The sequence below is a fragment of the Gossypium hirsutum genome, chromosome D01 (genome assembly GCF_007990345.1).
Source record: "Gossypium hirsutum isolate 1008001.06 chromosome D01, Gossypium_hirsutum_v2.1, whole genome shotgun sequence".
In the NCBI taxonomy this organism is placed as follows: domain Eukaryota; kingdom Viridiplantae; phylum Streptophyta; class Magnoliopsida; order Malvales; family Malvaceae; genus Gossypium; species Gossypium hirsutum.
Genome location: NC_053437.1, coordinates 61,233,624 through 61,298,264, shown reverse-complemented (window position 1 = coordinate 61,298,264; position 64,641 = coordinate 61,233,624). Strand labels below are relative to the sequence as shown.

Genomic DNA, 64,641 nt, shown 5'->3' with positions numbered 1-64,641 from the left:
TGCAATATCTGGCACGTCAAAATGTTATTGATAGTGTTTGCAACGGTTGAGATGCACGAATTTGATTGAGTGATGTACTAGTTTGAGTTTATGCAAAGTATTTTGTTGTCACCTTAAGAGCTCGATGAACTTCACAAGATTGACTTGTAGGAGAGAACCGATGAAGATTGACCTAAATTTCATGCCAAATATATCTACATCTGGGAACATAGGTACAATTTCATACCTCTGCGTGAACCAATTGTCCTATCGGATTTGAGAACCTCTTTCGATTACATAACATGGTTTAAACTTCATGGTAAGCTATATCTATTGTCGGAGGAGGAAAGGAATAAACAAATTCATCGTAAAAGGCCAACATGACCTCACATGAGGCCACGATTGGGAGTACATGTGTCGAGTTCACCATTATCATCTCCAACCCCAAATACTACACTAATGTGTGCACCACCTCTCAGTCAGTATGGTTCATATTTTTCTGGTGCTTTTATTAACTTTATATTTTTTACACTAGCACAAAATTATGCACCATCGTACCATGCATCAACACATTCTCCAAGAATATTTTTTGCACCACATTTATCAATGTATCCGTCATCGCCTACAATTCCAACATTCTATCTACAATAGGGTTATTCGACACCATATACTTCTCCATCGATAGTGTCATAAACACCCCCAACATCACTGTTCTTCAGAGGTGGGTCATCTTCGCAACCATCTATTAATACCATCAATAATATACGATGGGAACCTAGGATGCAAAAGCATTCTAGCACGAAAGAACAAAATGAAGAAGAAGACAATGTTGGAGATGAAGATTAAAATCAAAACGGAGGTGGAGATGGAGATGGAGGTGATGAAGATGATGAGTCGAAACCCCAACCACAATAAGATTCTCCTCATAATCAACACCCATCGGGTTGTGGCACACATTTGGGCTGACGATGGAGATGATTTTTGAAATTTAAATTTTTCTCATGTAAATCATCATTAAGTTTGTAATAAAATTTTCCATAGATAATATACTTATTCGCATTCTATCAAAAAAGTGTTTGTTTATTTTTTACATCAATAATATACTTATTTATAATTTACGAAAAATGAAAAAAAAGTTATTTTTATTGTACTTTTATATCAATAATATACTTATTTACAATTTACGAAAAAAATACAAAAATTGCTTGTATTGTATTGTATTTTTACATCAATAATATACATATTTACAATTTATGAAAAAAATGAATAAAGTTTTTAATTCGACCATCCCCTCAATGTTCCCTCCAAATATGGACATGTTGTCCTACTATGCTCAAGGTTCCTACAATAATTGCATAACCTCGATTGGTCTATCTTCTCTCGAATATCCATATGGTTACATATCTGACTAGAATTCGATTGATCTTTGTCTTGCGATGCAATGTAATATCTGATAGCAACTCGAATGGAACGCTTGAAACAGGTGACCACATTCTTTCATTTGGGACTGTTGGGAATTTAGATTTCCATACTTTATATATGCATTTTAGTTTTTACACTTCATCAACATAGCTCATGCAATCCAGTTCTGCTGAGGTACATGCAACAATTACGTGTACGCATGGAATATAAAGTGCTTGAAATATCCCACAGTCGTAGATCCTTTGTTTCAGGTATACACTGTACGATCCCTCGATAATACCTTCATCGGGTCTACAAAACTGCGCAACCCAAAATATTTGATTTGGATACTAGTGACACACTGCAGACATAGAGTTCACTCTTTCTGCATTTTCTGTAATATTTTCATCACTTCCTCTCACCAAATGTAGTTGCCCTTTATCTGTCAAACATATTTTTCTACTTACTTTGGAAACAAGGTTGATAAGTACCAATATGTTTTTTTGACAACTGAGGTTACCGACAAATGACGCATCCCGTCAATACGACATTTATGCATTCCACTAGGTTTGTTGTCATGTGTTCATATTATGGACATCCATCATATGATTGAGTCCACTGTTGTAACAACTCGTTTTTTAATGGTATCGAGGACGGTGGTTTCAGAACCCTATTTTTCGATGATGGGGTTCATAAATATTATTATTTAATATTTATGAGTCTATTATGGTGTTATATTAAATTTTGATCTAGTAATTTTATTGAATGGATAGTTAACTAAGATACAAGTGTAACAACCTTAAAGTCAGTGGTGTCAAAAAATAAGGTATCGGGACCTCATTTCCATAAACTGAGCTTGTAAATACTTTTATTAAATATTTATGGAGTTATTATATAGGTGAATTGAATTTTGGATGGGTAATTTTGTTGAATTAGTGACTAATTAAGGTACAATGACTAAATCGTAAGAATGGTAAAAGTTAATTGGTATAGAATTTTTATTTGTTAAAGGGATTATTTAGTAATTAAACTAAGGTTTAAGTGGAAATTAGGCTATAGTATAATATAGTGGACGGTTAGAACACATTTTTGGCATTAATTTACTAGAATTTATAATTAAAATGTTAAAATGTAAAACAAAATAAAAGAAACAAAATGGAAGGAACGATAAGGTACTTTTTTTCTTCTTCACCACCGGTTCTCCACAGCTAAAGAACCGATAATTTCGGCCAACTTTAATCCCTTGCATGGTATGTTCATTTTAGTCAATTTCTTGTGATTTTTATGTTTTGTTGATGTTGTAGCTCGACTTAGCTAACTCGTATGTTAGTTTTCTAAACTGTTATAGTTTCTAAAAATTTCCAATGTTGAATTCTTGAGGTTCTCGGTGTTCAATGGTTAGATTGGAAGCTTCGAAATGAAAAAAAGAGACTATTTTGTAAAGTGATAATTATTAGTTTTTAATATAGGGACTAAAGTGTAAATATTTAAAAATTGATGATAAATTATATAACTATAGATAATAGAGGGTTGTAGAAGGATGGAATTGAGATTGGTTTCAAAATTGAGGCTCAAATTTGAAATTTATGACTATTTTGGTTTTAAGGACTAAATTGAATAAAATGAAAAAATTAGGGGAATATGAAAAATGAATCTGAATTGATATATGTTTATAATAGGATATTATAAGATGTTTGGAATTATAAATTGAAAGAAATTATTATAGATTGGGAACTGAATTAATCGGAGGGTAATTGCGAAAAAAATTATAGATTAGTCCCTGACACCTTGTTTGTTGTTGTTTTTGCCAGGTAAGTTCACATGGAACTTACTACGTTGTTCATGTTATGATTGGTCTATATTGTAATGTCTTTTAGTAGAGTTAAATATAATTTCATGATTTTGGCATCTATGGACTAAACCGTAAAGTATGGGAAATATTATTATGAATGAATACGATGTATTGAATGAATATGGAGTGTTGATATACTTGAATGATATGTGTTTTGACTACATTTTAGTTAAATGAATTAATTATACATGGTAAAAGTGTTTGAGTGAACGTATTAAAGGATAGGATACAATTGGCATGCCAATAGGGTTATTTACGCACGTACGAAATATATGTGATGGTACAGAGATATTACTGATTATACCAGAATCCAAATTTTTTTTGCGGATTATTGAGTTATACTAGTGTGGTGGAGGGATGTATTGTTACTGATTTTATGATGCCTATGAGCTTTGCACTTCGGTGTTCTGATGTGGTGTAGTTACTACTCTGACGAGCAACTTGGTATGGTGTAGTTACCCATGTATTTGAATCTATTTATTATAGTTCATTGGGCTACTAGATTAATGGAAAAGAGAAATGACAGTGAAATGATATAAATCTCATGCTGAAATGGTTATATAATGAATAAAGGATACAAATGGTATTGTATTATTGAGTTTATGTGTATTGTAATATATTGAATAGTATATTACATTTATAATGCTATATTTCTCTGTTATACGTTGAACTCACCTTATTAATGTAAAATGCTATGTAAGACTAAATTGTATCAAGTTATTAGATTGATATGTTTACAAAATGAGCAAAGTTGAATAACATGATATAAAATGGCATGGTTGTACTTGTGTATGAATTGAATACTATAATCTTGTTGTATTAATGGACTAACCTATTGGAGATTTTGTGAAGTTGTATACGTATGCATAAGGATGCCAAACGAATTCCATGTTTTGTACAATTGTATTTCAATTACTTAAACTAGTTGAAATGTCAAGATATGTTAAGTTATTTTCATATGGACTTACTAAGCATTCGATATGCTTACCCCTTTACTTTTCTTTTCTTTGTAGATTCAGTTTGCAGAACTCGTCAGTTGACACTATCTAACCTTTTATTCGGTAGTCTTTGAACGTTTCACCTCTGATTATGTAACATGTATATAGGGTTAATATATGTATTTATTTTGGATGTGGTTTTGATTTATACCTTGATGAATGCTTTACTTTAGGTTGGTAATGCTTATATGCATATATGAATAGAATAGTGGTTTGTTAAAAGTTCCATGCATCATTTTAATGGCATATTTTGGTAGTCATTTAATATGACAATGATAATAGTATGGAATGAATGTACAATTGTGATTAGTTGAGAGAGTTCATCTTAGAAATGGTATGTTTAAAGTTCATATTGATGTACAGAAGTTGGTTGATTTGAAAATGGTAGAATGAAAGTGTTTTGGTTTAATGTTGAAGTATCGGTAAGAAATTTAATAGTATGGTTTGATGCATATTGGGATGAAAATATAACGATTTGTATTGGTATATGAATGTCAGGTGAATTGCAATTAAGCAATTGGAGTTGCTAAGTTTTGGTCAAAGTTGTGGACATGTTACATTTAGTGTTCAAACTTGATTGAATGTGATGAGATGGTATGCAATTTAGTGAGTCTAATGCAGGTTTTTAAGTGTGCCTAAGGCACCATTTGGATGCAAATTTAGTTGAGCATGAAATGGGCATAAAATGAAAGCTTTTGACATTTTGGGATTGAAGTATCCATACCTTGGCAAAAGTATCGATACTTAAAATTTCCAATCAGGTTTTGAAACAAACAGAATACCAATTTGATATCGATATCGGACTGAAGTATCAATACCTTATATCACGGTATCGATACCTTATATCAGGGTATCGATACATATGACTTTGGTTTGGATTTTACAAAATAAACAGATTCACAAATTGATATCAGTACTTATAAAAAGTATCAGTACTTATAAGGATGTAGCGATACCTATTTCAAAGTTTTGAAATTTTACAGCATGGCCCTATTTCATGTCGAATTAACATTCAAGTCCTCGTAAGCTAGATTTAACCTTGAAAAGTTTATTATGAAATGAATGATTTTATGAAATGGATGTATGTTTAATTGATTTATTTTCAATGTTTTCGTCAGTAGTTTCTTTAGCAACAAATGTGGCATCTCGTAGCTTGGACCCAGTGACCGGTTCGAGTAAGGAATGTTACAAATGTTCTTTGGGTATCCCATCGAGGTAATTCTCACTATGAGAGTTTACAGTCTGAAAGTTCTCCAACATTTCATAGAACCGATGTTGGACGAGCTTATACCTTGTCGAAGAAAATAAAGAGTATATTCATCAATGCAAACAATGTATATATTAAAGAATGATATAAAAAATAATATTTAATATGTACACATGTTAATAACATGTCGCTGCTCATCATCCTTACCAAATTGGCCTAAGTAATTAGACGCAATATGACGTATACAATACTTATGTTGTGCATGATCCCATAGGCTTCCACGTTTATCAATTGTAGCTTGTGTTTTGGGTGCCCTATCATAAATTATGCATATATCGGGTTGCGACACAAAATGCTTTCTCAAGTTAGTCAAGAAGAAATCTCAATCATTAGTGACTTATTTTTCAACAATTGCAAAAGCTATTGGCAGGATTTTTCGATTATCATCCTGTGCAGCAGCCAACAACAAGTGATGTTGATATCTCCTGTACATGAATGTGCCGTAAATTTGTACTAATGACTTACAGTACAAGAATGATTCAATGCATGAATGTAAAAAAAATGGAAAATTCCTTTCGCTTGGCCCATTCGATTGCCATGATACACAAGTTTCATTTGTAGATCGAAGACGGTACCTGGTACGTACTGATTCAGTACCTTACATCATTTCTACAAATCACTATACAATTTATCCCATTTGTTATACATCTTTTCAATAGCATTCTATTTTGCAACCCATGCCTTATAGTACGACAGGGTGTAATCATATTGACTACGAATATTGACAACCAAAATTGACATCGGAATCCTAAGACTCACTTTCACCTTAGGTAAGATAATGTTAGAGACCATGTCATAATCCAAATTTAGATTATCCTGTAACATACCTGCAACAACACAAGTATTTCAAAATATGTAAGCCAATGTCAGAGATCAGGTCAAAACCCAATTTTGGATAATCTTATGCCGCACCTGCAACAACACAAGTATGTGTAGTGTCATATTTCTTATTGTCCAGAACTCTGTATTCTCCCTCACAGATGTCATAATTTTCTATGCATCTACTGTCACGCATTACACACTTGGCCTCATACTTTTCGGTTTGAGATTTTATAATATGGAATTTTACCTCATGCTTTATGCTATACTGCTTCAATGCAACAACTAAAGCATCTTTGGAGGAGAACTCCATTTCAACTTGTAAATCACCGAAATTTGTAAAAGAACTCGTATGGTCTAATCTTTTATGAGGAAGTTTTGGAAATTCTAATCCACTTTCAACATCAAGGTTGACATTAAGCATGTGATGTTGAGGTGCATATGTCGTAAAATCTCTTCCAGCATTGTTCGGACCTTCATCGTCAGATCCACTCCCTTCTGGTTCAGTAAGAATGACCTCTGGTTAAAAAACTAATATAATTTTCGAATCATCCGGCCCGGACTCCTCAATTGGATCATCATCGGTTCTAAATCCCTCTTCGTTCTCAACTCCCTTTCCTTTTTTGTTCCCAGCTTCCTATTCGTTATCAACCCTAGTTGCATGTCCAGGGTTGGATGTCCTTTCACTAATGTAGGTTGTAGGGAGTACATCATTCATTCTTGTAAATCCTACGTTAAAACCAAAACTATTTGCCGATTGCCCACCAATGTAACTTGATGACATACCCGCATAAGTGTTTCCAACATAAAATATCGACATTGAAAGTTGAAATTGTAACACCACTAACCCACACCCTTCGCCGGAATAGGGTTACAGAATATTACCGGAGTTTACAAAATAATTACACATAATTCCACTATTTACTTATGATCATATCAAAGTTGTCCACTCAAGTCATAGTCATTAAATTATCTATATCTTGAGCTACAGAACTCCGAATTAAGATTTGCTAATTTTTTGTGAAACTAGACTCACATATCTTCTTACCATAAAATTTTCAAAATTTATGGTATTCTTTAAAGTCATTCATGTTCTGTTATCTGACAGTTTTGACCCTTCTTCACTAAAAATTAATTATCTCCTCGTACGTGATTTGGATGATGTTTCTATTTGTTTATATTGAAAATAAACTCATTAATAATTTTAAACATATAAATTATAACCCATAATTATTTTTATAAAATTTTTAATGATTTTTCAAAGTCAGAATAGAGGATTTCGAAATCACTCTGACCCTGTCTCATAAAAATTTAAATATCTCATAATATGAATCTTTTTTTGCTTACACCATTTCTTCTATGTAAAACTAGACTCAATAAGATTTAATTTCATATTTTATTCAACGTCTATTTATATTTCCACAATTTTTGGTGAATTTTCAAAATCGGACTATTACTGCTGTCCAAAACTATTTTAGTGAAAAATGTTGATAACTAAGTTTATAACACCTCCACTTCCTTTCAATTAAACCCTATACATGCCATATAAAACTTAAGAACAATAAAATTTACCGAAGCAATCTGGATAGTGTGCCCTGATGTGTTGATCCGGTCCACCAATTTCACATCAATCTACAAAGAACATTAAACACACAGGAGTAAGCTTATGTAAGCTTAGTAAGATTTTATATATAACTTTTAACTCTTCTAAATTTCTTTATTTTCATTTGCATTTCTTTACTTTCCATATTTATCCCATATGCCTAACACACAAGTCATAATCATATCATTCAACCATGGTCACAAGCTAGTGCATTTAACCAAAGCCTTTTTTTTTCGAATTGATTGCATTATAAGTTATTTCATAAAAAAATTGCATAATTTAAACTTTACCCTTTTTTCATGAGCACTAGCATATTTTTATTTAAAATACTCACCAATTCAATGCATTATATAAATAATAATATTACCATTCCGCCAATGGCTTGGCACTTGCCTATGTATCAAGCAACCACACTGGTTAGCGTACTTGCACATATTATATATAAATTCAACTTTGATAAACTTATTTTCTCGACATGTCACGCTTGAGTTTATTACAACAACCATATCATATTTCATTTGTTTCACAAATATCTCAATTCTCATGCTTGCTATATAAATAGCTTTTCACAATTTATTTTACATTTCATTATACAATTGCAATATCCATTCCATAGTCATTTCATTAGTATATAACTCATATATTTCATATATTTGCAACATATTTCACATTCTATTTTCAATTCACTATTTCATATTCTTATCCCAAAGTAGACTTTATAGAACACACCGGATATACGAAACAAATACAGAGGTACATTATTATGCACTAATGAACAGAACTAAAGTGCTATACAAAGAGCACATATGTGCTAATCGGAGAGCACTAACGTGCTAATAATTAGAGAGCACTAATGTGCTAATAATTAGAGAGCACTGATGTGCTAATAATCAGAGAGCACGCTAAGGTTCCTTAATGGCATGCCATTAATATTCTAGTAGTTCTAATCTCGTCTACTTGGGCAAATTATATTATGCACATATATCACTTTTACACTTTTAGCATAATGCTGCTATATACTTTACAATTTAATCCTTGCACCGATAATTCGTATACTTATATTTTCACTATCTTTAATACATGTAATATATTTCTAAATTCATTATTCATCCATAATTCCCTAATAATCCTTTTCATGTATTTCACATATCACTTTTATATATTTTATAATTTAGTCCCTAGCACAAAATTTCATGTATCAATATATTTTACTTTTAATAACACATATAACATAATTCAATACTAACACATATTTCTCATTCAATTCAATTTTCTAAATTCAATTCAATAAAATTACTTATCTTAATATTTACTTAATTAAGCTCAATATCAAATAATAATCAATTTCAATTTTTTGGGTCCATTTATCGCTTATTTTTCTTAATCAATTTAGGGAACGGTTACGGAATTGAGTACTTCGTTTTCACAATGCCATAGTATAACTATGGTCTTGCACATAATCACTTATCACACACCAAAGCCATAACCCATCCATGGTCTTACACTGAAGCACATATCACACTGATGCCATAGCCTAGCTATGGTCTTACACGGAAATCACATACCACATATTGCCATGGTCCAACCATGGTTTTTTCCATCAATGCGTATGAGTCACTGAACGAAAGAACTCAATCCAATGTTCCACTAAATTAGAACTTTTATTCAAACATTCATATTTTCACAATTATTTCAGTTTAATAACATTCATATACAATAACATACCATAGAATTCATGAAATTTTCGTAACAATTCATTAAATTTAGCCATATGAACTTACCTGGGCCAACTAGTAGAATTTGTAATAATTCAATGACTAGTTTGATATTTTCTCTTTTTCGCGTTTATCTTCGGATTCCTGATATGATGAAAAATATGAAAAACCAGCTTGAAAACTTTCTCCTATGGCGTTTTGGCTGAAGAAAAATGATGAAATCTCTAGATTTTTCAATTTTGTCTTTGTTTTATATGTTTAATTTGCAAAATTTCCAATTTTTCCCTTGTTTCTCCTTATTTTCTTGTTGATTTTTTTGCCCAAACCGTCCATCCCATATAATTTGGGCCTAGTTGTCTTTTAAATCCCTCCTTATTAGTCACTTAAGTTATTTAATCACAATTTAACAAATTTTACACTATTTTCAATTTAGTCCTTTTTAATTAATTGACTATCCCAACGTTAAAATTTTCTAACGAAACTTTAATACTAACTCAATGACACTTCATAAATATTTATAAAAAAATTTATGGCTCGGCTTATGAATTCGAGGTCTTGATACCAATTTACCTATTAAATTCTTTTTAAATCACAAAATTCATTAATTCAAAAATTCTTCTAAATTCACACTTGACCCATAATTATTAATTTATTAAGTTTTCAAGCTTACTTGTTAGATTTAGTGATCCCAAATCACTGTTTCCGACACTACTGAAAATTGAGCTATTACAGAAATCAAAAGCACTCACAATCGTGTTGGGATCTCCAAGCTCAAGTTACCAACTAACCCTAACTGTATGCCAAAGCTGAAACCGAGGAATGCCTTCCCATTGATGATTCCGACATTTCTTGATAGAAGCTTTGTAACAACGCTGTGAAATCATCACACAATCGTGTTGTTGGACTTTTTGCTTCTTGTTCCTGCATGACCCAAATTTGCCTCGCTCACTAGTACCTGAGCAATTTTTCCTGCTGGTTTACAAAACTTCCCTCTCATATCATCGAACTGTCACCCATTAATACAACACCAACATTATTTGATTTCAAATTTAGGACAATGCCTATAATACCCTCTTCAAATTATACTAATTCACCTACCATTACTTCATCGAGACCATGAATACGAGCAATGTATTGCTCGTCTCCCACATGAAGTACGATACTAGTATTTACAACTGTTGTCAAACCCAAACCATTTTCCTCGACATCAACAAAATTAACATATAACTCTAGTGTAACATTTTCACTATGACAATACCTATCAAACATCGCCGTGACATCCATGTCGCCTTTGACATCAAATATATCATATGAAAACCTTTACCACGGGATATGAAACACAGTTTCAAAATGTTAAAAAAAATTAGACATAACAAATAAAAAAAACTCTTCTAACTGAAAAGCTTTTAAAAATAACATTATTTTCTGCCACAGGAAAGATAGGATGGGATGTATCAATTTTATCCTAAAATTCTCGTTTTGTCCCAAAATTCACAAGTGTTAAGGTTAAAGTTATAGAGTTATTTTGGGTCACGATTTTAAAAATCACATCGTGAGGAACACACGTAGCTGGGACAAAACTGCATCTAGCAAGAAGCATTTTCATTTTCTCTTGGTCTATTTCCATGAATTTTGAGAAAACAACCTAAAACCCTTAATACATTTCAAAATCATCATATTTGCCTAATTACCCAAAAATAGAAGATATTCTCAATTTTTCTAAAAAGTTGGTGCTTTTATATATATTATAGATTACATTTTTCACATATTATACATAAAAAGTAGCTTAGCAAAAATAAAAACATGATAAATAATTTATTCTATATAAGAAAAATATAAAAGAATCTATTTAATTTTTGAATAATTAGAACCAATAATGATTCTTTCTTTCCCTTTTTTTTTTTTTGTACTTCAAAAAGGAAAAAAAGAGCAAAAACCCAGGATAGTGGAGTAGGATCTTATGTGGGGTGGTCTTCCGTTCCTCAAGTAGTCCCTCTTGGTATTCTTGTGCAAATAAGCTCAGTATTTGGATTAACATTCCCAGAAGAAACTTGATATGGAGATTTTCAGAAACTCTTTTCCATCAAATTTTCTCACAAATAATGTAAAAAAAAGATAACATATAAAGCAATAAATAAAGAATATTATTCCTTGGAGACCAAAATGAAAATTGGAACTTAAGAAGAATGGAGAACAGCTTGCTTTTTTTTTTTCTTTTGCAGAGATCTTTAAAGTACAGAGGACACTTGAGTGGACATTTCTATTGGAAAAACAAAGAAAAAGAAACGAGAAAAAAAAGGGGCCATAATGATTTTCTCTATGAAACAAAGGTGTAATGTAACATATGATCACATCAATGAGATCCCTTGTAGAGATACCTTAAAACACAGGGAGCATGAATACCATTTAACACAAATATATATAACTTATCTGTGTATCCATCGGCTTCTCTCCGCCATTTTCTTGGTCATCTCCGAGACCTAAACAACATGCAGCAGCTTGTTATTATGCAAACAAATCCTTTAGGAGATGTTGAAAGGCATGAATAGAGACCGGCACAGCTGCATATTGTTGTGTCCCATTTAATAAATCAAGGGTGGTAACAGCATACCTAATAGTGTCAGTGTCTAGTCCTCGGCACACATCGAAATTCAGCTAACAAAGCTATATGATCAGAGGACCACTCCGGGGAAGGAAGGGCTGTGTCTTTCCTTAAGCTATCTTCATCCAAGAGTTCCAATAATGACTCCACCGTTAAAGAGTCCGCTGAAAGTAGAAGCCAAATACTCATAAGCATCTGAAATTACTAACAGCAACATCAAACATCTAAAAGAAAGGCATTCAGGAATTAACTTACCGGTGTAAAATATGTAATCTAGGGTGCCGATAAAATCTCTTGTGCAATTTGTGAATAAAGGTTCATTAGTTGCTGGGTCCATCCTTCTTCTTTGTTGTTCCGAACCAAGACCAATTCCTCTTAGGAAGGCTGAGTAAGCACTAACCTGTTTGAAAACCAACCTTAGTCAAACATAACCCCTGAATTATCTATAGAACCCCAGCCCCATTTCAACTAAAGAATGTCTCCACTGTTTTCTTAAAACCCCATTAAAACATTGTTAAATGGATGATAGGGTAAAAACATAAGAGACTGCTTAAAGTAGTTCATTAATGTAAGAAAGTTTACCAGTGGCAACTGATGAGTCAACTTGCTGTGAGGACGCAAAATTGCAAGTGGATCGACCAATAAATCCGGATGCAGTGGATCCACCTTTCCCATAGCAAGAAGTGAATGGGGAGCACTGGACAAAATTCAACACTACATTTAACTCAGCAAAAGTCTAATGTGAATAAGATGGATTTGATGCAATAAACATCTACTGATCTAGCATTGTGTAACTGATCTGAAGTGCTAAATAATCTAATATAATGTAAAGAATAGCAGAGTTACCTTCCAGGAACAGAATTAAAATCCCCACACACCAACATTGGAATGTCTGCACTTGCAGCTATTTTTCCAACCCCTTTAAGAGAGTATGCACCTGATTTAACATTAGAAAAACAGAGTGAGCAATTATTTGGATTATGGAAACGTGCATGCATAAATAATTATATACATGAAGAAAAATCAGAACCTGCCAGATTTTGACATCCTTTAGCTCTTGTTGAACATTTACATGTGTGTTTGCCTGTATTCCAAAACCAGGAACAGTGGGAACAGTTACATGATGTAGTTGGAAATTACAAAAATAAAAAGGTTGCAAAAAAAATATAAATAAACAAGTAAATATAGTAACTTAGATGAGTTTACTTTCATGAATGTACAGAATAGTAGCCCAACTTCCAGAAGGGATTAATATATTAAAACATTTCAATGCCACGTTTGAGAAAAATAAAAGTTCAAAGGAGCATGAAGATAGGACGAAAAGAACCAAAATACAAACCAAATATGAGAAAAAAAGATCTTACAATAGTTGAATCAATCTAATTGTGTTCGGATTCAGTAATAATAAAGTATGGAAAGTTTCATAGGATACTGATACATTTAATTGCTAGAGTAACTATTACGCACAAGCCAATTATATCAATCAAGTGAAAAATCAAAAATCCTATTATTCAAATATAGATACTAATTAGCTAATTTCAGTGCATTACAACTGTTTTCGGCATCACAGCCCGCCAAAGTTTCATAGGATACTGATACATTTAATTGCTAGAGTAACTATTATGCACAAGCCAATTATATCAATCAAGTGAAAGATCAAAAATCCTATTATTCAAATATAGATACTAATTAGCCAATTTCAGTGCATTACAACTGTTTTCGACATCACAGCCCACCAGCTGCAGTGCACAGAATTATTTACACCTTTATACGGTCTATATGAAGTGATGAAGTTGAACTAACCTGCTAATCAAACCAATTGACGGGATAACATGGAAACAAGTTAGGTAATTTCAGTTCTATAAAACCAGACAGGCTACCTTAGACTCAGAAAATGCTGCTCCTCTTGCAACATGTGCAACAGGCTGTGCTAAACTTGCTAATTAAATCCTTTTTAGATGATGTAGGATGGAACCAGGAAACTAAATGGATTCAAAAGTACAAGGCTAAATAACCCCAACATCCTTTATCTTAGCAAAATAGCTGCAACATGATTAAATCATGTTCAACTTGCCAATGTCCCGCTAAAACTGATAACAAGATAACAATCACCACTAGCAATATGGCATCATGTTCTGATCATAAGTAAGGCATGAAAGTGAAATCATGCACAGTACAGACAGTACTGGAGAAAGCAAGGAAAATTTAGCATAGAAGAATAAAGTAATAATTCTTACCACACAAAGAAGCTGACGCTTCCCAGGATTGTCAGCTCCTTGATTAGTAAACTTTGCTTCTAAAACCACAATAAGTGCAACATTATCCTGTAGACAAAGAAGAATTTACAAGATATCATTAGAGGAATATACAACATAAGAGAATGGATATATCCAAGTTAGCTATAGATATTTATTACCTTAACCAATCGATTTAAAGCAACTTTCTTCTGAGTAGTTTGAACTGCAACCTCAGTCAAGGATTGAGCAGCCTTATTAAATTCAACCTGCAAAAGACATCACTTGCTTTAGCACAAAAACACATGTAAAAACCCATGTACCACATTACAAATACTTCCGAACCTCATATTTTTTGACATGGGAAAATCTATCTCTACGGAAAAATGTAGCACAGCCGTCAATTGTATGGATATTTCCACTGTAAACCTGCATCATAAACGATATCAACTACAAACAGAAGAGTAATATCACTAAATTAGTGAGATGAGAATCAAGGAGTTCTTAAGCAACCTCATTTGTCTTCCTCTTGTATAAAGCTTGATATCCATGTTTGTCCAGCTCAGGAGCAAAAAATTCATCAAAATGGTCACATTGCACCTGAAAAGATGACAATAGTTCATATTGAGGCACACTCTATATTCACCTGGATGCCCGAGCTGTAGATGACTTCTTGCTAAATATGAGTGTATCTATCAATAAGAAATTCCGATTTAACTACAATCACTTTGTTTTTTTTCTAAAAACTGTATCCTTTGTTAACAAAAATAGATATAAAGACACTTTTCATCTAAAAGGAAAATTAAACAAAAAGATTATAGTTGAGTATAAAACACCATCTAAATTAAGACAATGAAACTGCACCATGTTAGATGTTTCCACCCAAAATTTAATAGTAAATATGAAACACAATTTTTGCCAAGCACTAAACTTCAAAGATGTGTTTCAGTTCAAAACAATTCTGATAAAACTATCATCAAACAATACTGAAGTATCACCTCTTGAAGACAAACAATGTCTGCACGATAACCAACGATTTCCCGCAACAGGTTTTGTCTGCGATATGGCCAAGAAAGAGCCCACGAAGGGCAATAACTGTATAACTCACTGCTGGCATATGAGTCGGACAAAATGTTGTATGAGAGAACAGTAAAAGTTCCAGAGGATGAAAGGCGACCATCTGAATCTAGTTGTCCCATCATATCAGCTCCGCCTACTGAGATCAAGTGCCGAGGACTAGGGGAAGGTGCTGGAATAACACGAGATGTCAAAAGAGTATTGGGATGTCCGACAGGTAGTTTCGTTTCTGCATCAATGACAACACACTCAAACTTGAGAACATGACCGATATCATCTGTAGTTGGGGTATATGTTTTAGAGCGTCCAACTTCAAACCAGGTTTCACCACCACTCCTTTGGGTAACTGCAGTAGGATACAGAGGTGTTGAACCATTTATCAAGCTAGTGCTTGATGCTGAACCGGTTAAACTAGCACTAATAACTCCAGCCCCAGTGCTACTGAAACGGCCAAATATCTCTTCCTCTTCATTTCCATTTTCGTTTACAGCACTTGCAGCACGGTCATGAAGGACTCGATGATGCTGCCATGCATCTGAAAAGCACTTTGGAGAACAATGGTAACTTTTAGCAACAGGTATCTTTGCCTTCACGCAACCCAGGCACTGCAGCGTGGCTTGCTCAGAGGGATGTACATTACAGACAGCAACTTTCCTATCGCTTTGTATGCGGTACCTGCAAAACATCCCCAAGAAAAGAGCAACACCTATTAGACAGATAATATATAAATTTTCAAACTATCGACATGCTACATAAATTTCAACCTAATCCCACAAACAGAACACAATCTAATGAAAGATCAACTTAAGGAACATGATACAGATAAATATCTCTTCTCCAATATGAAAATCCAGAGAAATCTAAAATAACAATGCATGGTATCTCCTATCTCAAAGTTCAGTAAAACTGTAAGGCATCCAACGCATATATTAGTCCTTCACAGAGATAGTAACCCATAGCAGTTAAAGATTTTTCTCTTTAACATGAATAGATATAAATGCCCTTCAAGGACTGAGTAATCCAACAATTCAGCTCCATACTTAGTAATCATCTTTTATTATATTGCAAAAACTAACTGATGTCAAAACCAAAGAAGAAAGTTTTAAGGTCCTTTTGTAATAAAAGAAATGATATAGAAACAACTACAACTTTCTATCACCTATTAATGAGTCTCTAATAATAACAATAATGCAAGGTGGCAGGATGGAACATCCTAACTCATAGAGTCAGGTCAGCAAATAACAAAAAAGAGTTGAAAACACTTCGACTCTTGCAACTAAAGAAGCAGTGTAAACTAAATCCAAGTGAACTCAAACAAAATGTTGCAAAACTCAACAGCATAACCAGAATCAATAAACTTCTTAGGCCTTCTAAAAATTGCAAAAATGACATCATTAAACATAATGATAAATCTAGCGCATAGAGTAACAAAAGACATATTGCAACACATCAAAAGCAATCACATGATAAACCTAGCACATGGAGTAACAAAAAGCGGATGGCAATAAATCAAAAGCAATCACATAATAAACCTAGCACATAGGGTAATAACAAAAGACAATAACTCAAAATGCAAAAGGCGGAAGGAACTTATAAAACTCAATTCCACGCATCCCCTTATGTGTATGTGTACTTATTTACAAAAACAATCAAATAATACCACACCCAAGAAACTAACCCAAACCCATGATCTGATAAAACACAAAACCTGAGAATTTTTCTTACTGCAAACACTTAAAACCAACAGAAAGCATCCACATATTTACTAAAAGAACAATAAAATAATATGACACCCAAAAAAAATAGCTCAAAATTCAATTGGCCAACACGACACGTAATTGAAATACAAAAACCACAAAAAAAATTAAATATTAATGCCAAAAGAAAAAAAGAGAACTTTAACTATTAATTTCAAAAGTTCACATATTAACTAAAAATGCAAATCAAATAAGCTAAGAAATCAACAAAAACAGCAAAAAAAATTACTTTGATGGATTTAAAAACACTTACCACTTGTACCTCAAGAAGTGACCATCAAGAGGGGCGGACTCAGGCACATCATCAGTAGTAAAGGTCTTGTCTGGTCGGCGTAAGAGCACGTAAGGCGAGAGCTCGCAGCCAACAATTGGTATATCAGAAGGGAGGTGCACCCGTAGCACGCTCAGCATGCTTTACTTCTCCGGCTTCCTTTGTTTGTCACGGTTCGCAACGGTCACCTCTTTGTAAACCTATCAAATCCAATCCCACAGAAAAAGCAGCAGCAGAACAAGAAATGTCCTTGAAATGACTAGCAATCCTATCAGGGCAGAGTCCAAGCGGATCCGCCATTTACTTGAGCCAAAAACCCGCCAGCCTTGACCTAAAATCGCCCTCTCTTTTCCAATTAAAGCAAACCCTAAAAAACCTCTAAACTTAATCTCGAAAATACAACAAGGAAAGCTAACACCAGATCTTGAAACAAAATTTAGGGTTTTGAAAAGAATAAACAAAAAAATTGGGACTTTTGAGAGAAAGAAAGAAAAGGGGGAAGAGGCAATCTAATAATAATAATTAGGGTTTTACACAGGAAGTTAAAAAGGAAAGACTATGTTTATGAAGAGAAAATTTATATAAAAATGTTGCAGGATAAAAATTAGTAGAGGTAATCAGTTAAAAAAATATACATATAAATTGTACGGATTTACTTGGGGACCCGCAGCGACGGTTCGGTGGGTGCTGAAAATGGTGGTTGCGGCGGTGGGAGTGGTGGTGGTGGTGGCGGAGGGGCAGGGTGGCTTTGGTTGGGTTTTCCTTCCCCTTTCTAGTCGGATCTCTTTATATTAAGAAAGAGAAACAGAGTTTTTGGCATAATCATCAATTTAACCCCTAACTTTTATTATTTTCACTTTGGCTCTAATTTCTGTTTTAAATCACTTTGGTCCTCAATTGTCAACTAAATTACTTCTTTTTTTTTCTAGTTGAAATACTTCACTAATTTATTAACATTTTATCGAAATTCACATCATAACTCACGTCTATTTTATAAAAATTATTATAAATTTCAATAAAATTTTAAAAAATTTAAAACAATTATACAAGTCGAGAATGAAGTACACATAAACTGTTACGTGGGTTGTAATATTAGTGCTATTAAAATTTTAACAATTCAGTTAGCCTTTCTATTAAAAAATAATTTTATTAAAATTTGAATACCGTGAACCAACGTGATATTATCACAATAACAAATTTAACCATTTAGTATTTATAAAATCTATCAATTTGATCCTAATTCTTTAAAAAAATCACCAAAATCAAATCCCAATTATAGTGTGTTTAGCCTTCAAATTTACCGAAAATGAGTTTTTAGATAGAATTTTGGACCAAATCGAAATATTAGGATTATATCAATTTTTAGATTGATTTTACGGCCAAATTAAAACATTTATGATTGATTAAGGGATTAAATTGAATAGTTTGTAAATTGAGTCAGGGCTGATTTTAGCTGGGTTTTAAGCTTTAAATCCGAATTGAAATAAACCTCATTTTATCTGGCATGGATATAGTATGTATTTACATATGGATATTTGGATCTTCCATTGGTTCTAGAAATGAAAGAAAGTGATTAAAAAATAACTTTGGTTGATATACTTAAAAAGCCCTTAAACTATCATACTTTATTTAAACAAACCCTTAAACTATTTTTTATGATTAAGTTAACCCCAAACCTATAATTTTTACCCATAAAAATTCTTGATTTTAATATTAATTTCAAGCTCTTATTTTATTTTATTTTTCTTATGGAAATAGTAATAAGAATGAAAGAAGTTAAGTCTATATCATAAATCAAATAATGTGTGTATTTTAAGGAGCTGAAATAATATTGAGAAAGGTATTGAAATGCAAATGTAATGTAATGGTTATGAACTATCTAGCTTAAAAAGTGTAGAATATGCAAAGCTGAAAAATGAAAGAAGTATAAATCTGAATTGTCGATTGAGTCTTAGCTCGATTAGCATTGGCATTATTGCCAATGCAAGAAGATGTGAGTTCCAATATGCTGAAGCACATTATCCTCCTATTTAAAAGTTGAGGAGAAACTATGGATAATTCTAAACATGATAATATGATAAGAACCTATAATGATATTAAAATTCAAAAAAATATAAATTATGTGATATACAAGTGTAAATAATTTGTATGAAAATTTATGAAAGTAGTAAGGTTTTAAACTGGACTGTGACAAAATGATAATACCAAACACAATGCATAAACAAATACTACACTTTATCATAGGCATATCCATAATCTCTAAAATGATATCATAACATTAAAATCTCTGAAGATTCAGTACCTCTTCAAAATATACTAAAGAAAACAGCACTTCCAAATGTTTAATTCAGTTCACCACTGATGTTTTGCCAAAAAAAAAAAAAGGAAACCAAAACAATACCGCAAACAAAAAACAGAGTAGATTTAGTAACCGCCCTTGAGATCATTAACGACATCGTATGGGATGGGCGTAACAGTTTCAAGTGTAGCACCATCCACCATGAAACCAGGTCTAGGCCCTTCTGGCTGCCTTTTTGTGCTAATGACCTCACCCTTTGCTTTAGCCTCTGCCTTGAGTTGATCATTCTTCACCTTCCTGAGCTTGAATTCCTCAGCGCACCTCGAAGGCTGTACATGCTCAACACGTACATGAATCCTCTTCCTGATAATCCTGTTTCCCACCTGCAGTCCACAAACATATCAATACAAAGCACATAAATTTCCAAACTACAACATACAAACCATTCATATATCCGTGCCATTCGCATTCCATATTCAACACTGATCCCCGAGTCCAGGTAATATAGGCACTAAGCGTTATATCAAAGCCCATTCATTAAAACAATCATGGAAATTTGCAAGTAATCTTTATTGAAATAGTGAATTTTGATTATCTTAGCCTGACAGCTACCCTGATATATCCTGAATTTAAACAAATGCTATACTGCTACAATAAGATAGGTCAGTGCAATTATACTGATTCCTACCATATAAGCAAGCAAATCGAACCTTACAATAAAAGAACGTAAGATATTAACAATGGAAGCCACAAGTACATATAACAAAACAGTATAATACAAGTTGAGAAACAAATCTAATTGGATTTTCAGAAGCATGACTTAGATTCCATTTGAAAACATTAAACAAAACAGAGATTCTCAGCAAGACAGAAAATAACTCAAATAATACATCAAGCAAAGTGAAGATCGAAAACCCAAGAACACCATTCACCAAAACCTCATTAAACAAAAAACCCAGAACTAAAAGACCTTCATTTCTTAATGAAAAGAAAGAAATAGTCATTTTTATACCTGCTTGTTGACTTCGACACCGATGGCACGTTTTGTGACATTCCAAACTCGACCAGTACGACCATGGTAGAACTTGTGGGGCATACCCTTGTGAACGGCACCGTTTACCTTGACGTCGACGTAGTCGCCGATCTTGTAGGTCCTGAGGTAAGTAGACAAGGGAATGTAACCCTTCTTTCTAAAGGGTCTGGCGAACAAATCCCTTGTTCGAGAACGTAAACCGTGACCAGCTGGCATCTTTGGCCTCTTAGGATTTTCTTCTTCTCTCTCACCCGCTTGAAGAAAAGAGTGGCTATGAGCTTCGCAGACCTGCAAAAACCCTAAATCTGATGCTTTTATAGCCGTATCTTATACTTTCTTTAGGGTTTCCATTTCTTTTTCCGGTTCGTGTACTTCCAAGCCCGTCCAGCATGTGGACCGGTTTAAACAAAGATTCAAAAGATGTCTGGTTCAAACAATTTTTTTTATTCGAGGCCCAAATAAACCTTTTTTATTTCAAATTATATCCAACATAATGTTGAGAATACTTTACAGGTGATATTATGGTTTTTTTTTTTGTGAATTACTAAGAAGAGGGTAAAACCCTAATAACAACTAACTAGAGCAACTCGAACTCAGGCGGAAGGTGAATGCCCTAACCAACAGGCCAAAACACACGGGATTCGGTGAAATTATGGTTTTGATCACGCTTAAATTTCAGACATAGTTCATATAGACAAAATTTAGTTCTCAAATTTGAAATTATGTGTAATTAATTATTATTAGTAAAATGTTTAGATTTTTCTTAAAAGAATTCTTTGCAACTCATAATTCTAACTTTTTTTTGTGTATTGAAAGGGGTGTTTTAAGAAAAATCCATGCTGGAGCCGATGAATTAAATTAAAATACAGGGACTAAATTTGAAATTTAAACATAGTAAAAGAACTAAATCACAATTTGACTTATTTTATGAAACTAGTTTTCTTTTAACAGTACGATGCACAAAATAATTTTTTTTTTAATACAAAGCCCATTTCTCCCTATAACCCCACCCTTAAATCAGAACGACCAATTGATTGTATACTGGAATATTTGGAATGGTTCAAATCAAGTAAAATATTTAGTTCACTTCAACTCTATGAGTTGATTGTATACTGGTTATTACTAATCCCAGTCTCTCGTCTTGACCCAAAAACCATGATTTGTGAGCCGATTTGGTGTGGTCGACTAGGGTCCAACCTCTCAATTTCTCTGATTCTAATCATGAATACGAGTGTGTCAATCACACGCATGCATTAATCTCCTCAGTCCAAGCAGGTAACAACAGACCTTGTAACATCCCTTACCTAGTCCGTCGGTGATCCCAAGTGAGAAGCATCACATTCGATGCCCAAAGGCATCGATGACCATGTTCGATACTTTAACTATTCTCAATGATCATATTCTCCTTTTGTCAATTACTCAATCAATATCTCATATACCAAAACATTTAACATTCTTGTAAATTATACATACCACAAGGTAAATGCACCTTTTATACTACATAGATTCATGTGCATGTATAACAAAATTAATCCCTAAATCATATTCTTTAATTCTTTCCAAACAAACAAAAACATAATAATTCATGGGATTCAAAAGTTGTAACTCATTGCATCTTTTTAAAATTTATATGTTTAAAATACATTCAATATGGTCCATGAATTTGGACGAAAGAGTGCATGAAAAGTCATTCATGTTTGCCCCAAAAACTCATCAGCTGAACCTTATGGCAAAAGCATAAAAATTTAATTTCACCATTGAATCAATCAAAGTCGACAGTAAATGTTACCATATATATCAAGTCGAAAACTAGTTTGAACTAGGCACCTAAGCTTTCAATGCAAAGAAATTTTGTTGGATCGTATGAGCACCACAACATTGCTTCTCAGCCTTGAGTAATCTCCTTCTCCTTTGCCTTGCACAATTCATCGGCGGACTTGACGAACTTTTTAGTCAGCTCATCAATCTGGAGACAATTTTCAAACATCAGTAGATGGCCAGTCTAATTAATCCACAACTTCAATCACGTTATTCAACCGCAATGAAACAAGCTCACTTCTTTCTCAAATCTCTTAGCCTCATCCTTGGGAAAACTAGAACCCGCTTTCTTTATTGTATCCAATGCCTGTAAAGCAAGCAAAATATTTACTTAGCACTTGCCATGTATAACATTAAAAAATAAAATAAAAATCGATATTTTAAGCATGCTATAAAAGATCATCCACTAAAAAGTAGTGCAGGCAATACGTGCAAAATCACCATATTACGAACATCTAGAACATAGCTAGGAGAACCTTCTTCCATAAGAAGAGATTTCGCATTCAAAACTGGACATTTCATTTTTAAAAGTTTCATCCACTAGTTAGAACTCATAATTACTTTCTTTGCATTAAATTTACCAATAAAAGTAAAATCAGAGATATTACTCAATACCTTTTGTCGAGCCCTTCTTATGCTTTGTTTAACATCTTCGGAAGACTTGGCAACAACTTTGCACATAGCCTGGTAGATGTAAGAATATCTTAGCAGCAAATAGCATATAGATGAAAGTACAAAATAAGTGAAAAAAAAAGGGCATGAAAATCCTAAACCCACCTGCATATGCTCTTTTGTTAATCTGGTCATGACAAAACAAAGAATGACTAAATCAGTTGAGGGACCATAAAGCAAAATGGACAACGGATATATAACAACAAAGCATGAAAAAAAACATAGGAAACACTCATTGCGGATAAAACCAAATGGAAAGTAGTCAGCATAAACACTTACGGTGGAATAGGTGCGATCAACCGTTGACCATCCACCTTTGGATTTAAGCCTAACGGAGATGAAATGATGGCACTCTCTAATGCTTTGAGAGTCTGCAAAAAAAACCCATCAACGTTTTCTCTAACGCGGATTGTACATTATTGTAATTTGACATACCCTAAACCTCAAACCCTAAGCCCAAATTATTGTAATGCGGTATAGAAGAGACTTGGGACTCTTACATTGGGATCATATGGATTCACCGATAAGGTTTTTGAATCAATAACAGAAACAACAGCTAAATGGTTCAGTTGCATCTTTACACCATCAGTTTCAACGATAATATGATCAAGCATTCCTGTACAAACACAACAAAATTGTTTTAACTTCAAACCATTATACTACAATACAATGAAATTTAAAAAAAAATGCAAATGAAGTCGATGAATAGTGAATACCTGCAGATGCCCTTCCTGTTCTCAATTTGGCTAGCTCCCGCGATAAGGCAACTATTGCTGCATCCATCTGTGATGCAGCACTTGCTTTAACAGAAGGCCCAATATCAGGAGCAAGTTCCATTGTACTCCCACCAGAATCATCCTCTGTGACAATGCAAAATTAAGGAAAAATCACTACGAAATACCCCATTTCTTTTAGTTTTCATAAGAATCCAATTCATTCTAATATATATAAGCTCATTTTAGCAAAACAACAAGCAACCCATTAACACAATCCACGAAAAGATGAAAGAAAACAACGAAATCTCAGCAGAAAATCAGAATGACGGAGATAGAAAAAATACTTGATTTTTTTCCTTTGGCGAAACCACGGCGAGAATCTCTAAGAAAATCAAATGAACAGAAAGGAGTGAGGTTTTGGGAACGGGGAGTTAATTGGTTATGAGAAACGAGAAAGTGAGAGATGTTGCGGGTTTGGGTATTTGAGCTTCTAAGTAGTAGGGTGGTTGTTCTTATTGTGTTTGTTAATTTGATTGCTCGTACAAGATACAAAGCCATTGTTGACCCTCCTCTCTGTTTTCCGTCTCTGTCTAAGCTTTTAGTTCTTTCAAGTTCTTTAATTTTGGCATAGGGTTTAGGGTTTGGAAATTAAAAGAAAGGTCAAACTATGTTGTTAGTTCTTGTACTTTGACAAGATATGTGATTTAGTCCATGTTCTTAAAAAATTAGGGATAAACTGCACCCAATGTCACTAAACTATTATTAAGTTTACATTTTGGCTACTCAACTTCAAAATGTTACAAAATGATCACTTAACTATTTGAAAGTTTTTAAGTCGCTGGGTTGTTAAAATCGGTGTTACATGGCCTTTTCTGTCCGCATCGTCTGCACCAATCGCAAACTCTCATTCCCCTTCTCTTCTACAATTCAATTTTTTTCATTAAGCAACTTTGAATGTTACGAATCTATGAACCAAAATCCAAACAATTTTTTCTCCAATCTCTGACACTGATCGTCGGATCGACTTGGATCTAAGATATGTTTTTCTACTCATTGACAAGTATTAATTGATACATCGTATAGATTGTTGAATTGTTACTTGGAGCTGACTAGCCAGACTTAAAAAAAGAACTTGACAGTCCAATGACTTGAATAAAACTTTTGAATAGTTCAGTGACTTAAATGAAAACTTGCAAATAGTTCATTGACAATTCTATAACTTTCTGAAGTTGAGTGACCAAAATGTAAAGTTACTTATAATTTAGTAGCTTTGGGTGTAATTTATGTATAAATTTAAAATCAGATACTATTACTTTTCTAATTTAAAAATATCAAACTGATCATTAATATTATTAGCATTTTTTATCAAATTTTGTCATTTTGACATGTTGATTAGTCTGCCTTCATATGACGTAGCATATTATTAATAAAAAATAAGCATGTTTAGTTGACAAATTTTGACCGAAATTACCAACGACGATAATAATTAGACAACAATATTTTTAAACTGGAAATATAGGAGGATTGAATTTTTAATTTTTAAAGTAGAGGGATTAAATCTCAAATTCTAGATAACTATAAGGACTAATAACATATTTTAACCTTAAAAAAGGCAAAAAAAAAACAATTGGATAAACTACATAATTGATTACTCAACTATTAACAAATTTCTGTTTTGGTCATCAAATTAAAAAAAAAAAAGTTCATCACTAACATTATCAACATGGAATATTTTGATCACTTCCTCTTTAAATCTTTGATGGAAGGATGGTGTAAGTTTTCTAATTAGCAAATAATTAAGTTGCCAAATAGCAATTTCTTAACCGCGTCACATTGGAATGCTTTCCTAAATTGTAACTTTAAATATATATATATTAGATTAAAGGCTCAAAATTTATACAATTTATCAATTTAATCTTACTTTAAATAAAAAAACTAACCTTATACAGATTTTATGAATTTGATGTTTATTTTAAAAGAATTTTAAAAATTGAAAAAAGATATATTTTTCTTTATTTTGCAGCAAACTAATGCAAATGGATTTTTTGAAACTGGATTTTTTTGCCACAAATTTTAATTTTAGTGTCAAACAAATTGGTGATAATAGATAAAGATATTATGTTGATTTTTTTATAGTAGTTGCTAACAATTATAATGTCAGAAAATTGAACAGTTGTGAATTTTTTTTAATAATTGACACTAATACTGGCAGAGTTATTTGTGACAAGGAGTAACGAATTAAAATTTGATCACTACATCAGTGGCGGTGTCAATTTCCAAGTTGGTTATTGCCAGCTTTTTTCTTCTTCCATCAATTTTTTTTTCTTTTTTCTCTCATTTATTACACGTGTTTTCTCTCTTTTCAGTTTACAGATCTGTTTTGTGGGTATCTTTGTTGTCTTCACAAGTTGTGATGGACAGCTGAGGGTGCCTGTCATTCGCTAAAACTCTACCGACTACCAGTAGTTTTTTAAAAAAGTGGGTGGCTCTTCGTCAACTTCTTAATCTATTTCTGTTTTAAAAGTATTTTTAGAATAATAAATGATTTCACATGTCGATTTGGACCCGTATTGTCTTAAGTTTGATATGTTTTTATTGTTTGTTTTCTAATTGTTTAATAAGTCTTTAGTTTTAGAAGTTTTTTCTGCTCTTCTAGCACGTTTTTAGTCTTATTTATGCACGTAATATTAGTTTTACAAGTAATTTTAGGGATGATTTTGTTGTCGTCCTCTCTAATTTGGTGAATATTCAATTCTTTTGTCAATTTTTGCTCTCTGCTTTGGACTATTCAGGGTTAATTTCCTTACCGTACGTATTAAGTGCTTGCAATCATTCTAGATATGTCGTGCTTGAGTTGTGACAAAACCAACTGTTAATGTATCATAATATTTTATTGATATTTAGGTTAAAGTCTTTGTATTGTTGTGTTGATAGAACTTATCTTTCATCATTTACGATGAATATTTACTATTTTTTTATCTAAATTGTATGGTTCCATTCTTTGAATGAATTAATGAATTTATCTTTCAAAAAAAATATCATCACTATAAATTTTAGCGACTAAATTTTATTGACTATTACTTTTCCAGTAAAAATGCTTTTTATTGAGGCCTTGCTTAGGATTTCTCCATAACCTCTCTTGATGCCTAACATATCGGCCCTTTGGGGCCTCCACCCGACTAGCTGCAACAAACCTCGGGAGTTGAGTTGCCTTCCTAAGGACCTTGGAGGACCTAGAGTAGTTCGAGAAGTGATCATAACTCACATTTGCCACCCGTCAAGGTAACTTCCGCTTCTCTTCTTCTCTCGTTACTAACCGAGTTCACTATCCCAGATACATCGATATCATCAGTCTAACTAATCATATTATTACTAGACTTATTTAGGGAACAGGTAACTTACCCAACTTAATTTGAGTTAAGTTTGGATAAAGATTTTTGCACTTTGAACTAACCCGTTTTAGTCTAAATTTAATTTAAATAATAAAAAAATTACTATTTAAATTCAATTATAAAATATATAAAATAACAATTAAAAATAATATTTTTAATATTTTAGTACTTTTTGAATTGTGAAATAGACTTTTTTGAGCGGACCAAATTAACTAAAAAAAAGCTTAAATTTAAAAAAAAAAATCTTGACCCGATCAACTATAATTATTACTGATTTAGAAACGTATAATATACTTTTGCTAGAGCAGGGGTTCATAGAAATAAGGATACCGTTAAGTAGTGCTAATGCTCTTACATATGAACCCATTTCCACAAAACAAGTGAACTTCACAGAAATCCTGGGTCATGAAAACTCTTAATACAATCATCAAACATTTGAGGAAGTGATTTGAATTCCGGTAATCCCAACTGTTGAATCTTACTCGTGTCCATGCAATGTGCATTGTTGTCTCCTTCTTGACTGCTACACCTACAGTGCCGATTTAGTTGATAAAGTCAATTACTAGTTTCTGCTTCATAGCATGTTGCAATGTTTCCCGATGATACTTGATAAGTGATACTAGATGGATAAAAGGGAAACATTAAACATATGAGACATTTCGAAATGGTTTGTGACTCACTTGTTTTCAAAAGGATAAGAAGGATATTTAGCTCTCAGCATCTCAATGATCTGTTCCCAATGAGCTACCGGGCCAGAACATACCAACCTGCCTGAGGCTTTGCTTTCCTCCATAGCTAAAATGTGAGCTGCAATCACGTCATCTATGTGCACAAACCCTACTGTGGTGTTTGGGTATTCACCTTTCATACCTGGTAAGGATGTCGATGAGAATTTATTTCTTTAGGGAATGAAGACTAGCCATGGCACTTACAGCAAACAGGAAAGAAACATTGCATCAATATTTTAGCACTATACTTAAAACATGTCCACAATATACGTATGCTTAAGTTAAGACAGTTCAAGCTCGAAGTTTGTGGTTGCACCTCCCAACAATATTATCTCCAAGGTTTGAACATGCATTCTTCCATTGAAAGTACAATGTGTACTATCACTATATCCAACACTTGTTGATTCAAGGATTCTAATGTTTATCATTATTTTCTCGTTACTTTATAATTCCATCCATCATCCTTCGTTATAATGTTTCCTTAGAATACTAACTCGAATACTTTTTTTTATACCCCAGTAGGACCATTTGTGTGAACCCCTCAAAAACTCTCCATGACAACTCTTTGTAACGGCTTGTACGATGAGCAAGCACACTCATTAGTCAGTACCGCAGGAGACTGCGACGTTAGAATAAGATAACCTAAGACACAGACATGATCACATGGGACATACCACAACGCCAAACAACCTATGTTGGCAGTGAATGTTTGGTCACTGACCTCTAACCCCTAACTTCTAATCTGCCAATACAACCCGTCACGTGGCACTATGAGATAAAAATGATCCACTATATAAGCATGAGAGCACAAGGGAAAAGGGGATCCATTCGGCCATCTCTACGTTTCTACCTTCTTCTACCTCATCCTGATTGGCAAAAGAAATATCTGACCTTTAACAATGGAGAGTATCAGCAACAAAGTACTGGTCGGTTGCGGCGCAAGCAAAGGACCAACCACGAAAGACGGGTTGACAACCACCAAATCCATCCCACTTTCTTTTGCTACTCTCCATGCTTCTTGTTCACCCATTGTCTTTGCATACGCATAAAACAGCTGCATGGGGAAACCAAGGTTTTCAGGGAAAATAAAATTCATGTAAACAAATTAACAGACGGAAGAAAAATGCTGCAGTCATCCTGCATGTTTTTTACATTGTAGCGTTTGCAATAGTTTGGATCACTCCAATGTGATTCGTTAAGAGAAGAAATTTGCTGGTTCTGGACATCAAAACGGTAGCGTATTGAAGAGCAAGAAGAGGTGAGAACAACCCTTTTCACGCTGCTGGCTTTTGAACAGGATCTCAGCACATTCAAGGTGCCCTTTATGCATGGATCAATCAAAGTTGCCTACGATACAAGGAAACGAAAATTTCATAATCTTGTTCTTGCAAAAAAAAAAAAAACCCCATAGTTTCTTATTGCAAAATTAGAATTAAAATTCTAGTAATTTGAAATTTCCATTTATGATCTATATACAGGGCGAAGCCAGAACAATTTCTTAGGGGACCGAATGAAATTTTAATTTTTTATAGTTTATATCTTTATAATTTTTAAAAGATTAAATCGAATTTTTATAATTTTAGGAAGGCAAAGTAAAATTTTATCTTTACTAATTTAAAATTTTAAAATATTTTAAAGAGTCTAAATAGTAATTTTCCATTTTACGGGGGGTTAGGGCCCTTGCCAGCCCCCTAGATTCACCTCTGGTGCCAGCGGGTTTTTTTTGTCAAAAGACTTGAATGATACCGTCATTAAGTGAAGAAGCATGATGACAAAGAAGAAGAAAAAATTGATATATACTTGGCTAAAAACAGAAACTCCGATAGTGAGAAAGATAAATTTAGAATGAGAGGAAAAAAACCGAAATACTTCTAAGAAAAGTAAAAATTACGGGGGTAATTGAAGAAAAATTGAAATAATAAGAAAACGATTAAATAGCTGGATTAATTAACATTAACACTATTAATTAATGCAATTAAAATCTGTTAATGAAAAAACGTTAAAAAAAAAACTTTCCAATTATTGTTAATGCTAATTAAACCTTTCCAATTACTGTTAATGCTAATTAAAAGTTTCCAAAGTTAAAAAAAAACATTTCCAATGCAATTAAAAGCTGGATTAATTAATTTAATTAAAAACCATTAAAAGATTTTAATTAGATTAATTAATGGTGTTAATACATTAATAAAAACTAGAAAAACGTTAAAAAAAACCTGTCCAACGATTGTTAATGCTAATTAAAATTTTCCAACGTTCAAAAAAAAAACATTTTCAATGCAATTAAAACCTCAAGTACTAAACTTTTTTTTTTATTTCAACTTTTTTTCAATCTCTCCCATAACTTTTTACTTTTCTCTTATTCTAGATTCACCTTTTTCACCATTGGAGTTTCTGTTTTTAGCCAACTAATACTTTTCTGGTGTTTAGATGAATCTGTATTGTTTGGCAAATTTTCTGAAAATATTTTATAAAAGCTGTTTTCAATTAAACAAACATACATGTGAGATTTTCTTATCTTATCATTGTTTAATTGAGTTTATCTTATATCTATAAATTTATATTTTACATTGCTTTTGCATAAATTAAAAATATTTTATTAAATTCAGGTTCATTACAATGTCATATTTTAGTTACATGACTACCAAGTGAATATTCTTTATTAAAAAATGTGACATCAACAAAATTGACGAAAAAATTTAACAATATTAACAATTGGACTTGATTTTCAAATCTAAAAAGTAGAGGGACTAGATTCCTGAAAATAAAAGTGCAAGGACTAAATTCTAAATTTGTGAAGAGTATATTGACTTATGACATATTTTAACCTTTATACTACAAACATTTATTATTAATATATTTATAATTGTAATAAATATTTATTATTAAAATATTAATATTGAATATTTTCAATAATATGTGAAAAATATTATTATTAAAATAAAATTGAAATATTAAATAATTTATTAAAATAATAAATTATATTATTTATATTAATAATTTATTATATGCTTAAATATAAATATTTATATATATGTTTAATAATATTGAAAATTATAATATTTTATATTATATTTTAAATATTTTTAAAAATAAAAATAAATTTTATTATCAATATAATAATATTAAGTTTGATTTAAGTTATTTATATAAAAATAAAATTACATATAGATGAGCTCTTTTCCAGAAACTGACTTATGCTTTTCAAAATGTGAAGTCATTTGACAGGAAAAAAGACTTATTTTTCATTGACCTGTAAGTCATTTTTCGTTGTTTTCTACTAAACAAACACAGGAAAATGAAAAAACATTTTCCAAAAGTCATTTTCAGTAAAACAAACAGAGCTTTAGATTTATTTATCACATGCTTGTAACGTGAATAAAAAATGTATGTAATAAATATATTTATTAAAAATTTATATAAAAATTAATTAATTTTAATTATATTAGTAAAGTTGTTTGATTACTAATTACTAATTTATTAATTTATTATATAAAACACAAAAAACATTCTTATAAAATTATAACTTAATTTGATTTCATTCTTGATTTGAAAGAGTTTTCCCCAACTTAAAACTAGAGAAATTTTCATTTAAATCTCTTTTTAATTTATAAAATTTTAAATTAGTAATGATAAAAGTATATTTTAGCTTTCAATAAATTGATTTAATCATTTAAAGATTATAAAGATATAAACTATTAAAAAAGATAAAATTACACTCTTATTATCATAAAAGTATACAATTTAGTTCTAACTCTTAAAAAAAAATTGTCCATATATATATATATAGATATTTGATTTTGGGCGATATATAATAACAAAAAATAGTTTTAATAATGAAAAAGAATGATCAAAGTTGCTTAGAATGTGACCTGCGCCGAATTTTGGAATTGAGCTGATGATGGCAATTAGGTCCCAAGAGAAGTAAGCTTTCATGGTGGAAGCGATATATATTTATATACACATATTGGTGGAAATAAAGAAGCACTCAAGTAATTTAAAATACTGGGATATAAAGACAAATCAATTAGACCAACTTTGCATAAAATCCGGATATCAAAACTACATATTTTTATTTATATTTAAAAATTATTATGGATTAATACATAGTTTGCTCCCTAAATTTGTTTAAAAATACTTAGTTGATATTTGAACTTAAAATCAGACACACACATAACCTCAATTTATTAATAGCATTAATTTTCTAAAGATTAATATGTAATTTGTCCTTTGAATTTGTCTAAAAATACCTATTTGGTACGTAAACTTGTCCAAAAAATTATACATTTTAAGATTAATTTATATTTTTAAAAAGTTTTAATTTATGTTCATCACATGTCATATTGAGAGGTTATCACGTGTCACCATGAGATAAGCCATCAATGTCACATCAACATAAACTAATAGTATTAATGCAGAGTTTCCAACTTAAATGACGGAAAATAAGTTCATGAGATAAATTACATAGTAATCTAATTATTAAAGTATTTATCTTTTTTACAAAATATAAATATACTTACGAGGGTATTTTTTATTTTTTATATTCAACAATTATCTACAAGAAAAACTACCCATAATAAAATTTAAACACAAATAATTATAAATATAAAAACTTTACTTCTATTATTTCAATTAAACTCATATTTAATTTTTTATATAAAATTTTGATAATATATGTAAGTTTTTTTTTTCACTCAGAACGATGTAATATATATATATAAAGTTGACTATCAAAATCAAGACCATGGCATTGCTCAAATGTTGCACATGCTAGTGCCGCAATTCTGATTAATTAATTAACTAATTTAGAGCAGATAAAACTGTAATAGTAATATTTGCACTACTTTTATGTTATAATTATGTTTTGGGTTCTATATATTTATACAATTTTTTTATACCTCATATAATATATTCTATATGATAATATAATTATTTTTTTATATTTTATTATTCATGTATTCATATATTCTATATGATAATATAATTATTTTTTTCTATATTTTATTATTCATGTATTCATATATTCTATAATCAATCAGCTGAAGTGAAAAGTTCAACAAAAATTGATTGAATATTAGTTCGATTGGTATGCGTATTATTGTTAATGCAATATTATGTGAGTTTGAGTGCTCTTATTTATGGGTGGAGAAGAGTTATGAGTAATTTCAATATTGTGTAAAAAAATAGATATGATTGAAACTAAAAAAAATTGGAAAAAAAAAACCTAATGAACAGAAGACAAGGTAAAATACCAAAAAAGCCACTTTTTTTTTAAATTTATCGAAATAGGCTTGGTATTTTATTATTTACCGGAATGAACGCTTTTTCCCTAAATCGCGTCCACGTCAGCGCAAAGTCAAGGGACGTGTCAGTAAATCGCGTCTATGTCAACGCACTTTGCTGACGTGAACACAAATAGCATCCACATTAGCGCCATCTCCCTCTCCTCTAATTTCCTCTCTTTTTGTGTGCGTGTGTTTATCAGCTTCTTATTTCTAAGATCCCTAACCACTCTCTATTTATAAATAAGATATTATTCTATGGGGGTAATTTATCAAGAAAAACTCTTTTTTTTTTTTAAATTTATCGAAATGGGCCCTTTATGTAATTATTTACCGGAATGATCCGTTTTTCGCGAAATCGCGTCCATGTCAGCGCGATGTCAGGGTACGCGCCAGGAATTTGCGTCCACGTCAGCGCGATTTGCTGACGTGGACACAAATCGCGCCCCCTAGGACGCAATTTGTTGACGTGGCATGAACCGTTTATGTTTTTTAGTTTGAAAAACTTTGAAAGGCCATAACTTTTCGCTCGGTTGTCCGATTAAGACGAATTTTTTTTATTTCGAATAAATTTTCGAGATCTACGCACTGCCGCACTTTTCGTCAAAAAAGATCTCTTTTTACCCCTAAATTTCGATTTTTTCGGTTCAAAATTAAATTTTGAAACATTCAAATCATTATTTTCCTATTTTATTTGAAGTAAACACCGGATTTTTTTTTACAGAATTGTTATATTATTTTTTCTGATTTGACACGTGTATGGAATAGGTCCGATAAATCGTTAGAATGTAAGTAATATAATTAAGATAATAACAGTATTTTTATAATATGTCAATTAATTAGTTTAGTTTATTGGTTAATATGCTTGCTCTTTTCCCTTAGAACCTTGGTTCAAATCTTGTTGGTAACAATTTTGAATCTTTATTGTACTTGTTGCTATTGATGTAATATTGAAGAGTTAATTGATTCAAAAAAAATTGTACTTGTTAAGATTTGAACCAAGATTCTAAGAGAAAAGAGCAAGCATCTTAACCAACTAAACTAATTAATTAACATATTATAAAAATATTGTTATCATCTTAATTATATTACTTACGTTCTAACGATTTATCGGACCTATTCCATACACGTGTCAAATCAAAAAAAATAATACAATAATTCTGTAAAAAAAAAATATTGTGTTTACTTCAAATAAAATAGGAAAATAATGATTTGAATGTTTCAAAATTTAATTTTGAACCGAAAAAATCGAAATTTAGGGGAAAAAAGAGATCTTTTTATATGAAAAGTGCGGTAGCGCGTAGATCTCGAAAAGTTATTCGAAATAAAAAAATTCGTCTCAATCGGACAACCGAGCGAAAAGTTATGGCCTTTCAAAGTTTTCCAAGCTAAAAAACATAAACTGTTCATGCCACGTCAGCAAATCGCGTCCTAGGGGGCGAGATTTGTGTCCACGTCAGCAAATCGCGCTGACATGGACGCGATTTTGCGGAAAACGGACCATTCCGGTAAATAATTACATAAAGGGCCCATTTAGGTAAATTTTGAAAAAAAATGGTTTTTTTTAGTAATTTGCCCTATTCTATGCATTATAGTGAAATTTAAAAATAAGTTAATAAACTTGATTGGTTTTTAGTGTTTAATATTTTATGGAATCAGTGTATAAGTTTCATTCACTATTAGTGAATAATAATACGAGAGATCATTATTATAGAGGACTTGTTTATTTACAACTATTATAAATAAATATTAATAACTTTCGGATTTAAGATCTTGAGTTTGAAGATTTAAAGTTTTAACATTTATTTATAATTAATTATTATTTAATTATATTTAAATAAAATTATTAGTATTTATTTATAAGTTTGTTACTATTTTTTGTTTTATTTAGTGATGAGATATTATGTTATTATTCACCGATGATGCAAGAAACTTATGCATAAAGAGTGCATCAAATATTTTCCCTTATTATATATATATATAGATATAGATTATGTTATCTTTTGTCTAAAAATATCTTTAAAATATATATATAAAAATAGATTGTAACACCCCTAACCCCAAACCGTCGCCGAAACAGGGTTACGAGGCATTACCGGACATACCAAGCAATTTAAAAATAATTCTTAAATAAATAACCAACCTATTAAAATAATTCATAAATTGTTATAAATTTTACTAATTGATTTCATTCATTTTTAGAAAAATTTCGGCAACATTTCTGCTTATTTTTACATCAAACCCCCTGCAATTTAAAATTCATAACATTTCCAAATATAACCAATCAACCAATTCATTTCACATTCACATTTTCTATTCTAAATACTTCTAATCAAACTCAATCAACATAATATCAATTTAAAATTTAACAAGGTAATAAATAAATCAAAATAGATAAACTTCTTTCATAATAATTCATAAACTTTTAATACTAACATTTTTTTAACCATTTATATTAAAACATAACAACCTTTATACACATCCTATGTACATGCCACATTACCCAAAGGAAAATATACATCACCAAAGTTATGCTGAAGTCGGGATTAGTCTGGATGCTGAACCGGGACCTTTGACTTCTATCGACCTGCGCACGGAAACAACCGTACGCTGAGTATTTCATACTCAGTGGTATTACCATAATTCAAATTATAACAATATTTAAACATGTAATGCATAATTCGTATATACAATTTAAATTCAATATTTCAACAATAACAATTCATCAACCAATATCGTATATCCACAATTTGAGTTTGAACAAATCATGAACCTTAGGTTCATTTCTCAATCTCATTTCACATTTCAATTCGCAATTCAACTTTTTCATTTCATTTCAATAGCTCGTTTGACCAACTCGTTCGGTTTATCATTTCATCATTTACCCTATTAACAAAACTCGGACTTTGGCGGATACATGGATCCAACCAAACACACCAGAATGACACCCAGTGCCTCATCGGATAGTTCGAAGCAATAATTGACACCCAAAGAAAGTTGGTACCTAGTACCTCATCGAGTCTATCCGAAGAAATATAGTGACACCCAGTGTCTCATTGACTCGAGGTCGAAATATCCCTGAACTCTTCCAATCCTATGGTATGCCAACTATATCCGACTTAGCCCGACTAGTTAATAGGGTATTTAAATCACATATAATCCCAATTCAATCACAATTTCTCACACTTTCAATTCAATCATTTTTCCACCTTTCAATCAATAATTAATCTGTAATTCACACATTTTCACAACTCAATACATTTCCATTCAATTTAATATCGGTCACTATTCGATTTAAATTCACTTCCCACTTTCAATCAACAAACAATTCAAATATTAATTCATATCAACTATTCAAATTAATTCACGCTCATCTTAATAATAATAATAATACTATTACTAATACTAATATTAATACTTACCTCACATTTCATTTACTAAACACATAAATTAAAATTTAACATTTAAAAATAAATAATTTGAATTATAGTAATACAAACCGTAAATCTCCCGTTTTAGTCCTCAATAGCTTTCTCCTTTCCTTTTGATGCTGATGCCTCGGGTTCTTTGTTAGCTACGAAAATAATAATAATTTTTGCTATTAATTACAGCATTAAATTAAAATAAATAATTGAATTTCTATTCAATTTCTTCTTTATTCTTAATTTAATCCTAACTAAATTCACTTACTTTCCTAATTCAATTCACACTCTATTTCTATTTAAATTTCATCCAAACTCAAATTTAACTATCAAAATTTCAGCATATTTTCTTAATTTCGAATTTCCCTCAATTTAGTCCCTAATACATAAAAATTATAGTTTCTTTCACAATTTAATCCTTTTATCAATTCTAACTTGAAATTTATTCAATTAAATCCCTAATCCAACAATTTATTCAACATGAACCATGCTTAAAAAAACTATAAACTTCCAAAATATCAACTTAATTCCATCAAAACTTTGTTTTAAAGCTTTTAAAATATTAAAATTAAGAAAAAAGGGCTAAATTGACTTACCCAATTAAATTCTAAGCTTTAGAAACCCTATTTCCCCTTTTTTCTTCTTGTTCTTCTTTCTCCCCTGTTTCTTCTCTGTTTCGTTCTTTCCTATTCTGTTTCTTTTCTTCTTTTGTTTCTTTTATTCTTTTTATTTTAACTTACTTAATATAATAATAATTAAAACAAATATTCATTTAATAATTACATATAAGTATTACAAATGTATGTATTTTATTAATACACTTGTCTTAAATATCACCATACATTTGTCTTTATTAATTTATTTCTTAACATAATATTTATAATATAATTAATTTAATAATATAATTTATATATTAATAAAAATAAATAATATAAAAATCTAAGATTTTTTTTCAATCTTATGCCGCCTCAACCTCCAATGTGGCTTAATTGCCCATTTGGTCCCTCTTATTTTCTTTTGATCTATAATTGACTTTTACCCTTTATTCAATTTAATCCTTTTTTTCCGAATTACTCATAATTAAGCTAAATTCACCTATCTAAAACTTAATTAAACACACAACTAGTCTCGTAAATATTTCTAATAATTATTTTCGAACTCAATTTACTAAGACGGAGGCCCGATATTATACTTTTTCGATGCCCGTGACTTTTGGGTCATTACATAGATAATATAAAATTAGATTACGGGATCCATTTTGAAGTGAGGGAAAATTAAAAAAAAAATTAGGAGACCAAAATTAAATTGTATATTTTTACGATAGCAAAAATTAATTTCACCAATTTTATAGCTTATATCCTTATAAATTTTAAATGACTAAATCAAATTTCTATCATTTTGGGGTTAGATTGTAATTTTTTATATACTAAATTAAAGTTTTATAAATTATAAAGGGTTAAAGAGAAATTTTTTTTCATTTTAATAGGTTCGGCCCCTTACCAGCCCCCATCCCCCAACACCGCCCTTGGATCCAAGACCAGATCCCCTTCACCTGTCAAAACAAGGCAAAGGTACACCAAAATGAACATGATTCATCCTTCTATACCATATATTGCTTTCTACATACTTACAAGCACCTCAAGATCATATTTACCACAATCTTGTCCAATCAAATCTTCACTTCCTTCCATATTGTTTCCATCATCTTTTTGTAAATGCATCATTTCTATTGTTGTCAATTCCTTAATCACCTCTCTCACATCTCCTTTTACCCCCATCCCCCAACACCGCCCTTGGTTCCAAGACCAGATCCCCTTCACCTGTCAAAACAAGGCAAAGGTACGCCAAAATGAACATGATTCATCCTTCTATACCATATATTGCTTTCTACATACTTACAAGCACCTCAAGATCATATTTACCACAATCTTGTCCAATCAAATCTTCACTTCCTTCCATATTGTTTCCATCATCTTTTTGTAAATGCATCATTTCTATTGTTGTCAATTCCTTAATCACCTCTCTCACATCTCCTTTTACTCGAAGATCCAACATTGTGCCCATTTCTCATGTTTTTATTTTTTGTTTTAATAGAAGTAAGAATAGATCTTCTATTGTATTAATTGACCTCCCAATGATACGATTTATCATGTTTTGGCTTTATTTTGATGCGCACATCATCAACTTTATGATTCATTATTGGTAAAAGTATTATGAAAGTCGTATTACATTTTGTTTTCTCTACTAAAAAATTGAGTAAATTAGTACCTATATACATTAAATCAAAGAGTAAATTAATCCTTCTATTAAAAATTCAATTCATTTCTACTGTTAAAAAACTTGTCCCTATACATTAGCATGATGTGCAAATGATACGTCATGTATCATTATCGGGTTATTCCGTTGGCCAAGTCACTTTTTAACAATACAAATGGGTGAAGTTTTTATACATAAAGAACTGATTTGCTCTTTCATTTAACATATAAAGACTAATTTATTTATTTTTTAAATAAAAAATATAAAATACAATTTAACTTTTAGTATAAATCCTCTATGATATTTTTAGTTTCATTATTTCAATATCCACGCATGCACTTAGGACCGCCTCCTTCCAAATGTCAGTGTCCTCGGCAAAAGTGAAATAATTAATTATGTCTCCTTTATGTACAAATCCATAATCATACTTTTTTGATTCTGTCTTTGAGCATCGATCATTATGCAATAAAGAAAAGGTTTGATTTTTCTATAGAAAGCATAGAAATTGCAAAGTCACCAAACTCAGTAACTAGGATTGGATATTTCTCTCCCCCACATTCAAGAATAACAAGTTCTTCAATCCTTCCGGCCTAGTTGGGGAGAACTAACCTTACTATAATCATTCAAATTTGATAAAATGCAATTCAATGCGACCAACTCACCCCAATGATCAGCAATACTTCTAGTAGCACCATTCGCATATTTTTTCAATTTATGCATCCCTTTCAATAAGTCGGAATCTTCGTTTCCTGTTTATTTCTTGAAACAATTAAGTTAATTGGTTTTAAAAATTTTAATTTTATTTTAAATTAAGTTAGGATATGGTTAACTTGAGAATCAATTCAGAGACTTTATAAATAATATAAATTAAGTTTATGAGGAAATTGATATTTTTTAAGAGAGTATTAAACTATAGGTCATTTTCTTACGCTACAAATATGTTCTTTCACAATAGCAACAGCATTGAACCACCAATTAAGAGGAATCGTGGGAGGGGAACCAAAAAAGTAGAGTTAGAAGAGGAGGATCCTCACAATGATGAATCTATGATTATTGATTCTCAAGTAAATGTTCAAGTATGTCCTTAAATATATGTTATTGAATATGTCATCAAAATATGAAGAAAAAAAGCTCTCGTGACTAGTTTTGAGAAAGGCATCCCATTGATAAAATTCTTGGAACGAGTACATCTATTGATGAAACAAGGTATGGCACAAAATGTAATCATCAAACTCCTTAGTAGGAAGGTAGGGTTTAATGCATTACATGGTAAAATCCCAATCAAATGGTTTCTATACAATAGTGTTGGCGGAAGGCCTCTAGACTGTATTTGAACAATATCTTCTGGTTTAACCTTGGTTGCTTTCCTTAAATGTCGCTCAACCATATTCGAACAATAAGGTTGCAAGGATCCGATTACAAGATTTATTTAGAGCAATATAAAAAAAATGAGCATCTTAAAAGTGATCAGGGAATTTGATTAAGATTGATTATGACATATATAGTGGAGCACACACGAAGTTTACTTAAACGACAACTTGTATTAACCTAAATCGATCATTGATCTCCAAAATTAGCATTGAATGAATTTTACAGAGGATGGAGTATGAATCACTACCAAACATATGTTTTAACTGTGGAAGATATGGTCATATAATAGAGAGATGCCCAATTTCAATAAATTTTAAAATCAGGAAGCCAATCAAGGAGTATCACAGTTGGATACCCTTGTGTAATTTTTTTTTTCATAGATACCCTTGTGTTTAGTAATGGATGGGTAGAGTCCTCTAGAGAAGAGAGGTTGAAAACACAAAGGAAAGGAAATAGACCCACAGTGTAATGGCCCAAAGTTGAGTAGGCAGTCAATTTCAAGGTCTAGTTGCTGACAATAGTTTGGAGCTAAGTTGCACATTAAATTTTAATATATATATTACATATTTTATTGCATTTTTTAATTTTTATTTTAATAAAAATTTTCTAAAAGAATTATCGAACTCTTTTATCAAATGAAATGACAAAAGATTGTGGAAGACATTGATTGTTTTAGGTTAAATTCTAGTTATGGTTATTGTATTATGTTTAAATTTATGATTTAATATTTATATTCTAATTTAACATAATTTAGTTTTTGTACTCGTACTTATCATGCTGAAATAGATTTTTTTTTGTTTGTTTTAGAAATGTGTTTTTAAGAAAAATTCATGTCATCATTTAATCGAAATAGCTAAGTATTTGGACTAACTAATGTCATTGTAAAAGTAAAAAAATCAAATTATATAAAAATAAAATATAAATACTAAATCTCGAATGTGAGGACAATAAAATGATTTAAACTGCAATTTCATCATTCTCTTGAATGGCTAATAAAAGGAAAGATTAGAGTTGGAGACGTGTCATGAAGGGCATTCCTTTTATATGGAGAGTATAGTATAGTTCAAATTATGGTTACGATCTCTCTACTATGTTTAAATTTTGGATTTAATATTTATAGTTTAATTTGACATAATCTGATCTCTATATTTTTATAATACTATTTGCTAATCCGAATAGTTAACACTTTTAATTAGTCTAATTAATTTATTGAGAATAATTTTTTCTTATAAAGATTAAAATCTTAAATGTGAGCATAATAAGAAGATAATGTATTTTAGATTTGATGTCCACATTGTATAACATTCGCTCCCCTTAGCCAAATTGTATTTCATATAATTCGCCCCCTTAAGCCATAATGTTAAATTTTATATTAATAAAGTATTTTTCAGTTTTTAATTATATAACTTTAATAATAATATTCAAATATTAATGTATGATGGATCTTGAAAGACTAAACTTAGAGGCCCAATATGGACTTTAAAGCCAAATTCCAGAATTAATTGATTTGATCCATACCATACATATTAGGTTAATGACTTTCTTGTATTTTGATTTGTATGTATTGCTAAGGAATATCTTCCTCTGGTAAGGTGCCGGCACTGTCGAGAGAAAAAGAAAGGAACTTAAAGCCGAGACTGAGAGCACAGAGTAAAAAATATAAATTATCTTCCTCTCAGCTCCTTACACAAAAGACCTCGAAAAAGAGTATTTTTAGCCATTAAAATTGTGAACACAAGGCTTCGCAACAGAATGGAAGATGATTTTCTTTCAACTTATTTGGTGGCATGCATCGAAAAAGAGATAGCTCGAGAATTTTCAACAGATTCCATCATTGATGAGTTCGATCTTATAAAATGCGAATGGTGCAATTTAGGATGCCTAGTATTGAGAAATAGGACTAAGGCCAATTTTTTAAAATTTAATTTTTGGAATTATAAAGATATTTATGAAAATTTTAGTATAGTATTAGTTATTCTTTTTTGCATATCCGAAAGAAATATTTAATGTTATATAGTGTGAATTTTTTTCTTTTAATTTTTTACAGTTAAATCGTTCATACTTTTTTTAAAAAATTAAATTGATTTGTTTGATAAGAAAAAAAAATCCGAAAAGAATTGACACTTTTTTACGTTAAAAAAAAGTTGTTCGGATTTAAAAGTTTCTCCCCCTCAAAATAAAATCCTGAATCCATCTCGTAATATAACCTTCTAACTTTTACATTATTTCTCAAGCCACGATTAGGTTGAATAAGAAAATAACATTCAATCCATAGTCAAACTAATCCAATTTAGTGTAAAATTTTCCAAAACATATCATATTCAATAGGTTCATAAGCTTTGCTCATGTTCGACAATATGTTATCTAAAATCAAATGGCTAAAAACAAAAAGCACTTTGAAACATATCAATATATACATATATCTATGGCATGCATTAATCTATTAGCCAAGAACTTAGCAACAATCTCATAGAGAACAGTACCTAAGCTATAAAGCGGATGCAGTTGATACAAATCAATACAAAAGTTTACCATTTCTCACATTTACACCACCATCAACAAGAACATGAACATGAAAAATATACAGCACTAGGCCTCTTTTTTCCCTGTCTATTATTATGAGGAATGAGATTCTCAACTTATTCATTTATCTAAAAAAATAAATAATAATGAACCTCTTACCATATGCTACAAAACCCCCTCCCCCCCCCCCCCCACAAATGTGTGCTCACCTATAAAAAGTTCAATTCACCATTAGCCGGATCCTGACCCACTTAGATGTTGATTCTTGGCATTTATCTGACTATCATGTGGGCAAATGAAATTTCTGTGGTTTCCTTCTGACATCACTCAGCTGTGCCCATTGAAACTGGTTTGCTAGCTACAAGTTCATAGCTACCCCCTTCATCTTCTTCCTCATCATCGTTTTGATCACTTTCCATCATGTCTTCCATTATAGTATCATGGTGTTGTTGATGGGGCTCTAAAGGAGGCGGCCATTGCTTCTCTGGGCGTACCATCAAGGGATTGGATTTGGAAGAACAGTCATGTTTGTTCTTTTCTCTATATAAAACATCAAGTTGGTGAAAGTAGGGACATGTTTTTGAATCAACCGGCCTTTGCTTGTTGCTTTCTTTCACCTTCTTGAAATACTTATTTATGTTCTCCCATTTCTCTTTGCATCTTTTGGCGTTCCGATTGTAACCAAGCTTTTTCATTCCGTTTGATATCTCCTCCCATAATGGTCCTTTAGGACTATTGTCTTGGTATTTAGAATCAAGGCTAGTTCTTATCTTAATCAATGCTTCGATTTCAACTTTAGGCCATCTTGATGAGCTTGGTGTATGGGTTTGAATTTGATTCCCATTATCCGGTGGTGGAGCAACCGCCGCAGGAGCCACTGCCGGTGGCGGTAATGGACTATTTTGTGACTGCCCCAGGTTTTGTTTCTCGGATAATTTCTGCAAAAAGGCCATTATAGCTGCATCTTTGGCTGCTGCTATTGATCTTTCTTGGGCTAATATCTCTCTTTCTCTATTTAATCTTGACATTTCTTGTACCTTCCAAGCTTCATCACGGACAATTCTTTCACGCTCATGTTTCTCAATTGCTTCCAAGAATGTCTTCTGCATCACTTGTTGCTTCTGAATCACCTCTTTCATTAACCTCTCGAAAAAATCCTTCCATTTTCTTTTCCTCTTCTTTCGACCTTGTAATTCTAAATCAGATGAAGTCGACGAAGAAGTAGAATTCGACATTTGAACTGCCGAAATGGACTGATTTATAGTAGCTGCTGCTGCCATTGGCGGTGGTGGTGGCCAGTGAATGGAAGGCTGATTTTGAAAAGCTTCTAACTGATCACAAAACCGATAAGTCTTACCATCGGCCTTACCACTTCGTCCATCTTTAGTTCTCTTATGGTACTTGTAAACGTTCTCGAATTTCTCCTTGCATTTCTTGGCACTTCGATGATAACCAAGCTCTGCTAGTTTCCTGACATTTGTACATAAAATAAACTCAGATCTCTACTCATCAAACTTACAGGAACCCGAAAGAAAAAGAAAAAAGAAAAAAGAACAGATAATAATGACCTTGAAACCTCTTCCCATAATGGACCCTTAACGCTAGCTTCACGAAAGGTAACATCCATATCAGACCTTATTTTCAAAAGTGCCAAAGTCTCTTGCCTCGGCCATCGGTTACCTCCAAAAGAACGGTCACGTTCATCAACTTTGCTTCTATCATCTTCACCGGAATTGTTACTATTGCCGTCGTTGGTATCAAACACAGCAACAGGAGCAGCAGCTTCATTGATTCCATTACAACCACCGCCGCTGCTAACACTAGCAGTTGTGCCACCACCACCCAGCATATATGAACTTTTTCTTTATCCTACAAGTAGTCCTTTCTTCCTCTTCGTTTTTGCCCCTTGACAAGATCCAGCTATTTACTCACAGCTTTCAATGGAAAAAAAAAAGCATAATAACTTAAAAAAATGATTTTAACTTTTTTTTTTATTTTTAAAATTTATATTATTTATCAATTCACTTTAAAATATATAAAAAATTTGATTTACATATATGTTAATTTTCATTCATCTTAATATGATTTAATAAACAACATAAATTTAAAATTTTAAAAATTAAAATGAATATTTTATAAAATTAAAGTTTAAAAAGTAATTCTATCAAAAGAAAAAAAATTAAAATAATAAGTTTGTATTAGACCTATTTATGGCCTGAGTTTAATTTTAACAAAATTTTAAGTCTCGATCCGAATAAAAAGATTAAAATTTGAGTTCGACTCGGCCCATCCGTAGTAATTCTTTTAAGAAAATATAATACACTAAAAAATTAAAATCAATATTTAACAAATTAAAAATAAATAAATAAATATAAAAATTTCTATACTTAAATAACAATAATATATGTACAACTTAATAAGTAAATACTTCTAAAATAGTAATAAAATTAACAATAATATAATAATATAATAGTGAAAATGACAGCAAAAACACTAAAAAAAATAACAATAAAATAACAGTTTCTTTCAAAGTTATCTAAAGTTAAATAGATTTTATTTTTTGTCGAAATTCTTTTTTTAAATTCATATTTTTATTTAAATCTTTTCGAAATATTCTAAAATTTATCAACGTAGGGGAATTTATTACTCTATTATTGTCTGTTGTGGGGCTCTGCTTGTCAAATGTCAATATCAAAGAAGTTGTGTCTTATTTTACCTTTTCTTTTTTTTGCTTTTTTTACTTAAATACCTTTTGTGTACTCTTTTGCAGTGGAATCTTCAGGGTTTTATTATTAATTTTAAAAAAAAAGGAAAATAAATAAATAAATAAATGGGTGTATAAAAAGAAGAGCAAAGAGGAGGTGGAGGAATGGCTTTTCCATTTATTATTATTTTGAGAGTAATAATTAGGGCACAGAATGATATAGTTAACAAAATATGGAAAAGACAAATCAGAATGTTATAACAGCTGTTGCTCATCATTTTTTATTTAGTTAAAAGCCGGGCCCCATCTCTTCCCTTTGAGTGGATTTCTAGCTCTGATTTTGGGCAAAATTAGGGGTTTGGTATCTTTTTAACAATAGTTGGAGCGCCGATTTTGCTGACCCGATTCATGATTTAAAATGTATTTTTCTTTAATAAGATATGTCATTTGACTTGTTGAGTTGTGCCGCTTGATAAGCTTTTTTTTTTCTTTAATAAAATATATTCATTGAGGTTGATTTTTGATATATTTAAGGAAATATATCGATTTTGGAGAGAGAAAAAAACGCGTTCAACAAGACATGCCTTTAGTTTCTCTCTCTTTGACCCTTTGTTTTTTTGGATTTAGGGGTTTTTAAGGTTTAAGGTTTTGTATTTTTTATTTAATGTTTAGGGTCTTTCTTTTTTAGGGTTCATAGCTGGAAATTTAAAGAGAAAGATTTATTTGTGCTTGTGTTTGAGGTAGACATTGTGATTAGCTTAAATGTATATTTGAGTTGACAGTGATACGATAGCGCTCGAAGTCCCACATATTTCATTTGTCATGTCGATTTGAAACCATTACCTTAGAAACCTATCATATTGCAACTCAGGGTTCAAGTTCATAATGCTTATACGATTACAGGTTCAAGTATAACTAGGGGTCCTAATTGACAGTGGTTATGAGGTCACGGGTTCAAGTTTTATGATGCTGGAAAAGGGTGTTTTATAAACCCGATACATAAGCTTAAAAGCATAATCGTAGGGAAAAACAAAGAGGGTTTCTAGTATAATCAACTTATTCTTTTTCTCCACCTCCACAAAAAGCAGTATCTTAAACCTAATTGTCCAAAACTTATGACAAAGTTGGATGCAATAGCACTCTTAGGGGGAGTGACTGTGGCAGTGGAGAGAAGCTAAAACTCGAGTCAGGGCAACAACGATTGTAGTTATTAACGATTTCTTTAAACACAGTAACCGTTGCCACCCCGAAAGAACCTTAAGCTTTTTTCCAACGCCATTGTCACTCATCCCCTAAAAGTCCTCTTGCCCCTAACTCCGTCATAGGTTTTGAATAGGGAGGTTAAGGATACTACTTTGGTAGAGATGCAGAAAAAGAATAATCTAATTATACTGGAAAGCCCCTTAGTTTTTCCCAATGATTATGGTTTCAAATTTATGTATCAGGTTTATAAAGCATCATTTTCAAGTAACATGAAATTTGCACCTGTAACTGCATAATCATCGCCAACTAGGCTCCCGAGTTATAATCCAACCCATGATTACATAACCACCGTCAATTGGGAACCCTAGTTATACTTCAACTCGTGACTGTATAACCATTGTGAACTGGAAGCCGAGTTGCAATACAGTAGGCTTCTAACGTAATGGTTCGATTCCCACACTGCAGATGAAATGTGGGGGTCTCCGAGTGCCACTACATCATTGTGAACTCAAATACACCTTAAAACTATCACATTGTATCCCTTAAACACAAATAAATCTTCCAGTCCAAAAAATTCAACACTCAACCAAAAAAATAAAAATTTAATAGAGAATTGTTTAGGGTTTAGAGATTGTGGCCGAGAGAGGTGATGTATTAAGAGGGAGCAAAACCCCTTTTATATAGGAAACCGACAGGAAGAGTTGAGAAATAAAAACAAACAATGTACCAACTGGGATATTTGAAAGTTATCCTGGAATTCTAAAAAAATTTCACAAGTTTGGATGAGGTATAACTTGTTGTGATGTCTAAACCGTAGTTCAAAGAGGTCGCCAATTCTGATGCAAGACAAGGTCGCGTATAGGTATGAAATTGTTCCTATGCTCCCAAATGTTGATATATTTCTCGTGGAATTTCGCCCAATCTTCGTCGATCCTCCTCCATAAGTCGACCTTGTGCAGTTCTTCGAGGTCCTAAAGTAACAACAGAATAGTTTGCCTAAACCCGAATTGACGCATCACTTGGTAAGATTCATGCATCTACATAGTCGCAAAAACTACCAATGGCATCTTCACATGCCAGATATTTTAATTGACCAAAAATTCAACTGAGATGCATTCTTGAATTTTCGGATCGGCGTATGACATCCATTCAAACTATAGTATGGAATTATAAATGTTGTTATCTACTTAATATTAAATTTGAAACCCTTGTGTAAATATTATATAATTGAAATTTTAAAAAAATAACATTCGCTTCTGATCATTGATCTAATAGTAGCCGAATATCTTTGAGCTTGCTTGCTATACCCGCATGATTTGGCCTATTGTTCCATTTATTCAAATAATATGTTATTTCAAAAATATAATAATAAATAAATATTATGAAAACTATATTATCAAATGAATTTTACCTTGTTACGAATGAGAATTGATAAGGGGCGTTCACTCGGGGACGTAAAAATGGTAGTCGGAACCATGCCCATGACTGCAAAAGGAGTATGCAACCATCAATTTTAAATTTTTTGTGGTTGCATCGCCCAACACATCTCTTGGTACAATGTGGCCAACACAGTTGATCCCTAACTGAGTCGCCCCACTTCTTTCAAGTCAATGAGTTGTAGTAGCCACTTTAGATTTACCAAATTTCTAGATTTATCGGGCATTAGAATACCTCCGATTAACCTCAAGATGAAAGTTCAGGCGTATTATTTTCTTTCAAGGGTACTCGCAGAGTTGTTAAGACAATTGAAATTTTCTTCCAACCATTTCATCTTTATTCGACTACCAAAAAACTTCTCCGACACCTTGCCTAGTAGTGCATTGCAAATGTCGCTCCAATCGCCAACGTACACTGCCCCCACAACGACTAGTCCATTGATCAGTAAATTGAGTTTTAACGCTACATCCTCAGGTGTGATTGTACACTCGTTGCATAGAAGATGGAATGTGTGTGTGTCTTGGGTCTCCATCTTTTCACCAATGCGCTGATAAGTGTGGGGTCCAATTTACACCCCCCGAGTATAAGAGACACGTGCAAGAATCCCACCTCTTGCAAGTCTGCTTCAATTACACGCAGTGCCCTCATAGATAAATTATGGATGTGCATATCTAAAATCCTATTTTCGGCCTGATTATATAAATATAAAGAAATTATAAATTTAATAATGTTAACAACTTAATAATGAAATTAATTATAATTAAAAATCCTAGAAATATTTTCTTACCATTTGCAATTGGACACAAGAAATGCACTTGTCATCGAAACAAATTAGAGGAATTGCTATTATAAAAATCAAATAAGAACAAATAAATTATGAAATATAAAATTAAAACTTTTTTTTGGAGAAATTATCTTTTAAAAATTGAGAACTAAAAACTTTAGAGAATTGAGAGAATGGATGAATTGAAGGAATTGAGAGAATTAGAAGAATGAGATTTGAATGCAAAAGGGAGAAAATGGCTTGGGTTTATATAGCAAATAAACTAGCTATTTTTTAGCCGTTGGAAATAATTTACCCATTGGAATTTTGGACCGTCGAAAACTTATAGTTGCCTGAAAGCTCGTCAAGTAGGACGCGCTTTCATTTGACATGGCAAGAAAAATTAAATGAAAAATTAAAATAATTTATAAAATTGGAGGGGCAAATAAGTTATTATACCAAAATTGTATTAATTTTATTTATAACTATATCTTAGACTTTTTTGTACGTAGATTCTATTGAAATCAACCGGTAGAGGACTATTCAAAATTGGTAAAAGATCAAGATTAAATCAGTAATTTTTTTCTTAGTAAAACTATTTTTTACGAAGTTTCAGATTTAAAAATTTCACCTTGTAATCATATATTGAGTTAAATACATAATTAATTATTTATTATATTGAAAAATTATTAAATGAGATATTAATTTTATTGGTTAATGTAAAGGTCTCGGTATTTAATATTTAGGTTCATGTTCTATCGTGTTCGATTACAATATGTGAGTTTTCAATTTCACTAATTTTTTCGATTCTTTCATCTATTTTATTTTGTACCAATTTGATTCTACTTTGCAGTTGATTATATATATACATGTATTTGTATTGTACTTACCTCAATTGTAATAATGAAACTTTTAAAAAATTATTTAATATTTAATTTATTTTTAATTTAATAATTCACCCGAAAATCAATTTATCAAATAAGAATCATCCAATAACAACAGCTAAAGATTTTATTTTTAAAAATTATTTCCTTTTCAACTTGTTGGGTGAGACTGTGGTACACAAATGGTGGCGAAAAGGGGGTCCTACGGTGACAATGAAAAGTTTGACAAAATATTTGGAAATTTCATAATATTTACAAGGAAAAAATAAATTGCATATAAAGTTATCTAAATAAATAAAATAAAATGAAATAATTGAGCGGGTTGAGTATTAGCTCGATTGGTATGTGCATTGTTGCCAATGTAGAAGGGCGTGAGTTCGAGTGTGCTGAAGAGTATTATCCTCTTATTTATGAGTCGAAGAAGAACTATAGTATCAAAACCTATAACGAGATTGTTAAAACAAAATTGAAGTGAGACCCACTGTTGAATTAAATTGGTTAGATGTAAGTCATGTTGTTAGAGGCCAATCTATTTAAGAATTGAAGTAAATTGGTTGCCATTTCAGTTAGGTTTGCAACCTACCCTAATTAATAAAAGAAAAATTAATTTTGGAATAAAAAAATACCTTTTTTAGTTTTTGTATTACAGTTAAATTATCATTTTAATACTTGTACAATTTTTTAAATCAATTTAGCTCTTTTACTATCATTTTGTATACCTCGTTGCTCCATTACTCATTTCCATTTAAAAAGAAAAGGGTAAACTATAAAAATAGTCACTTATGTTTAAAATGTCACGTTTTAGTCACTTACGTTATCGTTTTGTTACAAAGTGGTCACTCTACCGTTAAACTTCGTTACCTCCCTAACGACAGTTCTATTTAACAGTCCAAAAGAGTTTTAAATGCCAATTGGATGTTCGGTTGCTGGGATGAAAATATATTTTTATTTAAATAAATTTAATTTGGACTGCCACGTAAGACCGCCATTAGGGAGTTAACGGAACTTAATGGTAGAGTGACCACTTCGTAACAAAACGATAAGGTAAGTGACTAAAACGTAACATTTCAAACATAAGTGACTAATATGTAATCTAAGGCAAACAAAAGTGACTATTTTTGTAGTTTACCCAAAAGAAAAAGAAGGCTTATTCCCTCTTTTAGCCACTATATTCTAGTTAAACTGTCGCTTCGGCCCTTATATTGTCATGTTGTATATCCTATGTGGAAATTAAGTTGTCCACATGTTGCGATGAGATAGGCTTAAAGTTTTTTAACAGTAATGGGTATACAACATGATAATACATGGGTCAAACTGATAAAAAAAAATTTACAGACATCAAAGTGATAATTTAACTATAATATATAGACCGAAAGAGATATTAACCCAAATAAGAAAAACCAAAAAGAAAGGGAAGAAAATTATTGCTACTTTTTTGGGACCATTTGTGTCAATTTTATCCTAAGAATGAGAGATGTGATTGTTGAAAGGCAATGTTAAATAATTTTATTTCTAACATTATATGTTTTTTCAATTTCTATGGTCCTTTTTATATTGCACTAACTTAATTGGAAAATGACTCCTCATTATGATAAGGTTGTTGAGAGCTATTTTTTTGACATTATTTTATGAATAAACTGTGTTTTTTTTTCTTTTGTCATTTGTATCTCCACTATAGAAATAAATAAATAAAAAAGGAAAGAAAGAATAAATACGCTAGTAAATAAAATACTAGAAAAAAAATTGGCTTTCTACATATTGCATCATCTAAAAAATGATTTTTATCAGCTATAACAAAAAAAAAAAACTTCATAGAAGTCGAAATATGAAGAAATATATATATGCCTAGATACCTTATTCTATGGATAAAGATCTAATTGATAGAGGAAACACCGTAAAGATCAAATAGCGAGGTTTTGAGCCGATAGAATAAATAAGAATTGCTTATTTATGTCATGATATGAGATAAAAATTAGGAATTGACTTATGTAATAGAGCCGATCCCTTAAGTTATTGAGCAGCGGTGTAGCATCAGATCCCAAAGACAGTAAGCCTTTTTTTATGAGGAAGAAGTCTTTTTTAAGGATTCTATATAAATTTCTATATGATATGAAATCGAGATAGTTACCTTTCAGAAAAATCTAACGGATGACATCCTCGAAATGCCTATGCTTTATTTTTCTGGAGGTGGGAGAAAAGATAAAACTTATTATTAATTCAATCCAAATTAGAGTTTGAAACTCATGTAGATCTATGAGAAATCTCATTCAATTGGATATATGGTAGGGTAAAAAAATGGGACACCAAAAGAATTGACTATCAAGCCGTATGAGGTAGGAAACTCTCAAGTACAGTTCCAAGGGAAGGAATTGAACTGCCTATTTCGACCGGGGAGAATAGGCCATTCGACAAGGGGATTCTGAAATAGCGGAGGCTTGGTTCGATCAAGCCGCTGAGTATTGGAAACAGGCTATAACGCTTACTCCTGGTAATTATATTGAAGAGCAAAATTGGTTAAAGATCACGCGGCGTTTCAAATAAGAGCAAGAGCTCTATGTTTATTTATTATTATTATTTTAGTTTTAGGATTCAAATTTTGAATTAGAAATTAGAAAATTCTATTAAATTCTATTCTTATTCTATTTAATTTCTATTAAATCCATTTATTTAATATTTAATTTAATTAAATAAATTACGGTACCATTTAAATTATTAAATTCAATTTTCTAGTCATTTTGAATATTTAAATAGAAAAATATATTAATTTAATTGGAATTGTTAATTGTGTAATGGTTTGGTTTTGTTGGACCCATGGGTCAAATAAGACGAGCATTTCTCTTTCAGAAAAACTAATCAAAGAATTTCATTATATCCTTTCTCAATTAATCAAAGGGTAAACTACTAAAATAGTCACTTTAGTTTTCCTCAGGTTACATTTAGTCACTTATATTGAAATATTATGTTTTAGTCACTTACGTTAACTAGGGGTGAGCAAAACTCAATTCGACTCGAAAAAATCGAAAAAAATTTGAATTTCGAGTTAAACGAATCGAGTTATTCGAATCAACTCGAATTTTTTTTCAAATTTCGAGTTCGAATCGAGTTGAGTTTTCGAATTCGAATATCAAACTGTAATATTTTATATTTTTACCCCAAACTCCCAAACCTTTTTACTTTTCCCTCAAAACTCTTACTCCTTCCCACTTTCCCCCCAAAACTTTTACTCCCCTCCCCTCCCAATCCCCTAATCTACCCAAAATTCATTTCCCACCAAAATTTTACTCTCCCATTTACTTTTTCTCAAAATTTTTCTCCCAAAAACCCTCAAAACCTTTTATTTTCCTCCAAAATTTTACTCCCTCCCACTTTTTCCCTAAAACTTTTATTCTCTTCCCATTCCACCTCTCATCTACCCTAAACCCTCCCCCCTCCAATTTTTTTTTAATATTTTCCCTCCAAAATTTTACTCCCCCTATTTACTTTCCCTCAAACTTTTATTCCCCAAAACTTTTTATTTTCCCCCTAAAATTTTACTTCTCACCCTTAACTCTTAAATAAAAAATCAAAATTATCCAAAAAAAATTACTAAACATAAATAGTAATAATTTTATTTATATCTACTATTTATATTATTAAATTAAATTTCACATTTTATATTATTTATATTATTGAATTGTTTAGTCATATTGAATATTTATATTAAAATTGAATTATTAATTATGCCATAAAATATTCGTGTTAAAATTTTATATTGGTATCAATTTCACATTTTATTTTTAAAATAAATTTGATTAAAAATCATATTTTTACATTTAATATATTGTTTAATTCCAAAATACATAGTGACAAGAATATGAAGAGAATTGAAACAACTAAGCAAACAAATAAACTAACCAGTATATAAAAAATTAATAAATAAATTATGAGGTGATGAAAGTTAATAAAAATTTGATTAAGGTGGACAAATTTTATTACGATGGGTGACAGTGGTTACAAGGACCCAAAATTATTTTTTAAAATTTAATTCAAACAAATATATTCGATTCGATTCGATTCGACCATCTCACTTGACTCGATTCGAGAAAACTTCAAATAAAGTTAGGATGATAAAATGAGATTCGAAAACTCGATTAACTCGAAAATTTTCGATTTGATTCGATCGAATGCTCACCCCTAACGTTAATGTGTTGTAACATTTTAGTCACTGAGCCGTTAATTATAGTTAACGGTGTAACAGTAAGCTGAAGTGGCATGTTAAATCATCATTTCAAACAAAAATTTTAGATAAAATTATACAATTGGTCCCCATATTTTTTCATTTTGAGCAAATTTTTTTCTTTTATGTTCATTTAACTTTCCCTTTTTTAAAAAAAATTCCATTCTTTTCTACATCCCCCTCTATTTTTCTCCCTCTCCATCTCTTTTAACGTAAAAGAAAAAAAAATTAAATTGCTCAAAACGAAAAAAAAATTAGGGACCAATTGTATAATTTAACCTAAAATTTTCGTTTGAAATAATGATTTAACGTGCCACGTCAGTTTACCGTTACACCGTTAATGGCAATTAACGCTTAGTGACTAAAATGTTACAACCCGATAACGTAAGTGACTAAAACATAATATTTCAAAAATAAGTGACTAAAATATAATCTGAGGGAAACAAAAGTGACTTTTTTTAATAGTTTACGCATTAATCAAATCTTGGAATTTTGTAAAATTCAACCTATTTGCTTAAAATTTGAATTTAAATTAAAAAATTAATTTTTAAATCAACATTTTTTGTTTAGATGTATATTTTCTTTTTAAATCATGGTTACACTAATATACATAATTTAACAACTTATAGTCTCTTGTACGAGTGTTTGAATCGAATCTCGTTACAATCACTTCTCACAAAATTATCTCAATTTTAAACACAAAAAAATGCCATTTACCGATGGCAAAATTTCGTCAGTATATATCCAAAAACCGTCGGTATAGCACCTTAGAACCTATACCAACGAAAAAATATTTCCGAACAAAAATGGGACCGTCGATAAAATTTTATCAATATAGGATTATAGTAAAGGAGATTCTCTGTCAATATAGACCCGTCGATAAAATTACTGTTAGCCGATAGTTATCCCAACCAATTATACATATCTTATTTATGACCGCTAATTTTCAATTTTGACCTTTAAACTTATATTCACAGCTTTTCTGTCAGTAAAAATTTAAATTTATTTTTAATTTTTATAATTATTCAATACATTTACTGACAGATTCAGCTGTTGCTACGTCGGCAAAAGTGTAAAAAAATTAATTAAAATCCATGAAATTTTAATAAAAGTATAAAGAAAATAAAGAAACAAAGCAATTTTTTATATTAATTAACATAAATGTCGAAAAATGATAAAATTTCCAGATTACAAAGTTAACAAATACTATGAAGTTTATCAAAACAGAATAGATACCAAGAGGCTATTTTATTAAATCTTCCATACTTTTAAAATAGATTTGATCATGGGTCGGGTTGATATAAAATTCTAGGCTCGAGTTCGGTTCGGCTCGAAAAATAAACTTAAAATTTTGCCTAAACCCGACTCAGATAAAAAATACTAAACCCAAGTTTGGTCCAGCCCGCTCATATTAAAATTTTTTATATTATTTTTTATATAAAAAGAAATTTAAAAAATATAATACATCAAATACACTAAAAACATTAAAATAAATATTTTCCAACAAATTGAAAATATATTTTAAAAAGATCTTTATACTTAAATAACACTAAGATAGTTGCATATTAGCAAGCAAATGCCTATAAAGTAGTAACAAAATTAATAATAAAACAAGAGTCATACAATATCCAAACAATAACAACAAAATAGTAGCAATATAATAACAAAATGACAGCAAAACAGTAGTAAACAACAACAAGGGGAAAAATTAGGTTAATTTGGGCCAAACTCGAGTCAAAAATCTTACCCGAGGCCCAACTCGTTTAGAAAATTGGTCTTATTTTTTTGTCTAAACCCATTTTTCAGATCTATATTTTACCCAAACCCTCACACTTTTCGAACGAACCTTTGGACCTAGACAGATGGCCCGACCCATTATCACATCTACTTGGTTAGCTTTGCCTTCAAGGTTAATTTTATTCAAGCTACTATATCCTTAAGAAGGATTTGTCTTTAAAAATAGTTCATTGTTATGTAAACAAAGCCAACAATTTTTAAAACAGATTCTTTACAAGGGCAACATTGGAGATGAACTTTAAGTCGGTGGATTTTTGAAAACTTGAACACAAAATGATAGAATAAACCTTCATAATACAAGGTATTTGCATCTCAAAACATTGCTATGATTACTTTATTAGAAATTATACATTCATAAGAAAGACTGTACATAAATCAGCTACCATACACACATTATTCCAGTAATTTATAGCATGCAGTCAAGTAAAACAATATACAGAAAGGTTTAGTGAAAATCAAAAGAAAAATATCAATTCATTAATGTGAATGTTAATCAATAAAAAACCTATGTAGTTGCATTATTAGTAAACCTTTACTTCATTCAACGCTTTTTCTTTGCCATCGGGTGATCACTAAAGGGGTCAAAGACTCCTCTTGCGGAGAAATCTTCCATGAGTCTCTCCATTCCTTGATGAATTCATCCCAAGCCTTTCTTGGGGGATTCAAGATGTCAAAGCTAAACTTTGTCCAAAGAAGACCTTTTTAAGTCAACACCGTTAAGATTAAAGGTGATGAGCGGATATTTGTTACATATTTTAGGCTCTTACTTGCTCACATTTGCATGTGGTTGTTGTAATTGAAGATGTTGAAGACGAAGCTGCTGCGGGGGCCGATACTGAACCAGTTGCTACTGCCGGACCAAACTCAGCATTGGAGAACAGAGGGCTTGAACATCTTGATGAAGAAATTGTAGGATTAGATAGAAGCACCAAATACTTGGAAAATCAGCTTATAGGATGGATATTCTTACCGATAAATGAAGTCCTTTGGTAGATTTGTTGAACAAAAAGGAGGGGCTGATTTGCTTGTTTTTTGGCTCTGAACTTTATTGGATTATGTTTGTTGCTTTCAAATTTTTATTGTTGATCTTTTTTCTCTGGCAAACTTTGCTTATATTTCAGCTTGAATTCTTTCCTTTTAACTATGATAGTATCTGGGTTTCTTTGATTATCAATGCATCTTTATCATAAACATTCATAGTTATTATACACGTAGTTAAGTTTTTAGATTAGGGAGGAGTATTGATTAAGAGGAAAAGTTTCTTAATCAATCTTTTAGTAATTTCTTTTGCTTGAAATTATTAACAACTCCTCTAAATGAACATTTACCTTCAATGCGATAGTTTTATGAACAACAAAAACAAAAGACGAGGTCAGGATTTTCTATTGGTTAGGGCTATAGAGCCAGTCTTTCAAAAATGTTTTTCACTTATCCCAAAAACCCCAAAATAATTTAAATTTTTAACAAATAATAATTAAACTTAAATTAAAAATTAGTTATCTTTTCATGAAAAAAAATTAAAATCAATGTTAACAATAGAAAAAGATTATTGGTTATAAAAAAATTTTGATATGAAAAATAACAGACTTTATTTTTCATATGAAATTAAATTATATTAATTTCCATGTCCATGTCCTTTTCTTTTTAAGCTGTCGTGTCAGCGGTGCTCACGTCATAGTATACTTATGCATGTCCATGCTTCATAGATTTTATGTTTGCTTATGGCACACACAAACAATTGTATTTACTTGCATGAAAATAGCTACTTTTTTTAAATGGACATATGTATCTTGACAGCAAACTGAACAAAATGAATAAGCAGTATTGAGAGCAATCGTTTCACCTCTACATTTTCACCAAGTAGTGTTATAGATGTTTTTATTATGTAACCATTTATGCATACAAGGAAGTCAATAAAAGATCTATAACATACTTAAAATGGTATGGACCTGCTTAAACTCCACCACCAGTAATAAATAAAGGACAGTAATAACCCATAAGGTTAGATCGATGCTCCCTTCACTGTTCTTTCAATAACAGAGGGGTTACTCCAGGCCAGAATCAAGAAATCCTACTATATATAACCTCTAATACACTCAGGCAGCATTTCGAGACACTCAAAACGTTGGGTTGGAAGGCTATTAAATGCTCTCTCTCTCTCTCTCTCTATATATATGTATATATAGGCAATGTTTGCAATCATAGTATCAAGAAATCGATCCCATGCACGGTCTATCTCTCAAGAGTCTCAAGACATAGGTAACAGATAGGTAAATGTACCGTAAGAGTCAGATTTCATTATGTTCCCTTTACTTAAAAAATGGACAAGTTAATCCCTATACGTTGGATCAAAGAGCAAATCTGTCATTTCTGTTAAAATTTTCATCCATTTTTACTATTAAAAACTAGCATGGCTAACAAAATAATCAGCATGCCACTAGTAACTCATGTTGATATACAGGGACTAGTTTTTAATAGTAAAACTAGATGAAATTTTTAACAGAAGGACCAGTTTGCTCTTTGATTTAACGTATAGGGACTAATTTGCTCATTTTTTTAGTAGAGGGAACAAAATGCAATCTGACTCGTAATACAAAGCCTCTATGGTACTTCTACCATAACAGATACAAGGCAATTTAGGAACTTGAATTAAAAATAAAAGACAACCATAGAGAAGATTGCCAAGCTTGCAGAAGCTACACATCAACCAACAACATTTAAGATGAAGGGAAAGAGTGAGAGTCCAGTCATATGGAACAAAAGAACCCTAAAATCAAACAAATGTAGACATGAGTTGCAATCTAATGTACCCTAAAATTAAACATATTTAAGATGTAAAATAATAAACAGCACATCCATCTTATAGAATAGTGGAACATCTAAGAGAACCAAAGTCTAAACACACTAGCAACCTAAGACAAGTAGGAAAAGGCCATATCCAATACAGTAATCATAATAATATTAACCAACAACAAAATAATTTTGCATCAAGGCCTTGGCACTGCAGAAAACAAAATACATGGTTTTAATCGGCAGCTAACTCTTTTCGCTTCAACTCTAATGCCATTCGTTCATTCTCGAGCTTCATCCTCTCATTTCCCATTCTTATCTTTTCTAGTTCGCAATCACTTTTCTTACTGAATCTCTGCCACTTGAAACGTTGTTTCTCCAGTTCTAGCATGTCCACTTGAATTTGCAGTTTCTGTTCTTCTAGCTGAAGTGAGCGGGATTCAGTCCACTGCTTCTGTAACCATGCAGCTCTTGAGTAGTCAGGTAGGACTTGGTTCGTATCAGCTTGGGCGACTGGTGGACTGGAAAATGAACTTTTGTTGCAGTCCTGAGAGTTCAAAAATTTCTGGAAACAAGCATCTTCATGGACTTGGCTTTGTCTAGATCTCTTTGTAGAGCCCCCTGGTGCACCAAATATCGCTCTGTTATCCCCATGTGAAGCATGATTCTCCTCAAGTTCATCATGATCATCAGTTTCCATGTCATGGTCATCATCATCAAGATCATCACGTTGGTGCCTCCTTACATCGTCGTTTTCATTCTCATCTCTTCTTCTAAGAGCCAATTGCAAGGATCGCTGCAATTTTAGATCATGAGGCAGATGCAATCTGTTCCCATTATGATAAGAACACATCTCCTCGTAGAAAAGATGCTTTGAGCTTAAAATTTTCCTAACATCATCCTTTTCTTTCTCTGTTAAGTAATCTATAACATCCAAAAGTGCCGGATTCTCAACAACTTGACAAGAAATGCCCCTACCAAGCATATCATATAGTTTTTTATACCTTTTATTCAGGTCATTGAACTTATCTTCACACTGTTGAGGAGAAACATGATAGCCCCTCTCAGCAATGACTTTCGAAACCGATTTCCATTTACCCTTCGTCTGTAGAACTGCAAATTGCCTCCTTATCCCACCACCACAATCCCCCGCCATATCCTCCCCTATATAAGACACCGCCGTAATTAGAAGCCTCACCATTTTATCAGTCCACTTCACACGCTGCCATGGGGATCCTTTCTTGCCTTTATTCCCGTCGTTATGACCATCAACACCTTCTTCTGCAAAACTAGGTTCATCCTCATCACTAACTGAACATTTCCCTATTTCCATCTTGTTGTAATCTATCATTGTAACAGGTTGATCAGAGTTCTGCATGGTCCCCGCCGTGAGCGGAATACCAGGATGAGCAGAAGTGCCACGGCGAGGGTTAGGGTGGTGATGATGATGATGCATATTATGTGGGTTTTGTGCACGATGATGAACCATCATTGATCCTTGTAAATCAAGACCTCCAAAAGAACTCCCACCAGGAATTATTCCTCTTGATAAATTGCCTTCCATTGCCAATTTCAAGATTTCATGTCATTTCCCCTTTGAAGCTATTCAGCCTAATCTATAAATATCATTCAAGCACCCAATTAACCAAAAACAATCAAGCACAACATGTTCTAATCTTCCCTTTCAATACATTTCAATCTACCGAACAAAGCCAATTAGAAAAAAAAAATCCCAAATTAACCAAGCTCACCAAGCTAAACAAGCATACATTAACATATTTCTACCCTTTAATCACAATTCCAAAAAAAAAATTGATACAAACTAGTATAACCTACATTCAACATCACCAAAAACGTAGAGAAAAAAGTCACGCGCCAAAAGAAAAAAAAAAGAAAGAAAGCTTTCCTGAAATTAGGACCGATAATCGAGGAGTTGGAATCATCAACTATTAGCTGAGACTAAGTTAATGAAAGCAGCAAAAATGAAAACTGACAGGGAAAACTTAATACAAGTTGCCAAAGCGTTTTATATGTGAGGGTTTTCGGCTTTTGTATAATTATTTATATTAAAAACTTTTACAGGTTCAATGTATGGGGAAGATGGGCTCCATTTTTGACATATTTTAGTATTTAAGAGATGAATAAAATATTCATATATTTAGTATAAATTAACAAATTGATTAATTTTTCAATTATATTAGATTAGACTAAATAGGTTCAATTTGATGTTGAATCCCTATTTCCATTATAATTTTTTATTTGGTTACTATTTGTAATTGTCTTGTAAAATAAATTTTGGAATTTTTTTTATGAGTTAAAATTTAATATTATTAAAAAGAAAAAAATAAATAATATAAATATTTTTTTCATTATAACTCATATATATTTTTAATAATATAAAATGTAAAAATATATATTAGAATTAAATACAAAAAATATTTATTTCATAATGATGTATGTAGTAAATAGAATAAAATTATGAAAAATTGAGTTACCCAATTTTGATTTCGAAATTTTTTTATAAAATTTGAAATTTTCTATTGTTTCTACTTAAATAATTAAATTTATTTTTCAAAAATTTGAAGATTTTGATAAGAATGAAATTCGTTTTTTTTAACAATATCATTATAGATTCGGATCATATTTGTTTTTTTTTATATAATGTTTAGGATTAGTTATAGCTTCTTCCCAACCCATAAATAGGAGGATAATGCGCTTCAACGCACTCAGACCCATATCCTACTGTGTTGACAACAATGCCCATGCCAGTCGAGTTAGGACTCAATCGACAAATGAAATTAGTCTTTTAAATCTTTCCTTAAAACACACCTTTAGGGTTTTTATTTCTTTTTAATTGTAGAAAAATGTAATTATATAAATAATTTTTTATTTTAAAATTTTAAATTTCTTTTAATAATTAGGGAAGGGGAATGAAATTGCTTAGAATCGAATTCAGATTTTCATGCCTAAAACATAATACTCTTATTATTGAACCAAAAATTTAAACCTATCATAAAAATAATAAATGTCACTTTAATCCCTCCTAACATTATTGCTACTATAATAATAACAATAATAATAATATAAATTATAAACATATTGTACTACAAATAAATTTGATTGAAACTTTAATATGTTCTATTTTTATGGAGATTAGAAAGAGCATATGCATGAATATTTAAGATGGGTTTGGATGGATGATTGAATACAGTATGGCGTATTTAGTTTACTTTTTGTCTTGCATTACAATATCGTTATAATATCTAATTTCACCGTCATCGTAATTTTTATACGAACCATAAATAAACGCACCGCCCATCAAAAATTCACCCTTAATGTTTGAATTTCTTAAGTAACTGTTTGAATTTCTTAAGTAACGCACGCAGCACCAAATATAAAAATATATAATTGTTGGTTAGAAATTAAATTTTAAACACAAATATTTTATTATTTTACTTATAATTCAGTTTATGAAAATATTAATAATCGACAATAAATTTAAATTGTTTTACAATAATTAGATAACTAATACGTTATCATCGCGGGGAACTCTACTGATGAAGTTAATATATTAGTGTAGCAGTTGAATGAAGGTTTTTCCCTCAAGGATGTTGCTACTCTTAATTATGGGTATAATTGAGAGATTGATACAAGTTACTCAAGTTTAACACAAAAAAAAAAAAACAAATTTGATTTGATAATTATTGAATCGAGCTCAAGCTAACGATTGAATCGAATTCGCACTTAGTAATACTTGATTTGATCTAATGTATAAAACTTAATTTGTTCAATTTTTTTAATATAAGAGACAAAATACAATCTAACTCCTAATATAAAAACCTTCATGATACTTCTACCTTCGGGAGCCTAATCAAACTATTCATATTTTTATATTATTATATTACGTCATTTCCCTTAATATATATTATTAACCCTAGGATTAATGACCGAGTCGAGCTCAAATTTAAGTTCAAGCTTGAGTACAAAAAGTAATAAACAAGTTCAAGTAACTCAAGCATATCTCAAGCCGAATTCAAACTTAAAAATAAATATTCGATCAAGCTCGAGCCAAATATCAAGTTCAAGCTTAACAATATTTTAACTTAGCTTGACTCAATTACACCCCTACTCTCAACTCCTTGCTAAGAGAAGTGCAGCATAAAAATGACGGCATAATACTTAATCGAAGTGTGGTAGGAGCATTACAGTACATATGCCTTACAAGACCAGACATAGGTTAATCAATAAAGTTGGTATATGAATATGTCACAAGCCGCACACAAAAGCCCCTGACCAAGGCAGACAGATAGTCAACATATGAACATGTCGATAGGCACTACTATTTACCATAACAATGAGAATGTAAAACGAAAAACTTATGAATCTAATCGATATTTCATTAAAACCAAATGACAAGCTGCATGAAAATAGAGGAATTCCTGAATCATAGACTGATATTTTTTTTCACTTGTGCAGAGCACAAACGCAATTCGCTTTCCCTATCTCTGCTGCAATACAAGGAGGTTGAACATTCCCTTGATACCAAGTCGACCGTTTTTCAACTAATTCATTCAAGAAGAAATCCAGTTTTTCGATTGTCACATTAGGCATCACCACCACATGTGCTATATTCCCTTCACAAGCAAGTTGCCACCTACGAACAAACTCCTCATCCCGGGGCCGCTCAAACACAACCGTACTGCTGAGTTCATTTAGCATAGCACTAATCCCCGCCTCGTGCAGTCGGTCTTTCAAGTAGTGAGCATTTCTGAGGCATTTCTGAACATCTTTTTGAAATCCTTTATAACCTTTTCTATTGAGAGTATACCAAAGGAAAAGAGGAGCATGACCATTCCGACTTCCCATGATCGTAGCATCCCTTGATGCTAGGTATTCAACATTGCTTGAAAGCACATTGATGTGTTCCATCCTTGTGATCTGAACACCACAAGGCATTGGACAACCCACAAACTTATGGCCAGAAACACTCACACTTCCAATTGGCTTCTTGAAACTAACCTTCGGTGCCTGTTCACCACCAAGAATGATATCAAGCTTAAGACAGAATTCCTTTCACATCTTTTAAGAATGCCAACAAACATCATAAATTTTTTGATACATACATAGACAGACCATAAAAAGCAAGAAACGACTCTTATGGTACTTTATCTCTGTTCTTTAGAACTACTATTCCTGAATCACTTTATCTAGCCCTGATTTATGCCAAAAACCAGAGGAAACCCATACCAGCTTACATTATAAAACTTGCTAGAAAGGAACAATAAATTGGAAGAACAAGAGCAGTATGTTCATGCCTCACATGTGACGAGGGAGCTTTGCTATCTTCCCTCAAAACCAGCATATGAATCAGGAGCTATACATGTGATAACGTACCCGTTTGACAAAAGGCATCATGAGTCCAAATAAAGCTCCATCACAATGAATGTAGAATCGATCATGTGAAAATCCACATTCTTCAAGGGTTTGTATCACAACATCAAGATCATCTACTGCTCCTTTTACAGTTGTTCCTGCAGCAAACATCATTAACCAAGTTATGCCTCTCGTTTCAATACTTATTGGCATGAACCTGTGACAGTGTAAGGATACATATGCTAGAGAGGCGAAAGAGACCTATGTTAACGTTGAGTATAGCCGGTTTGTCTTTATTAGCAAGCAACTTCGGTCTCAAATCACTGCAATCAATCTCACCCGAGACCAAAGTGTCAACCTTCACACACTCCATACGATACATTCGTGCAG

General features: G+C 31.5%; 6 protein-coding genes, 1 long non-coding RNA gene and 1 pseudogene across 7 annotated transcripts in view; all 8 read right to left on the bottom strand.

Moving 5' to 3' along the window:
- Positions 1-11,818: 11,818 nt before the first annotated feature.
- Positions 11,819-18,345, bottom strand: LOC121214015 (carbon catabolite repressor protein 4 homolog 1-like; annotated as a pseudogene).
- A 1,483-nt stretch (positions 18,346-19,828) lies between these two features.
- Positions 19,829-21,394, bottom strand: LOC121214014 (60S ribosomal protein L21-1). The gene is made up of 2 exons (XM_041087597.1): positions 20,887-21,394; positions 19,829-20,257 (listed from the first exon to the last, which is right to left on the bottom strand). Exons 1-2 carry the CDS (start codon positions 21,121-21,123, stop codon positions 20,000-20,002), a joined length of 495 nt encoding a protein of 164 aa, XP_040943531.1. The 5' UTR covers positions 21,124-21,394; the 3' UTR covers positions 19,829-19,999.
- Positions 21,395-22,493: 1,099 nt separating this feature from the next.
- LOC121214013 (ribosome-recycling factor) lies at positions 22,494-24,785 on the bottom strand. The gene is made up of 8 exons (XM_041087596.1): positions 24,458-24,785; positions 24,114-24,257; positions 23,898-24,013; positions 23,677-23,768; positions 23,503-23,524; positions 23,341-23,409; positions 22,964-23,032; positions 22,494-22,873 (listed from the first exon to the last, which is right to left on the bottom strand). Exons 1-8 carry the CDS (start codon positions 24,669-24,671, stop codon positions 22,793-22,795), a joined length of 807 nt encoding a protein of 268 aa, XP_040943530.1. The 5' UTR covers positions 24,672-24,785; the 3' UTR covers positions 22,494-22,792.
- Positions 24,786-27,750: 2,965 nt separating this feature from the next.
- LOC121213616 (tetraketide alpha-pyrone reductase 2) lies at positions 27,751-29,985 on the bottom strand. Its single transcript, XM_041086415.1, has 5 exons — positions 29,935-29,985; positions 29,386-29,580; positions 29,125-29,287; positions 28,186-28,375; positions 27,751-28,034 (listed from the first exon to the last, which is right to left on the bottom strand). The coding sequence occupies exons 1-5, from the start codon at positions 29,983-29,985 to the stop codon at positions 27,893-27,895; spliced, it is 741 nt and encodes a 246-aa protein (XP_040942349.1). The 3' UTR covers positions 27,751-27,892.
- Positions 29,986-35,961: 5,976 nt separating this feature from the next.
- Positions 35,962-37,649, bottom strand: LOC121214012 (uncharacterized). The gene is made up of 3 exons (XR_005909612.1): positions 37,531-37,649; positions 37,013-37,086; positions 35,962-36,099 (listed from the first exon to the last, which is right to left on the bottom strand). It is a non-coding gene; the product is annotated as an uncharacterized lncRNA (long non-coding RNA).
- A 5,421-nt stretch (positions 37,650-43,070) lies between these two features.
- Positions 43,071-45,090, bottom strand: LOC121214011 (trihelix transcription factor DF1). The gene is made up of 2 exons (XM_041087595.1): positions 44,653-45,090; positions 43,071-44,554 (listed from the first exon to the last, which is right to left on the bottom strand). The coding sequence occupies exons 1-2, from the start codon at positions 44,931-44,933 to the stop codon at positions 43,408-43,410; spliced, it is 1,428 nt and encodes a 475-aa protein (XP_040943529.1). The 5' UTR covers positions 44,934-45,090; the 3' UTR covers positions 43,071-43,407.
- A 13,838-nt stretch (positions 45,091-58,928) lies between these two features.
- Positions 58,929-60,959, bottom strand: LOC107922344 (uncharacterized). Its single transcript, XM_041087594.1, has one exon. It carries the CDS (start codon positions 60,440-60,442, stop codon positions 59,114-59,116), a length of 1,329 nt encoding a protein of 442 aa, XP_040943528.1. The 5' UTR covers positions 60,443-60,959; the 3' UTR covers positions 58,929-59,113.
- A 1,951-nt stretch (positions 60,960-62,910) lies between these two features.
- The window catches only part of LOC107922063 (serine decarboxylase), a 3,112-nt gene continuing 1,381 nt past the window's right edge, over positions 62,911-64,641 (bottom strand). The window contains exons 3-5 of the mRNA XM_016851893.2: positions 64,513-64,641; positions 64,273-64,409; positions 62,911-63,906 (exon numbers count right to left, since the gene is read on the bottom strand). The exon at positions 64,513-64,641 is cut by the window's right edge and continues 65 nt beyond it. Coding sequence (XP_016707382.2) covers positions 63,343-63,906; positions 64,273-64,409; positions 64,513-64,641 — 830 coding nt within the window. The 3' untranslated portion in view covers positions 62,911-63,342. The remainder of the gene's footprint in view (positions 63,907-64,272; positions 64,410-64,512) is intronic.

Excerpts from the sequence above, each read along its gene's own strand:
- LOC121214014 (XM_041087597.1), bottom strand. The coding sequence starts at position 21,123 with ATGCCAGCTGGTCACGGTTTACGTTCTCGAACAAGGGATTTGTTCGCC. Across the intron at positions 20,258-20,886 it reads GTGTCGAAGTCAACAAGCAG|GTGGGAAACAGGATTATCAG; the intron begins GTATAAAAATGA and ends TGTGGACTGCAG.
- LOC121214013 (XM_041087596.1), bottom strand. The coding sequence starts at position 24,671 with ATGGCTTTGTATCTTGTACGAGCAATCAAATTAACAAACACAATAAGA. Across the intron at positions 23,410-23,502 it reads TAACAAAAGAGCATATGCAG|GCTATGTGCAAAGTTGTTGC; the intron begins GTGGGTTTAGGA and ends TACATCTACCAG. Across the intron at positions 22,874-22,963 it reads CTAAGAGATTTGAGAAAGAA|ATTGATGAGCTGACTAAAAA; the intron begins GTGAGCTTGTTT and ends AATTGTCTCCAG.
- LOC121213616 (XM_041086415.1), bottom strand. The coding sequence starts at position 29,985 with ATGACGGTATCATTCAAGTCTTTTGACAAAAAAAACCCGCTGGCACCA. Across the intron at positions 29,581-29,934 it reads AAAACCCGCTGGCACCAGAG|GCAACTTTGATTGATCCATG; the intron begins GTGAATCTAGGG and ends CTTGTATCGTAG. Across the intron at positions 29,288-29,385 it reads ACTATTGCAAACGCTACAAT|CTGTTTTATGCGTATGCAAA; the intron begins GTAAAAAACATG and ends TTCCCCATGCAG.
- LOC121214011 (XM_041087595.1), bottom strand. The coding sequence starts at position 44,933 with ATGCTGGGTGGTGGTGGCACAACTGCTAGTGTTAGCAGCGGCGGTGGT. Across the intron at positions 44,555-44,652 it reads TTATGGGAAGAGGTTTCAAG|GAAACTAGCAGAGCTTGGTT; the intron begins GTCATTATTATC and ends TACAAATGTCAG.
- LOC107922344 (XM_041087594.1), bottom strand. The coding sequence starts at position 60,442 with ATGGAAGGCAATTTATCAAGAGGAATAATTCCTGGTGGGAGTTCTTTT.